Source organism: Peromyscus maniculatus, chromosome 19, assembly GCF_049852395.1.
Source record: "Peromyscus maniculatus bairdii isolate BWxNUB_F1_BW_parent chromosome 19, HU_Pman_BW_mat_3.1, whole genome shotgun sequence".
In the NCBI taxonomy this organism is placed as follows: domain Eukaryota; kingdom Metazoa; phylum Chordata; class Mammalia; order Rodentia; family Cricetidae; genus Peromyscus; species Peromyscus maniculatus.
Genome location: NC_134870.1, coordinates 8,024,277 through 8,096,365, shown reverse-complemented (window position 1 = coordinate 8,096,365; position 72,089 = coordinate 8,024,277). Strand labels below are relative to the sequence as shown.

The 72,089-nt window shown below is 38.1% G+C and overlaps 1 non-coding gene across 1 annotated transcript; it reads left to right on the top strand.

Moving 5' to 3' along the window:
• The first annotated feature begins 47,959 nt into the window (after positions 1-47,959).
• LOC121824203 (U6 spliceosomal RNA) lies at positions 47,960-48,066 on the top strand. Its single transcript, XR_006066020.1, has one exon. It is a non-coding gene; the product is annotated as a U6 spliceosomal RNA (small nuclear RNA).
• Positions 48,067-72,089: the final 24,023 nt, after the last annotated feature.

The window sequence follows — 72,089 nt, the reverse complement described above, 5'->3', positions numbered from 1 at the left end:
GCAGAGACAGTGAAATGTAAACTCTCTGAATTCACTAGACAGTGTTCATTTTGGTCTTCAGTGCACTCGTAGACCATTATTTGGTCTGAGGTCCCATGTATCCAATTGGAAGACACTTGCTTCTGCCAGTGCTGTGCATGTAAGAGTCCTCCCTTCGGGCAACAGGAAGTCTATTTGGTCTTGTATTAGACAGTGTCGATGAAATCTTTCTTTGTTTAGTTAATTTGGACAAGACTTCAGGGACCTTGCTCCTTATTACAAGGCTCAGTCACTGGGAAACTCTGTCTGCCTGATTGTACTGTGCTGGTCATGGTCTATTTAAGTAATAGTGACATTTGTTCAAAAGAAAAGCAGTCCCTTGGACCACTCTTATCTCTGCCAATACAAGTGCATATACACTTGGGAAGCAGTACTGTGCCATTTATGTTCTTTTCTGCTGTTGTATGTGAGCCTTCTCAAGTATGTCTGGAAGTGATCAGAAAAACAGAAATGTCTCATAGATGTAGAACATAAATAAATCTATTAGGGCTGTGCCCAAGAGCAAAATACTAATGGTCAAATTTATAGTGGTAAATCTGTATCAAGACTCAGCTCAAGCTCAGCCGTGGGAAGAAAATAGATGGTCTGCAGCTCTTTTCCTTTCTTGGATGTTCAGCAAGCCATCAACAGGGCTTCCTTGGCAGTGCCCAGAGCCTTGTATCTCTTCTGTTCTACAATGGCTGGGAAGGCTTCCAAATGATTTCTTCACATCTCAGCTAATACTCCTGATGGGAATGGCACCTTGAGTAAACCGGAGTTTCAGTGGAGGTTTGGGAGCTTAATCCCATGATTCGCTGTGACATTATTTGTTGATGATCTGTTCTACAGATGTCATACAGGTAAGCAGACATTTGGACAATTATCACTTACATGCTAACAAAGAAAAGTCTCCTTAATACACTTATGATAGCATAATAATGTCTGAATAAAGTTATAAAAATCTGCTTGTAGAATGCAAAAGATAAATGTTCTTAATGTAAAACAAAAAAAAAGTCAGATAAACTTGTATTTTCCCCAATAATATCTTTTAAATCATCTACTTTTTAGCCTGCCTTTATAATACACATATTCTAAGTCTCAACATTTTGGCAAAATTAAGCCACCCCCACCTGCACCCCCATCTGCTTACCTATCGTTTCTCTTCCATCAACATTTTGAGTAGTTAGAGCAAGATTTTGTTGAAAGTGACAGTCAAGGTCTACAGAGATGACTCAGTAAGAATGTCACTCTTGTGGTGCACCTGTGTGCAGCAATTCATATACCCGTGTCTGCTGGGTCACAGCAGCCTGTAACTCCAGCTCCAGGGAATCTGATGGCCCCTTCTCTCTTCTGCTGGTGTTTGCATGCATGTGCATAGACACAAGCGCAGCTACAAACATAGATGCATAATTAAAAATGCATCTTATTTTTTAAAAGCAAGTGGCAAGGCAATACTTTTAACAAACCATACGACGAATGAAACATCACAAGCATGCATCCAATAGCACTCCTTTAGCAGGTTTGTAGTCTTCTGGCTTCTGGTTCATATACTGCTGTGACATAAATAGGTGAGTCTGAACATTTGTTATTTGAAGATCATCTCTTGATTGAATGTGCATTTGACGTGGTTTTGGATACATGGGTAGAGCAGATGATTATGACACCAATGAGGGACACACTTTCTAGCACAGTGACACTTCTAAGTGCAATGTGTAGATCACCAGATTCCTCTCTGTGGAAGGCCCCCAACCCAGCCTCATTTCCCACCCGAGGAAAGCAAAAGTAAAAAGTGATCGTCAAATAACCAACCCAAGTTTATGTAACTAGTTGGAGGGGGATCTGAAATCCCCAAATGTGACATGACTCTGATTATCACATGCATACTTGCCTGGCTACATGATTTTGACCTAAGCAAAATTAAAATTCAAGGATACTCTCCCAAAATTAAAAAAAAAATAACAAGATAAAACAAAACAAAAAAACAGAACCTCCCCCCACAAAACCTGATAATGTACTTGTGAATTTTAGTTACTGTATTCAAATGAGTATTGTACCTGTTGCTAATCGTATTTATATGGTACAGTGTAAAGGGTAAATGGAGAGTATTTAACTAAAGCACAGAATTAGTGAAATAAAATCATGGAATGTATATTTCTTAGCTGGCCCAGGATTTGTTTCTCTCTTTCCAAAACAATGAAAGTAGCTCACAAAGCTAGCCCAGTTGAATTTATTTCTCTTCTTGATAGAGAAATATTGTACAGTACGTATATTAGGCTGACACTCCTCTTTTATTTATTAGGAAGAAAGGACCAAAAGAAAACAAGAAAGCACATGCTGGCTTTTCCCCCTGGCCTTCCATGTCACTGGTAGGGTCTGTGCAGCGGGCCTTGACTTTTTCCCATGTTTGAAGAAAGTTCTCACTCAAATGGACAGTGTGCTCTCCCTTGAGTGTCAATAGCTACACACACTTGCAAAAACAAGGAGCAAACATGCTTCTTTTTTATTGTAAAATATATATTTTTATTTATTCTCTCATGTATCACAACCCAACCGCAGTTTCTGTTCCCTCTTTTCCTCCCAGTCTCTTTCCCCCCACCTTCCCTCTTCCCCGAGTCACACCCCTCCTCTGTTTCCTTTCAAAAAAAGGGCAGGCCTCCCAGAAATATCAACCAAACATGTCATATCAAGTGTCAATAAGACTAAACACCTACCCTCATAGTAAAGCTGGATGGAACAACCCAGTACGAGAAAAAAAGTTTCCAAAAGCCAACAGAAGAGTCGGACAGCCCCTGCTCCCAGAGTTAGGAGTCCCATAAGAACACCAAGCTATACAACCAGAACACATGCCACATATGCAGAGGGCCCAGGTCAAATCCATGCAGGGTTCCTGATGGTCGTTCAGTCTTTGTGAGGGAGGCCCTATGAGCCCAGGTTAGTTGATTTTGTGTGTTTTCTTGTGGTATCCTTGACCACTGACACCTACAATCCTTCCTTTCCTGCTGTGGATATCACTCTATATAAATAAAACACTGATGGCCAGTGACCAGGCAGGAAGTATAGGCGGGACAAAGAGAGAGGAGAATTGGGGAAACAGCAAGAATGGGGGAGAGACACTGCAGCCACCGCCAGGACAAGCAGCATGTATAGATGCTGGTAAGCCACCAGCCACGTGGCAAGGTATAGATTTATAGAAATGGGTTAATTTAAGATATAAGAACAGTTAGCAAGAAGCCTGCCACGGCCATACAGTTTATAAGTATTATAAGCGTCTGAGTGATTATTTTATACGTAGATTGTGGGACTGTGGGGCTGGGGGAACCTGGAGAGAAGCCCTCCAGCAACACTTTCCCCTTCTTAGACAGGATTCCCCAGGTTCCACCTAATGTTTGGTCTCTGCATCTGTTTCTATCAGTTGCTGGATGAAGCCTCTCTGATGACAATTGAGCTGGGCACCAATCTATGAGTCCAGCAGGATATCATTAGGAATCATTTTATTGATGTTCGTTTTGTTTTTGGCCAGTCCTGTTTGTTTCTATCCCAGGTCTCTGGGCTGTCCAGCCTCTGGTTCCTGGCTCTCACTGACATGTAAAAAATGTACAAGTTGTGGGGTGTGTGTAACATTCATACATTTATATTGCATAATTTTATTGTGGATTGAATATATTTTATCTCCTCAAAGTGTATCATGACTTAATTTTTAAACATTTTACTGTTTAGTGTGTTGATGCCAGCGTAGGTACGATGGGTGGGCGGAGCACACACGCCATAGCATGCTGTGGAGAGATTGGAGGACCTGTCAGAGCTGCCTCTCTCCTTGCACCTTTACATGGGTTTCAGGCACAGAACTCAGCCATCATGCCTGCACAGCAAGCACTGTTACTAGCTAAGCCATCTCAGCAGCTCCTCTAAAACCTATCTTTTTATTTGTAATGAAAATCGTTTTTAAAGCATTCTCTCTTACACTTTACATGTGTACAATATATTCTTACCACCTAGAGTCATCATGGAGTAGTTCCCAGGATAGCATGCTTGCCTTAAATGCACTTTGGGTTTAGCTGAACTTTCACACATTATATTCACGGCATGTTATGAATGCTTCATGAGTGAGTGGTGAAAAGGAACATCAGATTATGTACATTGTATACGTCTTCTAGTCTAACACACATCACATACCCTGGTGTCCTACCATACTTCAATAAAGAGAAAAGCATCTGAACTTTCATATCAACCATGAAATCACATAAATTTACCCATGAGGACCTATAAAAGCCATCTGTGTAACTGCACAGATCACATGGCCATGACATCAGGCATGCTCAAACTTCTCTAGGTACTGCATCGAGCTCTGTCAGCTTTGAATTGAACTTCATTGTCAGTCTTGTTCAGATTCACTTCTAGGTGTAAATACCCCCTTTTGTAATGGATTGGCCAACACACACACACACACACACACACACACACACACACACACACACACACACACACACCTCCATTCTATTACTAGTGTCAGAAAACAAAGCATTATCTTCTCCCTTCACTGACACTGTAGATATTGTGACATGCTGAATTGGGTAGTTGCTGTGTTCACACTGACCCTCCATCTTTCGTCTTTCAGTATTATGACACTTCTGGCATTATTCTATACCAGTAGTTCTTCAAAGCACTTCACCTACTACTTCCTTTAATCTTCATTGAAATACAGTGGATGCAGAATGCCCGTGGCCTGAATTTTGGAAGCTATGAATATGTCACATTACATGGCAAGAAGTAATTAAAGAAGCTGATGAAATTAAGTCTGAAAGTCAGCATCGTAATATTTGGAGTGACTCTTTAGCATAAGGATTTATAAGTGTGGAAAAGGAAATAGGAAGGGGGAGTTGGAGAGATTCTTTATGGGAGATATTCAATCAATAATAGGTTCTTTTGAGAAAGGATCCCTGAACCGTGTAATATGGGTGGCCCCTGGAAGCTAGAAATAAAAGGACACATGTTTTCTAAGTTTCTAGAAAGGATATGAAACTCTGCACCACAGATCTAACTCCTGAGAAAGTGTTTCATATCTGTGATCCTTATTAGTGTCCGTTGGATAGAGTTAACACAATGTTGTTTATGCTGGTTCAATAAATATTTTCAAAGAAATACCCTCTTAAGAAAATAATGTTCTTTTCTGAGAAATGTCTAATGTAGCTAATGACCTCAATAGTCAATGCTCATCTTTCCTTCCATTAAGTGAAAGTTACTACGCTAAGTGAACAAAACATGTCTTGTTAAAAAATAAAGAATTTAGCAGTAACCTCAGACATATTTCCTGGGCATTTTGCATTCCCCATCTGTCATGTTTTCTCAAATGATGTCCCAAGAAGAGGTTGCATTTGTCATCCCATAACATGAAAAATATATGTCAAAGACACAGTCAAGAGACCATGTAAGTCAGGAAGACATTTTTTTGCTATGTTGTACAGTATACTGCCTTTCTGTTGCGCTGCTAGCAAATCTTTCTAAAGAAATAAAGTAAATGACATAAGTTAGGCTTTTAATTTCTGCAGGAGGAAAGTCAACATAGAACTAATGATGCTGTTGACCAAGCTATTAGCTGATACTGTTAATTTAGTTTATTATGCCTGCAACGTTGTAGCTCAATTCCTGGGTTACAGGAAACATACATCACTCTTACCTCTAGCTCTCTCTCAGGCTGCGTCCTCCAGATCCTCTGTCATTCAGACTATGTAAGTGCCTTGCCCCTGGTTCTCTGGTTCTCAGCACTGCTCTCACCTCTTCCAGGCCTGGAAGCAAAAGTGCGGGTTTCACTACAATGAAGCAACCAAGCCAGTATCCCCTGAATAATTCATATGTGCAGCAGGGGGAAATGATCAACATAATTCCATCGTGTCACTTAAACAGTTATACTCAATTGCTCTTCCCTAGAGGCAGACCGATTTTTATTTTTAAATATCATCTTTTTCATGTCTGTCTTTCATTCTATCCTGTCACCAGGCTGTCTGTCCCTCCCCCACCCACCCCGAATCCACAAGGACAATTAGAAAAAGCTCTTCTGAACTGCTCCTAGTCTTCAGCTTCTGTTTGCTGCAACATCACAGGTCACCATGGAACACAGGAGAAAACACATTGCTTTTACAGTACGTCTTTGTTTTCTATGAGGATCTGAAAAATATGCAAGCTCAGAGCTGTATCTTAAAAGACCCTTTTATTTTTCACTCCTAGTCTGCAGCTTTGAGTTTAGACACTGATTTTCAGTATACAGTCACCTTGGCTAGTTACCAGGGCAAGTTTAATTGAAATGAAACCAGATCCAGAGGGAACAGATTGCTTTGTCTCCACCTCCTGTAAGCCTCCCTTTAATCCAAATCCTTCTCCTCTGCCTTTCTAAGGTTTGCAAATCTGGAAATTCCTGCATGCTACCCAGTACTCTTCTGGCTCAGCAACATTCCCAGCATCTCAGGTGCTATTTTATGTCTCTAAATTTTGGCATAATTTCTTGCACTTCAAAAACATGCTGCTTTTCATATGCCTTCCTACACCAACATTAAAAAAAAATAGTAATAAAGGTGGAATACAGAGCCTTGCAAACTCTGGATGATGCTTCTACTACTGAGCTAGACTCCCACCTTGTTATGCTTTTATTTTGAATCAGTATCTGCCTCTAGCATTCCTAGGCTGGCCTTGAACTTATCATTCAACACAGAGAGATCTCAAATTTCCAATATTCCTTGACTATCTGAGTGGTTAGGAACAGTGGCATGTGCCATCACACCTGGCTAACAACTTTTCTTTATGGTTTGTAACCCAGAGTCAGATTTTCTGGCTAATGTCAGAATAACCCATAGATACACATAGATTAGAAAGAATTCCTTCTATGTTTCCCAGGTGAAAATCCAAGATTCTTTTCACAGATGGTCTCTTGATCCCTCTCCAAATCAGGAGTTTTACAGGAATCAATCATATAACCGAAAGTGCTTTGGTTACAAAGAAAGAACTTGCTCAGATTGGGAGAAAAGCCAATTAAAATGACTCAGAAACCCACTTTGTTAGCCCTCCTGTCAAGTAAAATGCCTGGAGGACTCTTCTATTGCACCAGAGTCACCACCACTCCATGGTGTTTGGGGGTGGTCTCATACAGAACACATATATATGAAAATGTGATGTCTAGAAGGGTTGAAAAATTGGAAATAATATTCTCCCATGGTTTATTTCTTTGGCAATTTCTTTGAATTCTGCCTGTGCAGCTTCAGGAAAATTAAGGTTATATTTTAGAACATCTTGTTACCTCTAAGAGAGAATGAGACTATGTACCCCTAAAGGGGGCGTACCAGAGGACTGCCAGTGCTGGGCTTCCGTGGAACAGGGTGGTGATAGTGCAGAGTGTGATCAACTTATAAACTGTTTTTACCAGTGGTGCCCGACACATGCAAAACACACCAAGTATCTGAGATGAAAAAAAAAAAATGTTCTGGGGACCTGATACATTAAACTAATCTCATGTAGCCCACATGCAACTAAACCAGAATAGAAAAAGTCAGTGATCCTTTTTGTTTAAAATAAAATAATAAACAAGCAAGATAAAGCAGAGAAAAAATGAACAAATCCTACCCTGGGAGACATGAAAATCTTATTCCAACCATGCTGGGAAGAATTATTTACTTGGGCTAGCATGAATCATTTTTGAAAAATTATTTATTTGTAAAAAGTGACCTTTATAAATAGATAAGGCATATTACAGAGAAAAATCCATGGGAAAAAAATCTCCCCAAACTAATAGTCTGCATTTCTAGTTATCCTGACCAAATATTGGGACCCGTTTTTCCTCAGCGACAAAGTTAGCACTAAATTTGTGCTTTTTCCAGTTTCTTGTTGTAGCTAATCATAAACTAAATAGGGACAATACCTTGTGAGTCTACATGTGGGATGCAAGGGGGTTAGATCACATTATTTAAATTATCAATGGCCTGGTAGTGAAAGATAAAGTGACTCTCCTAAGGGAATTGTAGGCTTTAAGAATAACCCATCCTTCTAAGATAAACACCAATGTTGCCCTTGTATTTTTGAAGGGTTGCAGCAATTCACAGCTTAGAATGATTTGTTAAGCATAAAACATAATTAAGGTCCACAATGAAAACATTGATTGTACATCTTTATATCTCTTATGTCCTACAGTGGTTACTGGGTCAACATAACAGAATCTGAAATCTCTTGAGAGTGAGCCTCTTTCTGTGCATATACAGAATTATCATAGTCTCATTACTTGTGGTGAGAAAAGTCATTGTCATTTTGGTGAGATCTTTACCTGGGCAGGAGATCCTGGCCTGTATAAAATGAAGAAAGCAAACTAAGAACGTGCATGCATACATCTGTCACTCTCTTCTGGCTGTAGAGGTATTGTGAGCAGCTGCTTGAAGCTTAGACTGCCCTGTCTTGCCTGCCCTAGTGGACTGTACTTCAAACTTTGAACTAGAATAAACCCTCTCTCCCATAATGCTTTCGTCATAGCATTTTATCACAGCAACACAGAGAGAAACTAGGACACTTGCACACATAATCTGTAAATTTGTAAACTGTACTTTAGTGAAATAGTGCAGCATGCCTATGTCCTTTTGACAGAAAGCATAAGTTTTATTAACAGTGCTCATAAGTCTAAACTCTGTGTATAACATGACCACATTTTTCTAGGGGATTGTCCTCCTCCTCTTCCTCCCAGTTCTCCTCCTCCTCCTCCTCGTCCTCTTCCTCCTTCTACGTATATGCTCTTAATATAGAGCCTCCCTGATAAGAAGTGAGTCTTTGAACCCTAAAAAGACCTGCAAAGTACAATTAAGCATGCAGTTGCTATGCACTGAACAGAAATTCCTTATATCCGACACCACTGATAGAGGTAAGATTATTTCAGATTTTTGGAACCATTTATTATTTCTGGGCTCTTTTCCTCTAATTTCCTAGTGGTCAACTTGAAATAATAGAGACTTAAGGTATGGAAAAACAAAAACTTCTTATTTAAATCAAGAAGATAGTTTGGGTACAGAAAAAAACTACAAAATACTTTAAAGCTGCCTTTTTGTAAAATTATGAGTAGATATTTTGCAATTTTAGGAATATCTTCTAATTTTCAAATTCTGTGTATATAATGACAATATAAAATAAAATGAGAAATCATAAAATTTCCAACAAGAAGGGGCCAAAACGTGAAGCAGTGTACATTTAAAATATTTAGATAATCTAAATATATTTTCTCATTAATTCTAAATACTTACATATTATTTTAATTAAAAAATATTCAAGGAAGTTGAAAGAATGAAAAAAAAAACAAATGTAACTGAATAGAATTGTTTAGCATCTGTATGACAATATTTTATTAAATTTGATTCACAGTTTAAGTCATCGATTACTATATGTGTAATTAGAGTCCCTGGATACTTGTTTCAGATTTTATGTTATTTCCTCCTTGCCCAAGACAACAACTCTCCTAAAATTTTAGGAAAGTAATCCCTTGTGTTAATTTCACTCTCACTGTTTAAAACATTAGTTGAAAACACATATGGCCTACTTACAGAACTTTGCTCAGCATAGGTAGCAATAAAACCTTGGTTACCTATGAAAATGTAGTGTTGTAATGTTTTTGATGTTAACATATTGGACACATATTTCATGCCATCCATGCTATATAGTGTGGTGTTTCTGAGATCAATGTTTGCCAATAACAATACTCATTCATTTGTCTGACTGGCTGTATTATATTATGCTTTTAATATACAGAAGTTTATAATCTATTTATGATCAAGTCATTTGCAAAAACGTGTTATAATCAATGTCAAAATAACAACCTTTTGCATTTCTCCCCCCCACACACATTATATATATCTGACACCAGATCCTGAAGTCTAATAGGTACTGTGAATGTGTTTCTTAAAGTAAATGAAACAATTTATACTACAAAGGAGTCCCTCTAAGCATTCCTCGGTAAATGTTGTGAGAATTGGGAAAATGTGCCAATGAATATAAAATGATGAATATAAAATGCTATTTATTTTTACTTTTATTTTTCCCATTGCTAGAAAAGATGAGCATAGATTATACATAAAATGAATGATTCTCTTTCAAACTCTACTTCTCAATAGCCTTTGTGACTAGTTTGCCATATTCTCTGGCTGTATTACAATTATTTCATCTGCTTTACTTATTGATTTTGTAACTTTATAAATGCTGATTAAATCAGAGTTTTAATAGAATCCCATGTGATAATACATATGAGGTGTATATTATCCTAGCTTAACATTATTAGTTGATAATTCTTTCTGTTGAAGTGAAACAATATTTATTTAATCAATCTAGCAAATTATCTCTGTTTGGTTTCTGTGGCTTGTTAAATATGTATTCCTATACTTGGGGCTTGCTAGAAGAGTGTTTTAAATATTAACTTTTGGAATTTTACTTAAGGATCATTAACATCTTAGATTTGTTTGCATGGCCCACTGTGATGTATAATTGCTTCGTTTCTGCAATGATTTTATTTCTTCCTCTTACATGTCAACTTTGCATGGAAGTGGATATACCAGTTGTCATTTCCTTGACTTGCCCTTCAATTAGATAGTCTCTTTGTGTCTCAGTATTAAAACTACATAGTCTTATTTAGAGTTACTTTATTTCACTAATAAAGGTGCTGAGGATTAAACCTCTGGCCTTGTATCTACTCTACCACTGAACTACACCCTCAGCCCAATTTAGCTAGATTCTCCAATTTGTAAAATAAATAATTATAACATTGGTTGAGATTTATTCTAACTTGAAAATGAGACATTTTCCATGAACCCTTTTTTAAAAATCACACTTTAATTAAGTCTTCCTTGATGTTTTCAGGAGTTAAAGAAATATTTTGTAAACTCATGGTGACAAGCTTGCACCTGTTACTAATGTTAACCCTGGGAATAATCTTTGGATTCTTTGGTGACTCTGTCGTGTATGTACTAATATTGTGTTAATTCTCACCTGTCACTCATCATCTGTATACAAAGATAATTTCTCTTTTCCTTCTGGCTTTGTAAGGTATCATCCATTTGTCTTTTCTGGCTTTCATTACTAAAATCTCTAGAATAATGTAGAATTAAACTATTATCAGAGACAACCCTGTTTTTTTTTTCTGAATTTGATCCCTTGTACATTATTCTATAAGTTTGCTGGTTTTCAATATTTCTTGAAAACTACATACTCTTTGTCAGAGTATGAAAGAATATTTTTCTAATTTTCTAAGCACAACTAATTTTTTGAAAGTTCTGTTGTATCAATGCACACTAAACAATCTAATATTAAGGGAACTGTGATATCTCTTCTGATGTATTCCATAGTGATGGTAGCTTTGGCATAACTGTAATTATGCTCATACATAAGCATGCATACCTAAAAAAAGAGATTGAATTTGTTTTAGTCTACATTTATTTATTATTTTGTGTGCATGGGCACAAGTGTGGAAGTCAGAAAACAAACCATGAGAGTTGGGTTTCTCCTTCCATCATGTGGATCAGATCCTGGTCAGCTGCCTTAGGGGCAGACATTCACCCTTCCCCACTGAGCCCTCCTGCCATCTCCAGAGAGTGATAACAAGTTGCTAAATGATCTAAATGCTTAATAAACCAAGGTGAGCAAGTCTGGGCCTCAGTGTTAATAACACAATTTTGGTCTTTGTTTATTAGTTAGTTTTGTTTTGGTTTTGGTTTTGGTTTTCAATAGTGCCAGGGTCATTCATGATATATTTCCTTTCCAGAAAATCCTTATCTAAAACAGAAAGTGCTCAAGGAATGGTGGCTTAAGATTTAATCTTCTAAGTCAAAAGTTTATGCATCTCATTCACCAAAAGTTAGGAAGAGTAAAAAACAAGATTTAATAACTACAATTCATTTATGTAAACAGCATAGAATATAATAATTGAGTTAATAAAAAACTCACGAAAACACCACACTAGGAGCCTGTTTTTACAGAATCACTCTTTAGGCTCTTATAAACAGTTTTGGCAGTATAGGTGTGCTAATCTCAGTCAAACCAAAATGCTGATTTGTGTTTTATTAATGAAAGGGGAAATGTGATTCCTTGGATTGATAAAGAGATTCCTTCTGCAGTATTTCTTTTAGGAAAGTCTCTACAGACTAACAAAGGACTTTATTTGAGTAAACTAAGCATGTTTAATGCCCCACAGAGCTGTTACAGAAAAAAAGTAATTTCCATTTGCCCTTTCCTGCCACTCTTTTTATTATAGCTTTATGGAACTTTATAATATTCCTAAAGATAGAGCAAGATGCTCTGCATGGCTTGAATTACTGAGCATATAAAGATTTAAAGGTTAGCCTTGAGAGACATTATTACACTCAGGTCAATAATACCCAACTAACCTTCATACCTATTAGAAATAAATAAAAGTTCTCCAATCCTGGGTTCTCCTGTATCTCAAAGTTTCTAGGAAGTCAAGTAACTTGGTATCTGGTTCCCAGGAGACTTTTATACAAGGAGGACAAGAACATACAGGAACCCAGCAGTTTCCCCCACAGTCTCGGGCTTTAATTTAGAAGGAAGGTGCTGATAGGGCTTTACCCTTCGAAGAAATTTCCAGAATAACTGAGCCACCATACTGGTTCCTGTTGTCTTCTAAAGTTTGGGAACTAGCTCTTGATAAAGTTGTTTGTTTATGGCATTTTGAAATATAGGTTTGATAAAAAAGAATGTTATTGTGCCTATCATGAGCTATTCTTTCCTTCATTCCAGAAAATAAGCAAAAAATAATAAATTTAAAAATGTGTCAGCCGGGCGGTGGTGGTGCACGCCTTTAATCCCAGCACTCGGGAGGCAGAGCCAGGTGGATCTCTGTGAGTTCGAGGCCAGCCTGGTCTACCAAGTGAGTTCCAGGAAAGGCGCAAAGCTACACAGAGAAACCCTGTCTCAAAAAAAAAAAAATGTGTCTTCTGTATAAAGATGTAAGATCTTATCCTATTAATCATGATGTCATACTGCCAGCACCATAAGCTGTTAATGCTGGATCACAGAAAGGCCCTTGATAATATCAAAGGGAGTTATTATACTGACTAGTGGGATGATTAGAGAATCTACCTTATCTTCAATTGGTCATCAGCTCTAACTACTTAGGGACTTTAATGCTCTCATCAGTAGAGTACAGTTCTGATCCATCTATCAGATCTTCAGCCCCCATAGTTCCTTCTCCTAGTTATAAGTTACAGACAGGTCAACAAGGTGCTCTAGGTCAAGACCTGGTTTCTGCCAAAATATGACCTCAGATTGATGCTGACCTCTGCACCTGGATAAAGAAATCCACAGTCTCTGGCTTCAAGAAGGATCAAAAGGACAGGATTGTCTGTACATTCAGCTGCATAACAAGCTGCACCTTGGCTCTGTTCCCAAGATCAAGTGCTTGTGCAGTACTTGTATTGACGAGAAACTCTCTATCACCTCACCATTGCCAGGTGAAGCATGAAAACTGCAGGCATATCCAAGGCTAAGCATGTATTTGAGAGAAGAGAAATATGACAGAGGCAGATGCTTCTTGTCCTCTAGGCAGAGAAGGCAAATTCAGATGTGCTGCAGGGCACCAGGGTCTCTGGTATCTAGCACTCAGAAAGATAAGCATTATTTCAATAACCCAACCCTGAAATGAGTGGCTCTAGATGACCACCAGCACACATGCTAGCCAGTCATGCATGACAGGCTAGAGCATAAGGAAGAATAACTATAAGCATATAACCTGCCATTCATGGGTATCCTCCAGGATAGATTTCCAGATGGGCATAAACCAGTGTTCTAGTCAGGTAAGTATATTGCCTCTAGGAAAATGGCAGAGCATCCTTAGCAGTTAGCTGGGAACTAAGAAGTTTGACAACTTTTCTATGTTCCATAAGTTGGGTGACATATTATGAACCAACCAGAGATCAAGTAGTTGACTGGTGCCAACCAATTAGCTATTAATTGTAGTAAAATATTGGTTCGCAGTACTGACTATAAAGACCAGGGCCTGCTACATTATATTTGACTCTGACAACGCCCAAATCTAGAGGAGGACAAGTGTACCTCACATATTTCCCAATGAAGGGTAGGAATCAGACCTCAGCATTGGCTTTCTCCCTAAAAGGTCTATCATCTGAAAATTTCTGATTTAACCTTAAATATATGTGTATATATGCACAGTCAGTGTTCCCAACCCAGAAGTCAAGTAGGATCAGACAGCAGTGAGTACAGTTAGTGCTGTGGATATCGCTCTATATAAATAAAACACTGATGGCCAGTGACCAGACAGGAAGTATAGGTGGGACAAGGAGAGAGGAGAATGGGGAAACAGGAAGAAGGAGGAGAGACACTGCAGCTACCACCAGGACAAGCAACATGTAAAGACGCCGGTAAGCCGCCAGCCACGTGGCAAGGTATAGATTTATAAAAATGGTTTAATTTAAGATAAAAGAACAGTTAACAAGAAGCCTGCCACAGCCATACAGTTTATAAGTATTATAAGCGTCTGAGTGATTATTTTATACTTGGATTGTGGGACTGTGGGGCTTGGTGGAAGCTGGAGAGAAGCCCTCCAGCAACAGTTCTGTTTCTGCCTTGGGTCCTTCCCAGCGACAGGGCTGAGGGTGAGGAAGTGGAGCACATTCAGAAGATGTAGGGAATTCTGTCATACCGACCAAAGAAAATGCAGGGAGCATACTTTCAAGGTAGATGTGAGCTATGATATGTGGTATGGAAGTGTGAAACCTAGTGAGGAGAGGAACTGACTTCAGTGGTCGCTGGTGTCCTCTTCTTATCTCCATTAATTTGTAGCTTGTATATCAAGAAAGTTTCAAGAGAAGAAGGGGATGGGGGCAGGTGGATCAAGAAGATTTGAAAACATGTTTTGATTGTTCTGAGAGATTTGGCCCTCAGTCCTACAACCTGGAAGCTTCCCAGGGACCTGATGGGGAAATGAGCACCTGGACAGACCAATGGAGTTTTAAAGAATGAAAAAAAAAGTGAAATTCTTTTCCTGTCTCCTACTTTTGTACATACTGGCAAAACTGTGCTGGGGTCCCCATTGCAGAGTTCCTGTACAGTGATATGTGAAATTCTATGTGAGGACTGGAAGCATAAAGCTTTGTTTTAAAGAAATGAGGAGCTAAAGAGATGGCTCAGAGGTTAAGAGCAATGGTTGCTCTTTTAGAGGAAGTAGTTTGGAGTTCAGTACCCAGCACTTGTGTATTGGCTCACAACTGTCTGTAACTTCAGCTCCAGATCAGATACCCTCACCTGGCCTCCTCTAACACCAGTAATGTAAGTGGTGCAGAGACATGCCTGCAAGCAAAATCCCTGAACACATAAAATAAAATACAAAATTTAATGAAGAAAAGAACATAATTTATGGGATAGAAACAGTCTGTGAATGTCTATCTTTTCTAAATCATGATTGTGTATCCACATATATAGAATATTTTTAAGATTTTACTCTATAATTGTGTCATTAACACACACACACACACATACACACACACACATATATATATATATATATATATATATATATATATATATTTGATAGATCATATATGGAACACAAAGTAGTTTTGTGTTTACTATATGGACATGCATAAGAAAATAATCAGTGGCTCCTGCTAGGAAATAACTGCTTGGTTCCATCCTAATACATCCATTTGTTTCTTAATGGAATTTAAATATTTGCAATATTTAGGCTTTACTCATACATATGCATATATATATGATAGATAGATAGATGATAGATAAATAAGTAGATAGCTAGATAGAAAAAATCCTAATACCTCTTTCCTCTTTTTTCCCTTTCTGTGTTCCTTAATGAACAGTCTATTAGACTACATAAGTTCAACTAACTTTGCACATACTACTTGTTTCCACCAAAAAGTAGGTTTTTGTTGCTGAAGTTATGAAATTTGTTTGTTCTATAATTTTCCAAAATATTATGCTATTGCTTTTGATGTGAAAACTCTTAATACTCCTGGAAGTGGCATGTATTCTCATATAAAGTGGAATCTGAGACCTGGACTGCTTCTTTCTCTATGTGGATCAACAGTTACCTGGCAACTCTTTTTGATCTGCCATATATCACTTCATAAATCAAGCCCCATATAATTAAAAATTAGTTTTTGCAATTTTCTATTCAATTCATGGATTTGTATATACCAAACCAACATGAAAGTCATTTAATTATCATTGTTCTGTATGAGTGTAAATCAGTATAGTTCCATTTAAACCTAATGAGGTATTATGTAGTAAACTTAAAGATAGATTTATTATAAAACCAGGAAGCTCCATTTACAGAAATGCATCCTAGGAAAATCTGTGTGAGGTATGCATATTGTATATATGAATACAAATATGTATCAACTGAGATGTGATAACAATGTTTCTAGAAGCGCTGTTTGTTGTTAAAATACACTACAGACAACACAACAAAAAAAACAGTCTTGAAACATTTGTGTGGTATATAAATTTGGTAACAAATGAAGCCAAAGCTTTAGGATCTCAAAGAATATTGACTAAAGTAACAGAAGAATTCATTCAGAATGCTTCCAGTTATGTTAACTATAAGACATGAAAAGTAAATTATGCACTATGTAAAAACAAAAGTGTTTAAAAATGAAAAGCATAAAATTATGTATGAAATAATTCCAGATTATTATTTCCACCGAGGATGATAGGGGACTCTGGGTTCAGATAGAAGCACATAAAGGTTTTCAAGAATTATCAACATTATCAAATAAACATTTGCATGTACATTGAGTATAAATAAATAAGTAGACTATAGGTGGACAGATGAAAAGTCCAGATTCCAAATCCAAATGAGTCCCTTATGTTAGACTAATTTTATAGTGCAACCAATTTTCAAATAGATTATTCCATAATAAAATTATGCTGGCATTCATTAGACAGTTGTTATGTAACATATAGGATAGAAAGAATCTTATAAATATCAAATATAACCTCCATATCTATAAAAGTTTATTACAAATTCAGGATGTTTAGACTATGACCCAGAAATCAAAACTTATGTAGGCTCTTACAATCTTTCTGTCTCCTCTCCCATACAGATCGCTGAGCCTTGAGGGGAGAGATTTAATGAAAACATCCCATTTAGGACTGAATGTTACAAAATTTTTCACTCTGTACACATTGTCCAGTTGTAGGTCTATGTGCTAATTTCATTCTAATGCAGGAAACTTCTCTTATGAGGGTTTACTGAGGCACTTGTTGATGTGTACAGCAATATGTCATTAGGAGCCATTTAATTACAATGTTCCTTTAGCTGAATAATAGCAGATTTCCTCCTAGGCCCGTGACTAATATAGTGTCAGGTCCTTGGCCACTTCAGCCTACTTTAGTCAAAAAGAGAGTCTCCCTCTTGGAGTGGGCCTTAAATCCAATATTTTAAAGACTGGTTGGTCACTCCCATGACATTTGTTCCACTATTACACCAGTATATCTTTCAGGCAGGTCATTGTAGGTCACAGATTTTATAGCTGAGTGACACTGATGATGACTTTTCTCTTCCAGTAACATACAGAGTACCTTCTAGTACCACAAATGCGAGGCAGTAGAGGTGAAGAAGCTCCAGCTTATGGTAGGGCACCAGCTAGACTTTGGAAAGATTTGAAGAGCCAGAGGCAGTGGATGACTCTGAGGTAACAATGTCTTCCAGATACAACAGAACTGATGCTCAGATGAACTCACATAAAATGGCATCACACAGGACCAAATTCAGTCAAGGGCATGCTTCATGGCCAGGAGCAGTTGGCCAGTAGAAAACAAAAGCCATGGGTTGGTTGTTGTTTTTAATTTAGTGGGGTGGAAGTGTTTTGCTTTGTCAATTTTTGTCTTAATGGTATTTTATTTTGTATTTGATTTTTTCCCTTGTTTGTTTTAGAGAGAGTGAGAAAGAGTATGAAGTTCGGTGGGAGGGATGTGAGGAGGATCAGGAATGACTTGGGGAGGATTATAACCCAGTCAAAATATATTATATGAAAAATAGCTAAAAATAAAATACACTAGTGGAGGTAATAACTGTCTCCTACACTTAAATTTATATTCTCAACCACACGTTATCAATTAGACAATTCTAATGCTTAAGGCACTTATTTTAGAGAGACTATGATTGCTGTCCATAGTCATTTCTATGTCTTTTATTTTCTCTAGGCCTACAGTGAGACTATCCTTCTCTAGACCTTAATTGCTGATTTGAATACATCAAGTGTAAAATTAGCTCCAGATGTTTGCATTAATCCAGTTTTTGTTCTCACTAAAAGAGGCAAATTTCATATGTGTGACTATATATTTTTAATCATATGTATTCTTAAACCATATGTGTTGGATATATAACTCTAAAGCATATAAAAACTGTGACAGAAGTCCAGTACCCTTAAACAACTAATAACAGACATTACCTCAGTTTTTGGCATGCTTTCCTCTACCTCAGTGGAAAACAAGAATGATCATCTCTGGTTTGGCATGAATTCCCAAGACTGATACCATCCTGTGCTCTGCTTCCTGCAGAGGTTCACAAGGTTCTACTGCTGAGTACCAAGTGTTTCATGAAAGCTTATCTCTTAAACTGAGCAGGTGGAATCAACCAATTTTCTCAGTTCGCTTCTTGTCTCTGCCAGCTCTATCCCTGTAATACTCAGCAAGAGCACAGAGCTTGCCTGGCTGCATTGTTACCCCTCACAACTGACTTTCAATATCTGCTTTTTGCTCATGTTGTGTCTCATTTTCAGCATCTAAAAAGAACCTTGAACGAGTCCAATTTTGAAAAATGTGTCTTAAGGCTTTTATTACCAGACCAATCATGTCTCATTCTAAAATTCTTTATCTCTCATTTACAATTAAAACACTAGCATGAACAGCAGGCTTTCACCATCTCCAATCTACTTGCACACACCTTCTGGTATATTTTTAGCTAAGTGAAAAAAATCAACCAAGTGATCAGTTTCAATGTTTAAGAAATTGACATTTGTGTGCTTTATACAAACCATATTTTCTAAAAATAGTAATATAAATTTGCTTCTACAAATATCCCTTGGCTATCATAAAAAGTAGTGAAATTGTTCTTTTTGCTTCTTTTTCTTCAGCTCTTGGTTGTAAACTCTACCTGAATACCTCCAGTCATAATCTATAGCTTTCCTCCAGAGCTTATTATAATCAGAAACTGCATTACAAGGACTGTAATTTTCCAGGAGGAAAACACACCATAGGAGACATACCTCATTCTCGTTTAACTTCAGAAACCTCAGTAAACAACCAAGACCTGGCAGAAACTGATTCACTGTTTTGTGAATAAGGAGAAGGAAAATGGATCATCTCCTATGCATGCATTTATTTCACTTATATCAGAAAGACTGAAATAGCATAGCCAAGAAATGGGGGAAAGATGTTATTAAAAAAAATATAAATTGCACTGGCAGCCATCCTGAGCCCTTATCTCAAGAGTGTAATATTGAATGATTTGTATGTGTGCTTCCTAATATGCATGGTCGGTACATTCTTAGTCTATTCCTTTTGTGGTATATACAAGGCTTTTAAAACATGCACATATGAAAAAAACCCATGGAAAGGATTCAGAGAACACCGTTTATTGGGAAATGTTATAGCTAGAATTCAACATTCAGTGTATTAATCCCCATTCTATTAGTCCTTTTAAAGGTAGAGGCTATTTCTCCTATGAGTACAGAATCCAAAGATTGTGTATTGTAAAGCAGGTGTCAAACAAATGTTTCTAATACATTCTAGATGTCATAGTAATCAACTGTCATTGAGAAGCTTTTCTAGTTTTATGCAGCACAGGTAAAATAAAGTGGCACACAATGAGGTCTGAATAAATAACAGTCACTATTTCATGTTTCTTAAACTATGTATGGGAGACCTAAAGGACTGCTTGGAGAGGCACTGTGGAGAATCTATCAGCATGCTGTTTTATTTTTATTATAATTTTATAAGTAATTTTGAAATACCGTTCCTTTCCCTCCATGATCCAATTTTCTTTCCCACTCTACATGCTCATTCCCTCATTCCCAAGGAGCACATTATGGATTTTATGGCTTTTCTCCTGAAGTATGTATCTAAGCTTTTACTATGCATGCAAGTTTTCAAGACAAAGAGGTACACACACACACACACACACACACACACACACACACACACACACACACACGCACACACACACGAGTGCACACACACACATGAGAGTACACACACATGCACACTCACATACACACACACATGAGTGCACACACACAGGAGCTCATGCACACACATACACACAACATGGCAAGGTAAAGCTTTTGTAATCTTTCACTTTAAGTGTTTGTGATTTGTGTCTATACTTTTATATTTGTAATTCATATCCCTACCATACAGTGTTGTCTCTATTTTCCACTCTCTTTCTAACTGAGCATATGGCTGTGCTTTATTTTGTTCTCTGGCAAACAATTTTGAATGTAAACATCCTCTCATCTGCCTTTTTGAATACATCATGTGAGAGATTTCTAGGTTATGCATCATGCAATGAAACTAAAAGCATATATATATATATATATATATATATATATATATATATATATATATTTTTTTTTCCCTTGACGTTGCTCTAGATTACTGCCCAAACTCACATGTCTGCAGCTATTTTCTTCATCGATAGCGAAAGTTAATGCTGTCAGGCAGGACGGATCCAAAAGGCTATTTCATGGTTATTAGTGATTTTGGTCTTGATGTCAGTATTATGAAGTTCACATTTTACCTCCACTTTTATATATGCTTCTAGTATTCCTTAAATAAAATTACATTTATTAAGAAAAATTAAGTAATTTAATACATGTTTTCCATTTTACCCTTTCATTTCAATTCTGTAGTATTTATTTTAATCTTGTTAATTTTAATTTTATTTAATCTTATAAATGCCATGATCAGTTGAATTTTTTTAAAAAGAAACATAGTCTTGGCTGTTACAGAATTTATATTTTATAAAATACAAATATATGTTCAGAAAACCCAGATGATTATTTGGTAGCTATAAAATGAATGAATATGAGGATGGAGACAAAGCGATAGGTTTTCCTGGAGGCCTTTCCTGATCACCTTCTGAGCTGTGACTGACAAGCTCACATTAGCTGCCCTTAGAAAATAGTACCAGCTTTTAGGTTAATAGTAAATGTAACTAAATTTGTGAAATTGCCAACATACAGACATAAAAATGTGGGGAAAATGACAGACTCTCCTTAAAGAAAGTTTAACATTATGATTCCTACTAAGAATCATGGTCAGAATTTAAAGAAAAAAAATAAGCTGATTCAATTGGAATGTTCTTGACTTCAAGAATATACAAATGCCCACTATGCCAAGCCCCTGGGTGCATTTTGGGGGCCATGTGTGTAAAGGGGATGAAGGGAAGGGAAGGGCAGGACAGTCCCACACTCCTGTGTGGAAATCAGAATGGACCTGGCTGCCTTCATAGCATTGGGAGATGACAGCCCCATTATAACAACAGTGAATGAGGGTTTTGATGGTTCTCCAAACAAATTTAAGCCATTTTTATGTTCATCTTCTGTGTTTTCAGTTAACAAGGAGAGGACCCTCAACACGTTGGAGTTGTTTAAAGTCATCTACATAGGTCTGTTTTATACATAGTACAGCAAAACACCTGAGTTTGGGGAAACTGCTAAGGGAGAAGATACACTTAGCTCACAGTATCTAGTTGTAAGGCTACATATGTACCGAAAGATTTCTTTTGTTTTTGAAAATTTTCCGCTTTTATTTAAAATTGATTCTTTTCTCATACAATGCATCCTGGTTACAGTTTTCCTTCCCTCTACTCCTCCCAGTTCCTGCCCCCATGCCCTTCCATCTGGATCCACTTTCTTTCTGTCTCCCATTAGAAAAGAACAGTCTTCTAGGAGATAACAATCAAACATAACAAAGTAAAATATAAAATAAAACAAAAACCATCACATCAAAGTTGAACAAAATGAACCAATCAAAGGAAAAGAACCCTAAGCAAAGGCACAAGAGTCAGAGACCCCTTCTTTCACACACTGAGGAGCCCCATAAAAATACCAAACTGAAAGCTACAACATCTACACAGAGGACCTGGTGCAGACCCATGTAGGACCTGCACTTGTTGCTCCAGTCTCTGTGAGTTCATATGGGCTTTGCTCAGATGATTTAGGGGCCTTTGCTCTCCTGGAGTGCTCCATCTCCTCTGGCTCTTACACTCTTTATACCTGCTCAGAGAGATGGGATTTGTTGGAGACATCCCATTTATAGCCGTGGGTCCCAAGGTCTCTCTCTCTCTCTCTCTCTCTCTCTCTCTCTCTCTCTCTCTCTCTCTCTCTCTCTCTCTCTCTCTCATGTCTGACTATAGGTCTCTGTATTGGTCCCATCTGCTACAAGAGGAAGGTTCCTGATAATGACTGAATAAGGCACTGATCTATGAATTATAGCAGGCTATCATTAGGAGTCATTTTATTGTTACTTTTTTTTAGACCAGTAGTATTTGGTTTTACTCAAGGCCTCTGGGATATTAGTCTCTGTGTCTTGGTCACTCAAGCAGTGTAAAGTATGGGTTCCATCTCATAGATTGGGCCTTAAATCAGACATTGGTTGGTCACGCCCACAAGATTTGTGCCACTATTGCCATAGCATGTTTTGCAGACAGGACAGATTGAAGATAAAATGTTTTGTGGGGTTGGTGTTTACATTTCTTTTATGGTGATCTGCAGAGTACCTTCCCATATGAAAACACCAGTTTGGCCTCTCCAGGTTCAATGTGTTGTGTGGGAACTTTCCTGAGCAATTAGGCCTTGTTGTCATCAGTTTGTGGAAAGCAATTTATTCTCTCAGCAAAAGCTTGATCTGTTTGGGGATTTCAAAGGGACCCCTTGGTCAACAACTCAATTAGATGTAACCCAAACCAGGTACTGAAAGCTTCACTTGGTGACAAAAGATAGTCTATGGGGATTCCATCTTCCTCATTATTGGAAACTGCATAGGATTGCCTCCATATATTTTAGGAAGTCTTCACTGCACTAGGTTTCCATACCACCCCTCAAATGCCCATCACTTCTAGGTATTTCTCCTTGAATTCTCTCCCTCAACCCCAACTACTCTCCCCCTCCCCATCCGATCTTCCCATTCCAGTCCCCTTGTCCCAGTCCACTTATGAAACCTATTCTTTTACCCCTCCTAGAGAGATCTATGTGTTCCCCTGCACAGTTCCTTGCTATATACCTAACCTAAGATTGTTGCTTTGTTACCATTTATTTAATGGATAATAACCACATAGAAGCAAATGGATACCATGTTTACCTTTCTGGGTCTGTGTTACCTCACTCAAGATGATTTTTCTTGTTCCATCTATTTTCCCAATAGCAGCTATCTTGATGTCAGAGTCTGAAATAGCAAAGGCCATCACGTGGAGAGAAACAAGAGTTGTGCAAATGTATATATGTATCTTCTCCAGGTTCTCTACCTCATGGTAGAACAACACTAGCATTCAATCATGGAAACTCTGCCCTAACAATCTTATCTGATCCTATTTACCTATTAAAGGAGCCATTTCTAAATATCATAGATTACATTTTTATTATTTGTATACTGTAGTGGGTAGCCATTCCAGCTTGGTTCTGGAAGTTCCAACCCCCATTGAGACTCTGGCAACTGTCACGCCTATGAGGCAGGGCGAGGGGAGGCGCCTGGGGACCCGAGAGCTGGATGGGCCAGCACTCTCTCTGGGCACTCTCTCGGTGCTGGGACGCTGACCGGTGCAGATTGACTGTGCAGAGCTCCGGAGAACACCACTGGACTGCGTTACACCTTCCCCAGACCCTGCGACCTACCCATTACTTAATTTGTGAGTTACGCCATTAAATAAATATCCTTTTAACTACGTGGAGTGGCCAAAATAATTTCTCCAATAGTATACCACATAATAGATACTACATTTCAACATATTGATCCTGGGAAGACATGCTTTAATCATAGTCAAGTCATAATATCACAGACCAAGGAAATTACATTGAAATGAAAACTCAGGATTTTGAATTCTAAATCCATTCTTCATAAAATTTCTTTCATTTTCCCTCTACTAGAGTTTAACTCTCAATGCAGATATTTTCCCACTAATTTTATATGATTATTAGATGGTAAATAGACAATAGACAGATCATAGTGGATGGCAGATAAACAGATAATAGACAAATGAATAACAGATAGTAGATAGATGATAGATAACAATGATAGATATAAATAGATGATAGAGATAGATAGATAGATAGATAGATAGATAGATAGATAGATAGATAGATAGATAGATAGATAGATAGATAGATAGATAGATAAAAAAGAATTAGGAACAGATTATTGAGTCCTCTCTTAATGTTAAACATTTTGAACAGTATACAAGGCTAGTCTCAAAGATATGTCAATGTGCACACAGTCCTGTCTCTTATGTTTTGTATTTGAATTTATAGTTTGGAATTGTAGGTATATAGCTATAATTTAGAATGCTAAGTATATTCAATAAAGTTGATGATTTACTAAAACAATCATTTCAGTCAGTAAGGAAGTATAGTAAATTAATAATAGCAACCTACAGGGAGAAAATGTCATTTTCTTTAATCCTTGTAAAGAAAGGTGATTTAATGATGAAGTCTGGCAGGAAGATTCATCTGTGCATCTATTCAGCAAATATTTTTGAACAATCCTTATATGCTAGTAAAACTGTATTTTGCATAACTTATTTTATGTCACTCCTCATAATAGCTCTATGAGACTGACATCATTAGCGTTCTTTTCAAAGAATAAGGCAGGAAAGAAGGGAATTAAGTAACATAAGGAAGGTCCCATATATCTTTTAATCCACCTCACTAATTTATTCCTAAACAATTATGCTGACCTGTCATGTTTTAATCTCTTTGTTTTCATGCTTATGGGTTTCTTAGTAATATTTCCTTGGAGGATTTTTTTAAGGATTTCCAAATTGTTATGAATTCAAAATTTAAGAATCTTGACTGATCCACTAATTAATACCCAGAAACCACATAAATAATTTTTAAAAATACATAATACTAGAGAAATCCCATATTTTTGGGTGAACAAATGTCTTTTGGACCTGTGATGATGTGTGTCTAAAAGTCATTAATTTTTTTTTCGTATTTCTCACATAATTGGGACTTTATTAGTGAAAGAACAGTCCTGACTCCACCACATCATAGAAAAGCTACTGTGTGTGCCTCTACTGAATCCAGCTTTATACACGGAAGTACAAATCTGTTGTAAAACTGCAGACTTATAGTCCAAAATTGCATTTATCCTGCTCCCTTGTTCAATCTCCATGTTCCACATATGCTGCCTTACAATTTTTGTGTTTTTTATGAAATAGCAAAGCCACTGGTTATTTGAAAAGGTCACCTTGCTAATTGGTATATATATATATAAAGCTCCTGAGTCAGTCTCTAGTGAGCTCAGGACTAGCCCAGCAGGAGCAGGGTGAAGAATGTGTTCAGTGAGAAAGTCCCCATGTGTCCTTTATTTCTTGTAGTTGTAACTATAGCCACCAATATCTAATTTTGTTTAAATAAAGCACCTTTGAATGCTCAAATGATTTATCCTGCAGCCTGTATCATCGTGCTAAACAAAAAAAAAAAAAAAAAAAAAAAAAAAAAACATGGGGAGCTTATCATGCTGAATATGAAGGGAAGCAATTGATTCTTTAGTCTGAATTTTCTTCTCACTTAATACATTTCCCTTTAGCAATAAAGCAAAATAACAAAGAATCACACAAGATAGCTTGAGTACAGCCAGCACTGTGCTGCCCATCACTACAGGCTTATCTAGCATTTCCAGCACTCTCCACAAACACTCCTTCAGCTCTGTGTTTAGAATAATAAGTCTTCTTGCTCCACAAATGTTAACTTTGTCTTAGAACAATTAAATAAATAAAATTTGTCACAATGCAGAACTCTCTATTTTGCTTGGCATATTTATGAAAACTGTTATGTAAGGATATGCATTTAGAGAGAAATGTGCTACTTAGTTTTAAATTATCCTGAACAATTACAAATATAACTCTGCATTCATATAAGATAGAATCTTGGATTGTCTGTCCACAATATGCTGAAGAAACATGCCATGGAATACCAGTGAATTCATTAACTTGATATTAATGCCAAAGTCCTTAGACACAGTTGAAAATATTAGATGACACCACAGTCTGTGTGTGCGAAAGTTTGTGAATTTTATTTTTTGAAAGCATTTTACTATACTAGTGCTGAGGGGGAAATGAGGGTGTGCCTAAAAGATACAAAGACCATAATAAAATGGAATATGATTGAAATAGAGTGTAAAATAGTACTTCAAACAAACCTCCTTTTTCCATTGGAGATTGCTATCTTCTATTTATGTTCATTTATGTAAAACTACCTGGTACATCATATCACAAAAACACTGAATTTACATAGAAACTTAGTTTATTCTGTTACTGCAACAAAAAGCAACAATTAAAAGATTAATATCCAAATTATTTTCATCCACTTAAATATTTGTTATAATTTTCTCTATTCCTCTACTTTTTAATCAAATTTTAACTAATGGTTGCCTCATTTACCAAACATCTGATATCTGAATCCCAACTTTGTTTTTACACACACTACATTTTTTTTTTGTTTTAAAGTATAATGTAAAGAGATTGGTTTAAGATGTTTTTCATAACACATGCATCAATGGTATATTCTTTACATTAGAATTCAGGGTGAAGTACCACATTAGCCCATGCACTTATGCCTAAGAAGTGTATGTACATTTATATTATGCATATATAATCTGGCATTTTTCAGTGGCATGAGGGACCTGTTAAGCGGATGGCAAGAGGCCCTGCTGTATACCAAAGGTGATGAAACCCTCTGAAGTCAACAATTTAACAACTGATCATAATATCCTTAGGAAAGTGTAATACTGGCAATATTGATGTCCTCTTTAGAAAGGCTTTAAGACATTTGGATATGAGAAGATCACCCCAACATTTTATATCCATGTGTGTCTATTTAAGTGCACATAAGAAATAAAAAGAGAAAAGTATCCAGGAGAGGAATCAAGATGTCTAAATGCATAGGAAGGGTGAAATCGATGGTAATAGAACACATATACCATGGAAGTAGACAGGAGATCAGGGATGGACAATGTGACAATAATGTAATGAAACCCTTCTGTGTATGTTAATCAAGAAATTGATACAAAATTAAATGATTAAAATTAAAATGTATTACCAAAAACCCCATAAGACTGTTCCAACAGAAATGTAATTGCATCACAAACAAATCTCAATAGTGTTTAAAAGTAGTAAGTGATAGATAAACGACAGGAAAATTACAATGTAAGCACGTGAGGACGAACCATTTCATGCATGTAGGATTTAACCGCCAGTGATCTCTGGTGTCTGGTATCCATGTATCCACCTATGTCAGCATTCTCCATCTATTAGTAGGACTTTTCGCAAACAGAATACGGAAGGTTAATGGACAGGAAGCTATTCAAATTATCAGCTGGATGTGTGCTACATGCTTGTTTTTCCAGAACTCCAGATGCTGAGGAAGCAGGATTATTAGTTCAAAACAAGTCAGAAATAATAATGCATTTTAGATCATAGAAATTCTCTCTCTCTCTCTCTCTCTCTCTCTCTCTCTCTCTCTCTCTCTCTCTCTCTCATTAGTGTTCCCTTTGCCTTCTCTCCTCCCTTTCCTCCTCTTATGTCTCTCTCCCTCCCTCCTGTTTCCCGTCTTTCTCATCTGCAGATATTACGGGAATCAGCAGCTATCCTATTGTGTTAGTAGCTAGAAAGAGGCACATGTGAAACAGTCACTGAAGCCTCCTGCTAATAGCCAAGTGAATGGGCTTAAAAGTGGCTGTTCAGACTCATAAATGACCATAGCTCTGTTTGACAGTCCATCTCTTTCCTCATGGGCCAGCCTGAGCCCCTGTCCCCAACTAAGCCACAGCCATACCCCTGATGCCCAGATAATGTTTCAGTGTTTGCGATGATAACTATTCATTACTTTACATTTTAAATTTTGGGGTAATTTCTTACAATATAAAAGACCATTAATATAAAACATAAAAGAGCAATAAAATGTGCTAAATAGGTAAGGAAGTCAAATAATGGAGATTCAGAGAGACAACAGATTTTGTGAATAGTATGTAAACTTTTCTAAATGGCTGTGAATACATACAGCATATATAATCAAATAGGCATAAAGAGAGAAGGGGAAGAGATATAATGTAGCAATAAGATGAATTTTATAAAAACAATGTTATAAAAAATAAAATATTTAGTCCTTATTCCTATGCTTGTATGTATATGTATATGTATACAGAAGAAAACATACGAATCATGTGTAGTGCTGGAGATGAAACCCAGGAACGTGTGCATGCCAGCCAATCACATACTGAACTGTATCCCCAGGAGAGAGGAAAAGTTTTAATTAATGTTAATTATACTGTAGTTTTTCTCTGGTCTCACCAAGCTCACAGTCCCTCAGCTGCTTATAAAATAATCATACTGAGGCTTAATAATATTTATAACTGCTTGGCCATTAGCTCAGGCTTATTAATGACTAGCTCTTACACTCAATTTAACCCATAATTCTTATCTATGTTTAGCCATGTGGCTTGATACCTTTTCTCAGTTTTACTTTGACATCTTGCTTCCTCTGTGTCTGGCTGGAGACTCCTGACTCATCCTTCCTCTTCCCAGAATTCTCCATGTCTGCTTATCCCACCTATACTTCCTGCCTGACTACTGGCCAATCAGCATTTTATTTATCAACCAATCAGAGCAACACACATTCACAGCATACAGATCAGCATTCCACAGCATACATATCTTCTGTTTACTGAATGTTTGATGATTTGTTGGTCATTGAACATTTACACGCTTTTTAAAATTTTGTACTCTATACTTTTAAAATAATTCACAAAGTTTTATTTTTGGATCTTCACAATACAGAGAGACTGGAAACTGACATCTCCTGGATGCTGCAGCAGCAATAGAGAAATAATTTTCTTTATGTAGGAGCCTATATGGAAGAGTCATACTGTTTCATTCAATGCAAAGGATGTTTACATATCAAAAGTCATAGCACATACTTAGCTGAATAAAAACCAGATCATCATAACTAAAACATATTTTAGTCACTCAGTCTTTATTGCCATAACATTTGATGAATCTATAAGTTATTCCCTATAAATGATTAGATATCCATCTCTAAGATATTCAAGTTTTATTTTAGAGAGAGAGAGAGAGAGAGAGAGAGAGAGAGAGAGAGAGAGAGAGAGAGAGAGAGAGAGTGTGTATGTTGTATGTGTTATGTTACTTCTTAGGGCACGGGGTGGGCTTAGACAAAATTGTGGCAGAGTTAGCTGATCTTTGTCAAATGCAGTTGTTCTTCCCACATAGGTGCAGACTCTCCCCCTTGAATGATTAGCATCTCTATCTGTTATACACCACTCCAAGCATGCATTCACACTGCAGCTGTTGCTGAAGTGCAGTACATTAGAGAATATTGAGTCTTTGGTGTCCTGGAGAATAGTTTCTCAATGTTAGGTTTATGAATACAATCTCCTTAGAATAAATGAAACTTTCTTAAAAAGAAAATGAATGGCAGAGAATTCAGTGAAACAAACCCAAGATTGGAGACTCATTTTAGCAAAGAGTATGGTCTACATGGTCTCATTGATTGAGACCACTCACCTAAGGTATTACTTTATATTTTCCTTCAATCTTTGTAAGAACCAAGTGTAGCCAGCAGTGGTGGCGCACGCCTTTAATCCCAGCACTTGGGAGGCAGAGCAAGGCAGATCTCTGTGAGTTCAAGGCCAGCCTGGTCTACAGAGGATGATCCAGGATAGGCACCAAAGGTACACAGAAAAACCCTATCTCAAAAAAACAAAACAAAACAAAAAAAGATCCAAGGGTAGGACATGTGTTTTCAAGAATCATGATGAATATCATTGTACCTATGCAATATTTCTTCAAAATTATACCAGTAGAGAAAGCAGAGGTTATGCTTTATTTGAAAGATTGACAATTTTATTTTCCTATTTTTCTTTTATTGAGATTAGATTTTTTTCAAACAATATATTCTGATTATGTTTTTCCTCCCCAACTCCTGCCCAATCCTCCCGACCTCTCTTCACATCCAAACCCATTCTCCATCCCCCCATTAAAAAATAAACCAATTTCAAATCCCATGTTATTAGCAACATTAGGAATTAAAATGTAATCAGAAATGCTAGAATAAGCCTAAGTCACTCTAGTTCTACCAACCTCTATTCCATAATGTACAACTTTTTTCTATGGTTATGTTACAACTAATTTTCTTATGAAACCAAAACTGTTCAAATTAAGCATATCACAGCATACCCCCAAGTAAAGTGTCCCAAAATACATCATAGCTGTAGACACAGAGTAACAGATAATGCAATAATAGGGTGAGAATAACAGTAAACCCAAAGGAAAACTCAGATGGGGCAGCTGTGCATGTGGTTCTTGTACAAGCCTTTGAGTTTCACTCTGAGATTAAAAGATGAGGGAATAACAGGAGGAGAGTGGGGAGGAGGAGGAAACGGAGGAAAGAAAGGAAGAGTGGGAAGATGATGTAAAGGAGGTGAAGGAGGATGAGGAGGATCCTTGTGTGTGGAAAGGGGAGAAATTTTCTACCTAATGCTGACCTTTAAGTTTGGCAATTTTGAGAGAATCCAGGGTCTTCATTAGCTTTACAAGTATGTCTGTCACAGAACATGGCCTCAATCCTGTGCACTGTTAAAGCTGAGCTGTGGAAAACCACATGAAGGTCGCTGGCTCCAAAGCACAAGTGTCTCTTCTTCATCATCCAAAAATATGAGAAATACAGATTCCTCAGATGACTGCTTTAAAATGTTTATATACTACTCAGCCCTGTACTAAGTACAAAGAAAGCCCTTTTTAACAATCTTCCAGTGTACTATGAATTTCATCTTAAGTACAATGTTCACTTTGATCATTTCTCATCTTTTCCCTGTTTTAATATTTTGATAATCTCTTGCATTCGTTCAAGCATTGTGCTCAACTTCCTCTCTGCTATCCTTTCTCATCACCTTCCCTTTAATTCCTGCTGACCTGTAGCTAGAGTTTTCCTGCTTTGCCCACAGTCAGGACAAATCTTTGTCACCCGCCAGTCCCACAGCCGCTCAGACCCAACCAAGTAAACACAGAGACTTATATTGCTTACAAACTGTATGGCCGTGGCGGGCTTCTTGCTAACTGTTCTTTTATCTTAAATTAACCATTTCCATAAATCTATACCTTGCCACATGGCTGGTGGCTTACCGGCATCTTCACATGCTGCTGGTCATGGCGGCGGCTGCAGTGTCTCTCCGCCTCAGCCTTCTGCTTCCCAGAATTCTCCTCTCTCCTTGTCCCACCTACTTCCTGCCTGGCCACTGGCCAATCAGTGTTTTATTTATTGACCAATCAGAGCAATTTGACATACAGACCGTCCCACAGCACTTCCCCTTTCTTTTTTTTAAAAGGAAGGTTTTAACTTTTACACATCTCTAAAGCCAGCTTGGTATATTTGGGAATTTGGGCGTAGCTTCTCTTACTACTTCCTTCTGGAGGGGGGCGCTGTATCTTATGGGGACACAAAGAAAATTTTAGGATCATGGAGTAGTCCGTGAGATTGTATCGTCTGAGCCAGTTGCCTTGAAACAATTCTGGATGTTGGATCATCTGGGCCATGGTGTCATCGGAGACCTTTCAGGTGGTCTTGGCTGGTCAAACCTGATGTATCTTAATCTGGAACAAATCCATAGCCTCTGGCTTTCTGTGGAAACAAAAGCAGAGCCTCCTTTCCAAAGCAACATATCCTTACATCCAAATTTTGAAGTTAAGGTACCTTTAAAACACACATTTTGGCATAACTCAACAGCTTTTGCAATCAAATGTTTCTCTTCAGTTACAAATATCAAAGAGAACATAATCCAGATTCTCTGTGTGGTAGCCATCTTTATGTGGCTTATGTTTTATATTACCTTGAGCCTATTGCTTTAAACTGCAGCCTTCTAAGCCTGAAATGGCGCTGTGGCTGCTGGCTCCGCCCACTTCAGCTTCCCAACATGGCAGTGGTACGTTTTCCGCCAGCTCTGGGAGCCATCGTGGATCTATGCTTTTATCCAAGCAGCATGTAGCCCAGAAACCTCTTTTTTTGTACTAGCAAAGGCTAAATCCACCATGCAGCTTAATGTGCCACTTGCAGAGGCCTCATTCCCGCCATACTGCAGATCGAGCTTGCATGCTAGGAACCCTCCAGTAGCTCAAACCGGCAGGCTGCCGCTCATTTGAGAGAGACAATTAGGAAGCTGTTTTTAGTTCCGTTTTAGAATCTTTTCTCAGGTTTTAGGTGGAAACTCTTGCCAACACGTTGGGTGCCATTTGTAGCTAGAGTTTTCCTGCTTTGCCCACAGTCAGGACAAATCTTTGTCACCCGCCAGTCCCACAGCCGCTCAGACCCAACCAAGTAAACACAGAGACTTATATTGCTTACAAACTGTATGGCCGTGGCAGGCTTCTTGCTAACTGTTCTTTTATCTTAAATTAACCATTTCCATAAATCTATACCTTGCCACATGGCTGGTGGCTTACCGGCATCTTCACATGCTGCTGGTCATGGCGGCGGCTGCAGTGTCTCTCCGCCTCAGCCTTCTGCTTCCCAGAATTCTCCTCTCTCCTTGTCCCACCTACTTCCTGCCTGGCCACTGGCCAATCAGTGTTTTATTTATTGACCAATCAGAGCAATTTGACATACAGACCGTCCCACAGCACTGACCACTTCTTCCTAAGCAGTTTTATTTTCATGTATTCTTAGTGTGATTCTTATGCAGTCATCCACAGATGCTTTGTACTGATAGTTGCAATGGCCATGTTATATCTAAAGGATGGCATTTCACGTGCTCTTCACTATTCTGCTTCTATTACAGTCCTTCCACCCTCTCCTCCTCGGTGTTCCCTGAGCCAAATTATCTTCATCAATATATGGTCTCTTTAATAGTCATTTATTGCCCATGTCTGTGACATAAAAACCTACTGAGTATCAAGTAAAAGATTTGGACTCTATTAACTTCACTGGAATCCACCAACCCAAAGGTTTAAGAATGCCATCCAACAATACCTTAAATCTCTAGAAGAGTTATCTTTGCTTTGCTATAAATCCTCATATCATATTTTCTCACTAGTAGATTTGGGAAAATACCTGGAGGTATGCATTTATTTTGTTCTGTAACTATAAAATTTTTAAGAAACTATTTTCCCTTTGGAGTATGTTATGTGGGAAAACTAGAATCTATGTGCTGGGGCCATGGTCACTCATTTGACTCAAAATAAACTAATTTTTTTAAAACTTTTTTTGATTCTTCATGGATTTCACATCATGCATTCCAATTCCACTTATCTCCTCATCTTCTTGAATCTGCCCCCTGCCATTGTGGTGTGGTCCATTGAGTCACACAGGTTACCCTTTAGTCCATTCATTTTTACTTGCAAGTGTTCATTGCCATGAGTCATTGGTCTGACTGGAGGTCTCTGGCTTCTGCTACACCACTGACAATGTGTTCTCACTGGGGCTCCTCTTGGATAGCCTGTTGTCCTGTGTCATGAAGATCCTGCTGTATTGAATCTATAGGTTTATTCCCTTCACATGCTCCAACAGTTCATAGATGAGGTGGATGTTGGGGTGGCCAATTCTTAGCCCTGGTTCTGGGCCTGGGTGGTAGCTGGGTTGGTCAGCCCACCAGCTTTACTTCATCATCACTACCCAGGCAGACTCTCCAGCACTGCCTACCTAGGTTAGCTCACCCAGTGGAGCCTGCAGCAAGGAACAGGACCAATTCTCCTACTCTCATGTCCTCAGATCTGGATCAGCCACACTCACATCACCAGGGCCAGCTCTACTGTTTTGCCCAGATGAGGTGCAGTTTCCTCTCTCCTGATGGCTGAAGGGGGCATATGATGAGGGAGGGGTCAGCTCTCTTGCTCTCAGGTCCACAGGGCTGGCTTATTATCTGAGACCCCCAAAAGAGGGTCAGCTCTAGTGTTAGCCCTGACCCTCACCAGCTACAGCACACAAGAGAGTGTGCTCTGCACCCCATCTGGGCAGCAAAATACAATCTTAATCCCTTTGAGTTGAGAGCTATATTTTAAAACAACAACAACAAAACCAAAACACAACATAAAAGAAAGAAGGGAAGGGAGAGGAAGGGAGGGGAGGGGAGGGGAGGGAAAGGAAGGGGAAAAAAGAACTTCACTAAGTGGTTTGCCTAAAACTGGACAAATCTTCACATATTAGGTGTTACATTTGAAAAGTTTATTTTGTTCTAGAAGTTGTTTTAAGACAGTGTATTACTCTTCAGCTTATGGTAGCCAGGATCCTTGAGTGTCAGCTTCCTGTATGGTGGGATTACAAGTGTGAGCCTTCTCCCTCTGCCTGGGATCACTGTAATTGCCTTCTTTGCCATTCCAATCAAGCATGTCTACCTCTTTAATGATGCATGATTCCCACTGTTCCTCAGATAGTGAGATCTCATTCCATTTTTAAAATATCTAGATATTTATAAAGCTATTGGGGGAGGTAAATGGAAAAAAAAAACAGTCAATGACAATGATTCACCCCAATTAGACTTTTATAGAGAAAATAATCTTGCCCTTTCTTTTCACCTGAACTTTTTATGGAGTAGGCACTTCCAAATCCTTCTCTAGTTCATTCTCAGACCAAGAGAGAAAAAAACATTAAAAAAAATAATTTAACAAAAATATTTTTAAAAATTTCGAAGATTGCGATTGTCTTCTGTCACTAGATATAAATTTCCATCAATAAATAAGAAGGTTCATTAAAATATCTCATTGATAGAAAGAATTCCAACAAACATTTGCAAGTTTGTCCGTGGAAATTAACCTATACTAAAAAAATTACGTGTGAATTGTACTGGGGAATCTAGAGGGACCATAGAGCACAGAGTAATGGAAAGATAGACAGGGGAGCAATGGGGGGCCAAGAAAAGAAAGGAAGGAGTGAGAGAGGAAAGAAAACTTCAAGGTTTGCTTTGTTATCATACATCATAAGATTCCACCAGGATCATGAAAAGTTATGGAATTTAACCTGCATCTCTAACATTTTTCAATTTATAAGCATAGATAGACTTTCAGATGCATGCTTGTGAGAGAGCCCTACCTGTTCTTTCTCTGAAGTAAGCATAGTGCTCAGAGCTTTCTGTAGAAGTAGGCAGAAATAGTTACAGTCATGTATGTGCAAATGCATATAAACAGCCAACAGACAGGAAAATATGAGATGTTATTGTCTTATAAGTTCTATGGTAAAATAATGACCAGTAAGGGTATACAACTGTTTTTAGCTTCCACTGAGTTGAAACAGTTTATTATTAGTTTGAATTGATTGTAATTTTTAGTAAACAGAAACTCCCTAAAACTCATCTAGCTTAAATGTATGTAGGCATAGAGACTTATTTCCACATATGAGTCTTAGGCTACATGGACAATCCTTAATTGTTTTCTTACAGATAAATATGCTTGTTTTCATCAATTACTGATATTTAAAGAATTTATCCACAGTTGCATATTTGCTATTCACTATAATCCTGTTAAAGATATCAGTGTTATTATTTGGCAAGCCAAGTAATTGGGAGGGCTAAGGTCACTTACTGTTATATGTCCATAAAACTAGAGCCAATGGCTTGTAGGTTCTGGTAGTGCCATTGGCAGAATTTTCACATTAGTACTCATAATTATGACTTGTTGGGAGTAACTCTATATTCAAAAATAGGGACTTAGAAAAAATGCAGTGCATCCGTCAGATTTATACATCAAAAATGATCCTAAAGAAGAACACAGTCAATTGTATGTTAGGCACATTCATATTTATTTTATGATGATTGTGATTATTCCCTAGAGAACCAGCTGCAGGTAAAAAACACTATGAGACTTTTAAAGTTTACCATAATTTTTTCACCTTATTCTCTTCATTTTCCCCTTTTTCAGTACTATTAGAACAGCTTTGATGTTTATACCTGTAAGTTTCAAATTAGATGTTTTCAAGAAAATGTCTATTATTGGCTCATCTCAAATTTTAGTAAGCCATCTTACCTATTCCACCTGTGCTTTGGCATTTAGAAAAAAATATATTGCAGAAGAATCCTTGCAGGAAATAGTTCTTCAAGATGGCACAGTTACAGAACGATGTGAAATTAGTCTTCTGAGAAAAGCTTTGTGAGAGGATGGCATTGGAGAGGAAATGTTCTTTTATGGTTAATCAAGTTGTTTCAATAGCTAGATTTAATACACCTTTCCACGAAGTCTAAAATCTTGTCCTTAAACATCTATTATTTGATTTCCCAACAGATTATTTCTAATAGGTCTGTATTTTCATTAGAATGGTCATTCTATTCATAACTGATATATTCCAGATATATCTAATTAATGCACATCTCTTCTTTGTACCTTTATCCTCTCTCTTACTCTGACCAGGCATTTATCCACCTATAAAAATTGACACTATAAATTAGATATTAACTTTTAAAATGTGGTTGACTTGAGAACAGAAGATAGCTCAGCCGGTAAAGAGGTTGCTCTGCAATAATAAGAACCTGGGACTTAATCCTCAGCACTCACATAAAACCTGGGTATAGTAGCAGGTGACAGTAATCCCAGAACTTGAGAAATGGAGGCAGGAGGATTGCTGGCCTAGAAGGGATTGCTGGCCTAGAAATCCAGCCAAATTCATGAACTCTAACTTTAGTAAGCTGGAGGTAACCTGGGAAAAGGGCTCAGCCAGTAGAGTAGTTACACCAGTGTGCATACCTAAATTAGGAACTCCAGCACCCATGTAAAAATCTGGGCTATATGTCATTTTTCTGTAATACTGGCATCAAGGTGTCAGAAACAGGCAGCTTCATGGAGCTCACAATCCAGATAAACAGGACATTTAGGCAAAATTCAGGTAAAGTGAGAGACACTTTCTGCATATTAAGGTGAATAAGAGATTGAGAAAGACACCCAACATTGACCTCTGGCCTTGACCCTCACATGCACATAAGTATATTTGCACCTTCACACACACATCTACACATTAGAATGTACATATGACACATAAAGTCACAATGTACAATAGATAGATAGATAGATAGATAGATAGATAGATAGATAGATAGATAGATAGATAGATAGATAGATAGAATATGTGGGATAGAGAGAATCAAGGAAAATAACTAACAGTGAACCTTGGTCTCCAAATGCGAACAACCAAATGAGGTTGAGTGTTGCAATCAATTTCTAGATTAAAAGAAACATTTGAGGAATAGGGAAGGGATTCTTTCTGCATTCTGTATTTAAGATGTTCATTTCATTGTATTATTATTATTATTATTATTATTATTATTAGGTTTTTGAAACATCTACTTGGAATGGTGACAAGCCAAATCAGGGGGTACAAAGCATAGGCAGCTTCCTGGGTCCTTGAAATAGATATTACTTGATTTTGCAACTCATATAATAATGGATAGCAGAGGACACTCTGGTCTTGTGAATTAAAATAAGAAAAGTGAACTCAGTCCTTTAAAAAAATCTCTGAATACAAACTGCTCACCCAATTAAGAAAGAGCATTCACTTTCAGGCAAGCGTGTAGGAAGGGACAGATAATTGCAGCTGTCTATGTCAACCTTGCAAAAAGCTTTCCAAAATCATTAAGCATTCAGAAATTTTGTTCAGCCTGCAAATTTTCGTGAACTGTGCTCACACTTATTAAAACCACTCCCTGGGCCATTTTCACCCACTCGTAGAGTCCTCCATGTCATTAAGTCAACACCTGGCAACCACTTTCTTGACAAAGATAATGATTTTTTTTCTCACCATCATAAATTTCCATCAAAATCAAAATGAAGGACACTAGAAATCTGTGCCAGAGAATGTTAAATTTCTTTCAGAACTGTATCAGAATGATACAGAACTAGCTATCTTTTTCATATATTTCATATTTTTACTACATATGCCATGAAACAGATTGTACACATATGGCCAATGAAATGATCATTTACTTTGGTTGTCATATATATATATATATATATATATATATATATATATATATATATATCATAATTAATACATGAGCTTTAAAGCTGTATTTCCCCATTGCTAGGACTTGTTCATGTAGTTTAGATTGTTTTCACGGTTCAGCCACACACAGGAAACACTTGTAAGACACCATAAATAAAGAAGGAACAAATACCTTCCCATATTGCCTGATGCACACTTTGCTGATATCCCACAGAGACGAGAAAATTCCCACAGTGGTAACCTTTGACAGTCTGGTCAGCCGCTCCTTATTTCATATTTTTTGTGCTTGTGGCTTTATTCCTCATGGGATTTCCATGTGTTTGTCCTTATGGCCATATTCTGTCCTGAAGATGACAGATTTACGTTGCTATAGGAAGCTAGCAGACCTCAACCTGCTACCAGTAGCACTCTGAAAAGGTACTTCACTCCTAATAAGTTTCCTCATTTGTATTTTCCACCTCAGTTGGGAAGCTAAACTAAGCCAGGAAACACTAGAATTTCTCTTACTGCAAATTACAAAATTTAAAAAGACCAGGGCCTGTGGCAGTGGCCTCTAAACTGGCCTGGGTTCAGTGGTCACCATGTGTTATTTTATTCTCTAACTCTTAGTGCCAAGCAGACCACTGCTGGGGCCTGGCACAGTCCTCTGGGTATCCCTGGGAGTAATGGTATTTAAAATTCACACTCTCTACTGCCCATTGCCCACTGCTGGAGTAATGAGACATCTTCACCTTCCCATCTGGAATTAAATCTGAAAGGAGCTTAGGCCACTGTTTCCAAACAGATTATAGAAGAAGGTAATCCTAAGATTCCTTAGCAATTCATTTGATTAGTGCCAAAGCCCCAGTGAAAAGCCAGACTTCTGTCAGGCACTACTTAGAGGCCAAGGATGACTTCCAGCACAGGATCTTAGATAATATTTGAGATGGTGTTGGATGGTAACAATGGAGATGATAGTGATGGTAGTAGCTGAAATCATATTCTTCTGAGGATAATTAAAGAGCGCTGCTATATTTTAACATGTGGCCAGAATACATGTGCTTCTTGGAAGCAACAGATTTCACAGCTCTGTCTTTGTAAGGAAATGCATTTTAAAATGTTTCCTTTAGTCACTTCACATGGTAGCTGCATAATATCTTGCAAAGTAACTTTTAGACCTGGTGCCATATAGAAAGCTCATCTGAAGACAGCATATTCAATAGAATTTCTTACCTAGAATATCAAAAAGCCTTTGGCTTGTCACCTTTTAAATGTATTGACTGTTCTTCACTTTCCCACTTGGAAAGTAGATCAATATGTAGTCAATATTACAAAATAATGGAGATTCAAAGATTTAAACACAAAAATCTCAACTCTGCTCTGTTTAAAGGCGGAATCCACTTTTAAAGTACTTTGTTACTCACCGTAGATAAGCAAAGAATTCAACTGGTCAACCTGATATCATCTATGCTGGAGCCTGGAATAATTGTGGCATGGGTGTGTGTGTGTGTGTGTGTGTGTGTGTGTGTGTGTGTGTGTGTGTGTTCATACTGGGTAGCACACATGTGTGTCTGTGTATGTGTATATGCAGAGGTCAACCCTAAGTGGCATTCCTCATGTGACATCTACCTTGTTTTGAAGACAAGGCCTCTTCTCCTCTTCTATGGAACATTTCAGTTAGGTCGGGCTGCTTGTCAGTGAGTTCCATGGATTGGTATATCTCTGCCTCCCAGTACTATAGATTTGTACCCATTCCCCACTTTATTGCCTTGTTTCTGGGAATCAAACTCAGGACTTCATGATTGTTCTGGGAAATACTTTATGGACTGAAATACCTGCCCTGCTCTCCCTAGCAATTTTTATAGCTCAGTTATGATTGCTTCCCATGTGCACTTCTTGGAGCCAAGGAAAGTTCAGAAAATACTCTTTGGAGGGTTGTTGTGAGGGCCAAGGCAAAGTTGTTTAGGCTCTGGACCAAGTACAATCTCACAGTATCACCTAACCCACTCCTTTGCCACCAAAACTCCCTTGCCAAAGTGATCCCTCCTACCTGCAGGCACAATGTCACATGGCAAGATTAGCAGCAACCTTTTTCTTCAGAGACCAGCTGCTGAGTGGGCTATTTCTGGTAGCAACATGAAGCAGGAGGCAAGCCGTGCCAGAGATGATTAGAGAAAGGAAGAGCCAAGAGAAGCAGTGCACAACAGCTGGAGAACATGGAAGAGCTTCTGAGAATGAGTCTTTTGAGAAGGTACCTTAATAGAAAAGGCAAAGTTGAGCTTTGAGCCTTAAGAGGAATGAAGGACTCACAGGCTGTGGCAACTATGAAATCTTCCCTTCCAAGAATTCTGTGCAAAGAGACCATAAGAGAAGAGAAGAAATTTGAAGGAAAGATGTTTGATGGCTTGGTTTCTTCCACTGCCAGGATCTCTAAGCCCTTTTAAGTGAATGTGTTCTGATTGTTGTGGAGAACTTTATTGTCGCTCTCCAGCAGAAGAGACGCTGGCTGCCTGGACAGTAGGGAAGCATCAGGGAATCGAGAACCTCAGTAAAAGGCAGGTAAATGCTCACATCACACAACCATATACCTGCAGGAAATGGGAATGAAGTGTCACCTCTGGTTTACAGTCCTGGAGTTGGCAGGGACTCTCAATGCATCTGTGGGCCTCAGCCTGTAGCTAGCATGCTTGTAGAGCGATGGGTTAGAAAACACCCAGAAAGATGCATACAAAAATGTAAATGTACAAAGGCACAACACTGCACATAGAGATTGCATATTTTAATACAAATCTGGCTGACTTTTTAATATTTCTTTCTTTCTTTATTCTTTTCTTAAAAATCTGGCCTCATCCTTTCGCAAGTGTGCACTGCTTTTTTTAGCTTTCTGCTGCCCTGACTGTGCCTGTTTGCAGCTGGGCCAATGAGCCAGCGATCATCACAGTGATAGCTCAGCCAGAACACCAACTGTCACCGAAGGTAAGCCCTTCAAACAACCTAATGTTCCCAGCAGTTTGTACTAGCATGAGAAGCTCGAGATCTCATGGAGTTAGATGTTTGAATGCGCTGCTTCAGGCATCTCGAGGGTCGGCCTCTGGATGGTTGTCTGCACCTGCTCCTACCAGAGGAAAGAAGGACTTGTGCATACAACTTCTTCAGCAGAGTGTAACAATGAACATGTGTGTTCTCATGCCCAGATGCCAATATTACATTAGGAACCCGCGGCACTGGTTACGGCAGTGTGGTTAAGGCCCATTTCTATTTAATCTGGAGCCACTCATTTTTCTGCAGTGTAAACCAAGGAAGTTCTAAGTCAAAGTGTCAGTTGACCAGTGTCCCTACTGGGAATGTTTGGGGGGCCGATTCCTGTCACTTATTCCAATTTTGAGTGATTCCAGGGAACCCCTTCATACCTGGGCTTGTAGCTGCCTGTCTCTGTCTTCAGCTGGCTTCTTCCCTCTGTCTGTGCCTCCCTTCCAAACTGCACCCTACCTTACTTAAAATAAGATTAAAGGCCTTGCCTAAATCCGAACTTTCATTTTAACTTCACTGGGATACAAACACTTAGTTTCTAAATAAGGGTATATTCACAGACTGGTGAGTAACCCTAGATGGCAGTTTGATCCTGGAAATGCCTGAGCCAACCAGACAGGCAGAGATGAAATAAACCAATCAAAACACATTACCTTAGTCAAGAGAAGAAAACCAAAGTAGACTTTGATTTTTGTAGAGCATTTGTAGAGCAGATGAGAGAAGAAAATATTTTACACACAAACACACAAATATGTATATGTGTGAATATATTTATGTATTTCTAATAGTTTTTCTTTTCTTTTTGTAATGGACCAGGCTGCAGTTGATTTGGAAGCTTGGAGAATCTTTGAATTGTGTGTCAGAACTCCTCCTTAATAATTTTGCTCATAATCAAAATCGTTGGGACACTTAGATGTAGAAATATCATCAGCCTTTTGTGGTTTGAAGTCTAGAGACATATTGCTTTGAACTTTCCGTATTTGTGCAGACTTCTTTTTCATTAAGAGTGATGTCAAGGGACTGGGGAGTTAGTTCACACAGTCTGTACAGTACTTGCGGGATCTCCACGTAAAAATGTCTGTTTTGGTGGCTTTTGTTTGTAATCTCAGCACTGAATAGGCAAGATGCAGCAGGAATTTTTGGCTAGCCAGTCCAACCTCATTGATGAGCTCAGACCATTAAGAGACCTTAACTCAAAGGAAGTATGCAGCATTTCTGAGAATGACATGAGAGGTAGTTCTCTGGCCTCATACACATGTACACACACACACACACACACACACACACACACACACACACACACACACACACACACTAGAAAAAGAGATAGCAAGCTTCCTGAGATCGTAGTTATACCTGAGTCTTTAACCCCATGACTGTTATACAGATAATAAGTGAGTACCCACAAAGGAATTGTACCATGCAGCAAAAAACAAAGGACAAAAACAAACAAACAAAACCCATGCTGCTTCATTTCATAAGGGTAGGGACAAAGACAGGAATGGAGGGTATATGCTAGCTGGTCTGCAAAAGAATAAAGATGGCTGCTTAATCTTAATTCCTTATGTGACTATGAATATTTAAAGCATTAACAGGCAACTTTAACTGTTATCTCACCTTTACCTTGAGTAATTTCTGCCTGCTCATGGAGGAACAATCAGAGCTCTAGGATATTTTGTCCTAGGGATCTGAGTAAAGATTTCATTTCACCTCACTGCAAATAAAGTACCAGTTCCCCAGTCTACAAACACATGCTCTATAATATATACACATATACATATATATATATATATATATATATATATATATATATATATATATATATATATCTTCAAATCAAATATATTCTGTTTCAAAACTTAGGTTTAAAATTGGGTGTTTAACATCCATTTACTGCTTAAGTCATTCTTAAACTGAAATAGAGCCACCAAATTCGTGTTAATAAAACAATTAAAGCATATACATATAAGTAACATTATACAGACTGAGAAAGTTGTATTTATATATCTAGAAGTGTGTGTGTGTGTGTGTGTGTGTGTGTGTGTGTGTGTGTGTGTGTAGCAAAATTGAAGAAAAAGAGTTCATCAAATCAAAAGAGAACAAAGGGATGTGACACGTGAGAGGGCTTGGAGGTCAGCAAGAGAAGGAAGAAGTGAGGTAATTACATTATCATCTCAAGAAAATTTATTGTATTTTATTTTGAGATTTCACCCCTTGGATTTTTGTGGTGGTATTGTGTTCCCCAAAATATTGTGTACTCTAATAAATTTATCTGGGGTCAGAGAACAGACAGCCACTAGATACAAAGGCTAGAAAATGGTGGCACTCACACCTTTAATCCTAGCATTCCAGAGATAGAAATCCCTCTGGATCTCTGTGAGTTCAAGGCCACATTGGAAATAGCCAAGCATGGTGACACACCTTTAATCCCAGAAAGCCAGCCTTTAATCCCAGGGAGTGGTGGTAGAAAGCAAAAAGATATATAAGGCGTGAGGACCAGAAACTAGAAGATTTTGGCTGGTTAAGCATTTGGGCTGGTTAAGCATTCAGGCTTTTGAGCAGTAATTCAGCTGAGACCCATTCCGGATGAGGACTCAGAGGCCTCCAGTCTGAGGAGACAAGACCAGCTGAGGATCCGATGAGGTGAGATAGCTGTGGCTTGTTCTGTCTCTCTGATCTACCAGCATGGACCCCAATAACTCGCCTCAGGTTTGATTTTATTAATAAGAACTTTTAAGATTCCTGCAACAGATTTTATTTTATTTTACAATTGTTTTTATTTTAAAAGTTTTTCTTTCCTTTTACATACCAACCAATCCCTGTTCCCCCTCCCTCTCAAAAATTTATTTTAAAACATAGATAATGAACTCAAAAATCAGAAAAGTAAAACAAAAGCCCTCAATGAGATGGAAATGTACATGGTGGTCATTTTAACCTAGGGAGCAAAGGAAAGCGTTTCTCCTTGGAAGGTACAAAGAGTCACAGCAAGGTTTACAGTACTGAGAACAAGCGTGCTGCTTATGCACAATAATAGATATTGCCTATAAAGTTACTCATGTGCTGTTATGTAAAATTTGTGTTCTCCTGAAGAAGACTTTTGGTAAATGTGATCAAGAACATTAAATATGAAAATAAGGAAAGAAAACATTTAACATTGTTGAAAAGTAATTAAAAATATAGTTTACCATATGGTCCTCTGTCATTAGTTCACTTCAGCAAAACAAATTCTGGAAGCATTTATTATCTTCTGTCATTTTTAAAAGAGGCCTAATGTTCACAGATGCCACTTAAGCCAGGAACAAAGTGAATCAGATTTGAGAGAATGACAAGAAATTCATTTGTCTGAATTCAACCAATTATACAAAATGAGACAATGTGAATGTCCTTCCCCACGCGTACAAAGTTGTTATGATGATTTAGCTCTACACAGGTGTTACTCAGACTGTGCTGGGTGGAAGGCATGACTAAAGACTACACCCGTTCTTTCCAGACTCAACCTGTCTAATTCCCAATGAGAAGGTATGGAGAGGCATGGATTCTGTAATTAGGCTTAGATGAGGGCATGAAGGGTGTATTCTCGTGAAGGTGGGAGTGTGCTTAGCTGGAGCGTAAGAGAGCAGAGAGGCCTTTTAGTCAGGTAAGGAAACAGTGAGAAGTAAGCAGTCTGAACCCAGATAACGGTTTTCCCCAATAACCTGACCATGCTAGTATGCTGATCTCAGACTTCCAACCCCAACAACTTTGATAAATAGAAGTCTATTGTTTAACCACCCTGCCTTCAGTAATATGTTACAGCAGCCCAAGTTGATGAAGTCATTTAGAAGGCAACACAATCTGTGTTACTGCTTTAATGATGTGAAACATGAGAGTTTTCTGTTTAATTAAAAGAAGTAAATCAAACACAGTTTTCATTTAAAAATCCTGTGTAGTTTCTCTAAACTAGAGATGTTCATTTTAGTTTATTCAGTATGATTTATGAATTCATGAAGAATAGTCAAAGGAAACATTTTTCTTGAGGCGACATAAAGCTTCTTAGTACAGGAATATACTATTTGCAAAATCCAACAATTAATGAGGAGATACACTGAGCAGTGGCTTCACAGATAATAACGTGATAACCTTCTGAGAATAGCATCTTTCACACTGTTGGAGCCAATATTCCATTCTCATAGGCAAGTTTGTGCCATGTTTCTGGGTTGGCCTTTGACTCTCACACAACTGTAGTTGCAATGCACTTTTACCAACTGGCTTTCTCAAGATTAAGTCCCAAGAAAGCAGACACCAAATTTTGGTCCTGCACCTATTTTGATCAAGTGTTAAGTAGTTAAGTAAGAGCCAAGATAGCTATGGGAGTCTGAGGAGAACCTATTAACATTGTTCTGTTATTGCTCACACTGGCAAACTGCCTTCTAAACATTGTTGTTTAGACTATAGATTTGAGATGCTCTTGGTCTTCTACTACCATACCCTCTGAGTCATAGCTGGATGAATGGATATATAGATATGTGCACAGATGGATAAACATATGATAGTTGTGTGACTGAATGGACATATAATTCTGTTGCTTAAGTAGAATAGGATTTTAGGACACAATTTTTTCTTAAGGAGAGGTGGCCGTGGATTTTAGCATTAAAAAGAAAAATATAATCTCAAATGATGATATTCCACCCAGAAGTCAAACCACAGAAACTTCTTATTGAAGTGGGTAATAGTTGATGCAGAGGCTCCAAACTGGTCCAAGTACTAAGAATAAGCAATGAGTTCTCAGCTGTACATTCACATCAGCACCCACTCCCAGCAAGGGCCAAGTAAAGGAGAGCAGGAAAGATGTAAGTACCAAAAGAAGGAGTGTTGTGAAGTGCTGGACTACAGACATGATGGGATGCTACATACATGAACTCATAGCACATGTGGTTATCCTCATAGAACCTACATAAGATCAAGTCAGTTAAAAATTCTAAGGTGGAAGGGGAAGGTGCTCTCAAGGCCCTAACCCTGGCTGAGGAGCTATTGACATTTGATGTCTACTATGGAGGGAAAGCTATGCTTCACCTGGTGTGTTCCACGAGTAGGCTGTCCATGCCCCATTGGATAACTCCACATGCATGCTTACATAGGCAGCAATAATCAGACTCAGGGACTTATTCATATATTTTAAAAAGTGTCTGAAATTTGGAAAGAGAAGTGATGGGGAGCAGAGAGAGTTGGAGCAGAAAGAATAGGGATTAATATAATCAAGACATATTGCATACATATATAAAATTCTCAAAGAATAGAAAAAATGCAATGAATCCCAGCATCATTGATCTGTTTACCACAACCCTAAGACTTTCTTCTGCACTTGAACTATGTCAGTGTGGATGACCACACCTAATAATCTGACTTCAGAAACTGCCCCCTTTTTGTGTTCCCAGGCAAACAGTTTGGCCCATTGGCTGTGGAATGTGTGATAGCTATTGACTTACTGTATGTGGAATTAACTAAAACTCCCAAATGAAGGGCACACCTGGAGGGGGGGGATGTCTGATTAATGTGAAGTGGGATGATCCACTTCCACTTAGGATCCTGGAGGTAGGAAGACAAAAAATTAACTCAGATCTTTTGAACTGGGGAAAAAAAACACACCCTTAATCTTTATATTGAGGCAGTGAAACACAACTTGAATCTGGGCCGCACCTTCTGCTGGAAGCCTATGTAAGGACATGAAAGAAGAAAGCTTTTTTCCCTGATTGCTCTTGCCTTGCCAGCATGTCCATTCTTTGACTGGCATTAGAGCCTACTTCTTCGGAATTCCAGCGTCTACTGAAGACCAGCCTTATGGACTGAGCAACTTTTGGATTCTTGGACTTTCCATTCATAGTCAGCCATTGTTGGATTAGCTGGTCCATTAGGCTGTAAATCATTCTAATAAATCCCCTTTATACATAGATGTATGTGTGTATACATATGTGTGTATGCATATGTATGTGTATATGTGTATGTTACAGTTTCAATTGCTGTGAAGAGACACCACGATCACAGCAAGGGAAAACAATTAATTGGGCTGGCTTACAGCTTCAGAAGTTTAGTCCATTATTGTCATGGCTGGACATTGTAGCATGCAAGCAGACAGTGCTGGAGAAGGAGCTTAGAGTTCTAAATCTTAATCTTCAGATAACAGGAAGTGAACTGTGACACTGGGCATAGCTCAATCATAAGATACCTCAAAGCCTACCCACAAAGTGATGCACTTCCTCAACAAGGCCACACCTACTTCAAAAAGGCCACACTTCCTAATAGTACCACTTCCTTTGGGGGGCATTTTCTTTCAAATATATATATTCATTCTGTAAGTTCTCTTACTCGAGAGAACCCTAACTAATACAAAATGCCAGATCAGTAGGTCTCAGGGTCAGTAATGTGGCCAGACAGGTTGCCCTTTTCCTGTATGTTTGTCCAGACCCTTTTTAACTCTACCCATTGATGTCATTCATGGTTCTGCTCAAGTAGCACTCCAGAGAACTTCTCTGGCCCTGATATTTAAAACATTACCCCTCCCCAACTCTTTCTCTACTTTAAATATACATGTGTTTATATCCCCTGGACTTTTTCCCCCTATAGTAAGATATTATTGAGTTCCATGAATGATAAGAAATCAATCTGTCTTGCACACTCATCACCTGTGATCATGATTTGCTTCTACATAATTTTAATGAATGGATGGAAATGCATTATAAGAAAAATGGAATGATGTGCTCATTTTGGCAGCACATGTACTAAAATTAGAATGAGAATGACAAGATTAGCATGGCCCCTGAGCAAGGATGACTCACAAATTTGTGAAGAATTGGCATATAAGAAGCCCTACTTTGTTAAACATGGTATACTACTTTATCCCCCAAAGTCATACTTCACTCAAAATACCTGGCAAACAATATTTGGAGCTCAGTTTGGGGTCAGTAGTCTAAGTGTCCCATTCATTGAGTTATTTTATATGATAGAGTAAGAAATAACAGAAGGAACTGAAGCATAAATATATGCTGATTCCTCAAACAGTCAATGAAAATGGGTTTGCTCTTCTCTAATTTCCCATTCTTCTTTGTTTTACAATACAAGAAAAGAAGAAAAGGAAACTATAGTAGAAATCTGAGGAAATGAGACAAAGAGAGGAATCAAGAAATTTTATTTTAATTGGGACACAATGTAAATACAGTCAAGTCCTACTTGGGGTGAGGCTGTGCAGACTCCCACACTTACTTCCACTGCCGTGCCTTCTGTGGTGTTATAGATAAGGTATAAAAAAGCCTCCTCCAATACAATTTTCACTTTAAATCGCCAGAGAAACTTTAATCTCAATCTTACTCACTTTTCAGAATAATTTCAGTTGTGGATAAATCTCACTAGTGCCACAGATATCAATATTACCAAACTTTATTGGAGGCAATGAATTTATGCATGTAAACATACACATATATATACATGCATAAATACATTATATGCATGCATACACACACATATATATGTACATACTTATATATGCACATACACATATAATTTTGACATAATATCCAGTTTTTAAGCAGGTTTAAATTTAGATTTATACATTTCTTAAAAATGGAGTCTCCTGCAAATTTTATCTTTTGCAACTTCATTCTGATGAGATATAATCAATGTGCAATAAGCTCAATATTTTTAAAATATGCAATTTTGTCAGTATTGATGTGCAGATAGATCATAAAACCAATGCCAGAAAGAAAATAAGAATTTTCATTATCCTGCAAAGTGTGTATATAACAATTTTTATCCAATTCTAGATAACCACTAATCTGCTTTATGTAGACAGTTTGCTTCTAAAGAAATTTATATAAAAAGAATGAGATATGTGCTCTTTTTGTGAAGCTTATTTCCCTTAGTATCATGAAAAGGCATACAGAGATAGGAAAAGTACAGTTTTTTAAAAGAACAAAATTAATTTGCAGGAACTATTCATGAGAAAGTCTAGACATCAGCATCACAAGGCAAAGACTTCAAAAGCACAGTGTTAAATATCCCAGGAAAAGACAAACAGGGAAGCAAATGCTGGGTGTGGTGGTCCAGGCTGCAGCCCTAGGATTTGTGAAGCCAAGACAAGCTGATCACCACACATTTGAGGCCAGCCTTGGCTAGACAGGGAGACCTTTCTGAAATAAACAAGAAAATAGAATAAAGAGAAAAAAGGAAGCAAACAAAATGGTATAGGCATAACATGAAGAGAGACAAAAGTTAAAATGAAGAATCAGGTCGCAACTGGAACACTAAGAAGTATAATTACAGTCAGAAAATAATCAACAAAACTCAAAACTAAGACTTGAACAAACAGGGAAAATATTCAACAGTTGGAACAAAAATTAATATTTTGAGTCTGATCTATAAGAAAAAATGAAGAAAGCAGTTATATTTTCTTGGGTCTCTGAGGGAGTTGAAGATTAGTTAGTTATACTTGAAGATTAGTTAGGATAGAAAGTGAATTAGGTACTTTTTGGACTTACCAAACTAGGATAGATAGTGGAATTATTTTCTCTGAATTGTCCAGTGCAAATGGACTAGACACTGTTTAGGTATTTATTGCTTGTATATGTGATATATAGTTATTGTACTTTTATATATAGTTTTTCTTATTAGTTATTACTTTTTCCTTTTTTCTTTTTATTAAAGTAGAAAGGGGGAAATATGGCGATATTTTATTTGTACTGAAATTTGATTTTATTTGTATGTTAATAAATAAAGTTGCCATGGGGTCAGAGCTAATAGCAAGCCATAGCAGAAGCTGGGCAGTGGTGGTGCACACCTTTAATCCCAGCACTTGGGAGGCAGAGCTAGGTAGATCTCTGTGTGTTCAAGGATACAGCCAGCGTGGAGACACACACCTTTAATCTCAATACCAACCATAGAAGACTTGGAGGTCTGTATAGACAGGCAGTGATGAGGAGGTCATGTGGTTGGGTTTACAACCAATGAGAAGGCAGAACTGAAAGTCAATAAAAGGACAGACACACAGGAAGTAGGCCTCTTTCTGAGGGGAAGGGTAACATTGGCAGCTAAGGGTTAGAAAGGCGGTTTTAAGTCTCAGCTCTCAGCTACTGCTCTGACCTCTTGGGCTTTTAACTCTACAATTGGCTCTGTGTTTCTTATTTAATAAGACTGTTAGGGTATTCACCAATTTGATTACAAGATCATGATGGGAAAACCTACAGAGACAGCCAAACCATACTAGTGGGAACTCATGAAATTTAGACCAACACCTGTGGAGCACCCAAGGGACTAGACTAGGCCCTCTGCATAAGTGAGACAGTTGTGTAGCTTGATCTGATTAAGGGACCCCCTGGCAGTAGGATCAGGATCCATCCCTGGTGCATGAGCTGGCTTTTTGGAACCCACTACCTATGGTGGGACACCTTGCAGAGTCTTGAGGCAGAGGGAGGGGCTTGGACCTGCCTCTACTGAATGTAACGGGCTCTGCTGACTCCCCATGGGAGGCCTTACCTTCTTGTGGGAGGGGATGGGCGATGAGTTGGGGGGGGGGAGACTGGAGGGGTTGGAAGAGGGAAGAGGGGAATCTGTGAATGGTATGTAAAATAAATAAAAAAATTATATGCTCCACAAAAAAGAAGTAAGTACCAACGCATACCATGTGAGAAAGAAAGAAAGAAAGAAAGAAAGAAAGAAAGAAAGAAAGAAAGAAAGAAAGAAAGAAAGAAAGAAAGAAAGAAAGAAAGAAGGAAGGAAGGAAGGAAGGAAGGAAGGAAGGAAGGAAGGAAGGAAGGAAGGAAAACAGAAAGAAAGAAAGAAAGAAAGAAAGAAAGAAAGAAAGAAAGAAAGAAAGAAAGAAAGAAAGAAAGAAAGAAAGAAAGAAAGAAAGAAAGAAAGTAAGTTCCTGTGTGGCTGGCTGAGAGCTACAGCCCATTCTTCTTGCCCCACCTCACTAGTCAATTTCTCCCTACCATAAAGTTAAAAAATATACAAGTTGAATCTCCAGTAAGCAAGTGGTTGTTTGTAATTAATTAAATGTTTCTACTTACCTTTTGTAGTAGGTAAATAGGAAGGAAAAATAGGTCCCCAGCCAATAGTTATGGGGCAGTGGAAGTTTGTACCATGTTAAGCAAAATCACTCATCAAATAATCACGAGGAAATGGGTTTGAGCTGTGTTTTTAACAAATAGAAATATAAAGGAGATCAAGATCATTTTAATATTTTGATTACTTTGGTGTTACATTTATTTGATACATATATTTAGTAATTGCACTTACCTTGTTGTATGCAGTTATATACAAATGATGCTGACATACATTGTCAGTATATAAAATTAGAACATGAGACAAAGAAAGTGTCCTCATTCCAACAAGCACATCATCCATTGATTCTAAAAAATAACCACTGTTTTTCAATGTGCTACTGTTTTCTTCAAGATATCAAAAGAAGCATGATGGGAGGAGAACTGACTGTCTTAATATCATCTTTTGCATGAATTTAATCAAGAGCTACAAAAGAGCAGGGAGGTACTAAGTTACATTTTGAAGAACTACTAGAAAGATTAGATATTGGCTTGGTTAATCTTACTTAACACAGCAAAACTGTAGCATGTAGGTAGCTATCCCTAGTTCAGATGTGTGATCAAGGAGATGAAGTGGATTCCCCATGACCACCTGGCTAGGAATTATCAGAATCCCCCTTGTCTAAGTCCTGTTTATTGAAGTGCCCCATGTTGATCTGAAGGACATGCTAGTGCAAGTACCTCATCCCTTACCATGATAAGGACCACAGTGAAGGAACAATGATGTGACAAGGAATGTTTTACTCCACTCAGGCAAGAGTTCTGTGTCTAGATATTGTTTACAAGATGTATGTTGGATTTCATTTTGATTTTTTTCTCACAGACAGGTATTTTGAACTTCACCTCTAATGGCAGTAACAGTGCAAAGGGCATCATCTTTAAATTTAGCTACCTCAATGTACAGTAGTAAAATACAATTAGATAGTGTGGTGGTTTGAGGAAGAAATGTCCCCCGGAGGCTTGTGTATGTGAACAGCTGTTTCCCTGCTAACAGTGCTGTTTGTGGATGTTAGGAGATTTTTAAGACTTGGAGCCTTGCTGAAGGAAGTACATCACAGAGGGAAGGTTTTTGAGAGTTTATAGCCTCACTGCACTTCTAGTTAGCTTTCTCTGTTTCCTGTATCAACAAAAGATGCCACTAGCCAGCTTCTGCTCAGGCTACATACTGCCATGCCTCCCCTGCATTATAGACTCTCTGCCTGGAACCGTAAGCCAAACGAACCTTTTCTTCTATAGGTTATTTTGGCCATGATGTCTATCATAGTAACGTAAAGGAACTAAAAAAGACATGATGCAGGTAGATAGGAAAAGTCAGTTCTAGCTATACTATTATCCACAATAGACAGAAGGAAATGCAAATGTATTTCTCACTTAACCAGAAAGTGTCGAAGGAATTTAATCAACACATAAGATGGTGTCTGAGTAGGTCAATGAGAAAATGCAAACTGCTTGAACTAGGTTGATTATAATTTCCTTAATCTACCCATATTCATTGCTGGCCATTGAGACCTCTAATTTTCTCCTTTAATCCTGGACTTGGTGATCTCAGAAAGTGAGAATAGACAGATTATAACAAGAAACAGAAGCAGATATGTCTGTCTTTTGATTTTTCTGAAAGACTGTCAGCAACTGGGTCAGTGTAACAGTCTCTTTGGGTTCTTGAAACATTTCATTCAATTCAGCCAAAGTTAACATGAATCTCCTGATTAGAAAAATTATTTCTGTAAAGCTTGAAGCAGATATGCTTCTTCTATTCTAAACTACACCCCCAAATAGTCACTGTTGGCCTCTGACGCCCACTAATACCTGTGTGAGTTTCACTACTCAAGGACATGTACCCTTTTCTGAGTAGTGGGTAATGGACTTTTCATAGACAGCTCTGCACTAATTGGATGAATGTAACATATTGAAACAGATACTCCACAACTGTACCCTGTTTGTCTCTAAATTGATACTAAATATTCCATTACTTAAACTAACTAGACAGAATTGGTCTACATTTCAGACTAAAACTCACTCTCACCAAGTTAGCAAGGTCAGAGTTCCCAGTATCTAAGTGTTCGATAATATATTTTTATAAACTGGTATGTCTATTGAGCTGGAAATAAGATTGGAATCTATAGCTATTTCTAAAGTGTATATAGTCACTAGAAATAGGTAGTTATTTATTTTTGATTGTTTTGTTTCACTTTGATTAGTTACGTTGTTGTTTAAAAAGAGTAACCCAAAATATTACATTCCCAGAACATAATTCCTAACTCAACTGGTCTCCAAATCTGTGACCAGTCACCTCTCAGATGTTAAGAGAAAGTCACATTTCTCATCTACAATTTCTGTGTAAATTGAAATACCTTCTTTGCAATTGGTTCTGGTCTCCAGTCTTAAGGCAGGAGTGCAGACACACTGTCATTTGCATATTAAAAAGTATCCACACAGCCTCTTCCTTCTAACAAAAGCCTTAAGTTGTCCTTTCCCATAGTTAGATGAGAATATCCACATCACATCTGTTTCTAGTAGTAACGGACTGTTGCGCTAAAGTTGTATTTACTTTTATTATTTTTAATGATTTCTTTTTAGTTTATGTTGGTACTTGGTTTGCCTGCATGTATGTATGTATGTATGTATGCTCTGTGTTCCTGTGTCCAGTGAGGTCAGAAAAAGGCACTGGGTTTCCTAGAACTGGAGTTGTAGAAAATTGTGTTTGTATCATATCATTATATTTTATTTTGTTTTTATAATTTGTTGGGTTTTGCTTGGGATTTGGTTCTTGACAGTGTCATGGAGTCCAGGTTAGCTCTAAACTGTCTAAGGATGGCATGGAAATATTGATTGTCCTGCCTGCATCTCTATAAAGTATTCAGAGTAGGTATGTGCCACTCTGCCTGGCTTCATGCTGTTACATTTTTTCTATTATGCCACTATTTAAAGATAGTTTAGAAACAGGTATTATATACAGTAAATATATAATGTCTTCTTACATTATAGTCACTAAAAGAAAAAAAACTATCACTTATTACTTATTAGTTAACAGTATATATAAGTTAAAAACTGGAAAGTGTGGGTTAATAGGAGCAAATTAAATAATCTGTGCCATGCTGAACTTCACATTCCTGAGTGCTCACATCAGAGTTAGAGTAAGACATTCAAAACATTATTAACTTCTTGCCCTGTGATAGACCACCTGAGAATTGTCATTTTTGGTTGGTTCAGATCAAAGAAAAAGAGATCATAAATAGGCCAAAGAAACATGATTTGCCCAAAATGGGATGTAAAGTTTTTAAATGGACAAGTTTATTTTTGAATGCAAATAGTCATGATATAAATAACAATGAAAATATTTAGATGACTTAACTGATTGTGAAAATTAGTCATGTTCTCCCATTGTGTATCTATATTTGAACACTAACACTTTAAAACCTAAACAACATAAACAGATTTTTACAAAATCTACAATGTTTCATTATTCAAATAATGTCAAAGGATTTCATTTTCCAAGTTACTGCCATTGTCTAAATGAAGATTTTTATTGCAGGTTTCCTCATGAATTATTACCACTTTCTGTTTCCCAACTGCTTGGAACGGGAAAAAGCTACCCATTGTAGATGCTGGTCTCAGTACAATGCCCAGAAGTTGTGATCTAATGAATGCTACACCAATTACAATGGCTGCCTTTCTGCCCAGTGTTTTCTTATCGTCCCTTCCTCTAGCTGTAGACTATGGCCATCCGTCCACAATCTCATTATGAGCAAAGCCTTGATTGCTGCTACCATGACATGGAAGAAGAACACATTTTAAAAAGCTTTTGGTTGACAGGACCTTATTTCCTCACACCATCACTTATAAACCTTTTAAACAGCAGCATGGGCTCTGATGGTAAAACTATGCTTAGCCATTAGTGGTGAAGGTGTGGGCTTTAAAAGCCTTTTCAATTACGCTCTGAAAGGTACTCATACAATGGGCTTTCATTATGTAGGGCGAAATCCACGTATTACACCCATTTTTGTGTTACAACTCTCAAGCTCTTCTTTTGGAGTCACTCACAAAGATTGACAGCTGGGAAATTGCTAGATTCAAGACTTACAGAGCAACATGTTTGTAAAGGGAAACCCAATTTCATATGGAAATTGCCTTTTTAAAATTTTTGCTTTGAGTGGACTAATGAGAAAACTTCAAAAAAAATCTTTAGATGTGATTCCTGCTTATCTCAAGTAGATCCAAGGGCATCTGCAGCTCTTTGAACTGGCAACAAGCAGAATCTTTTCTTCAACAAAAGGCCCAAAGGACTGGAGACCTCAGAAGTGGTCCAAGTGCATCCTGTGCAATGAAGTGACTAGAAAAGATAGGAGTCTCCACCCTGAACTGCTCTTTACCACAGAGCAGAAGTAGTTAACTATGTAGAGTTTTCAAGTGCAAGCAGATGCACTGTTGATTGCCAGTGTCAGAGATTTCCAGTCACAATGGAAGAGGCTTGGCTGCACAGTGTGTGTGTGTGTGTGTGTGTGTGTGTGTGTGTGTGTGTGTGTGTGTGTGTGTGTGTGTGTGTTTGTCTCTGTGTGTCTATGTCTGTGTGTCTGTGTGTATCTGTGACTCAGTTAATCCTCAGGTCTCCTGGAAGGGCAACTGGGTTAGCTTGGCAGATATGAATCAGCTTTTTACATCAGTTATTCTCTACAGTAGTGTTTTCACTGTGATATTTAGAAGAAAGAGAAAGCAAATTTCCTGAGTGAGTGGACATGTGAAAAGCTGTGGAAACAAACAGCCCAGTGGTAAAGTGCTTACTCTGCAAGCATGTTTGATTTAGAATTCACATTAAAAAGACAGTCATGATGGAATGTCCATGTAATTCCAGCTTCAACAAGACTAAAGGGGGGCAAATTCTTGGGGCTGGCTAGCCAGCCACCCAGTCCAAGTGGCAAGCTTCAAGCCAATGAGAGATCCTGTATCAAACAAGCAAGGTGCACAGCACCTAAGAAAGGATACCAGAAGCTCCCCTCTGGTTTTAAAATGAACATACACCCTCATGAACTTCATATACACATACATAGAAAATTTAAAAACACAAAAGTAGATATAGAAACTGGGTTTTCAGTCTTGCCAATACAATGACCTTAAGTCTCCCAGCTTTGTTAATGGCTGTGAACTTGGTTGCAAAGACACATACACAGTACTTGGTGAACATCCCTCAGAAAGAGTATTTAAATATGGAAGGCCCCAGACTTCCATTCTAAAGACTTCTTTATCTTTCGGGGGAACCCACCAAAGAATCGCATGTCTTCGTCTGGGACTAAACTCCTAAAACCAAATCTGAATGATCCTCACTTTTTCTTTACTTAGAAGACCAGCTAGTGCTCAATGCCATCTCCCCCTCTGCTACCAGCTTCCAGGGCTGAGCACCTCCCCCAAACACACACACACACACACACACACACACACACACACGCACACGCACACGCACACGCACACACATATGCACACACGCACACACGCACTCATCAAATGAACATTTCCAGGCCAAGACGATCTCTGTGTTTTATTGCTTTATTGGGTGTGTAAGCCCAGTTAACATGCTTCATTAACATTTCAGGAGACAAAGCTTGCCTTTTGTGAGAATCAGTGTGAAGTCCTGCAGGGTTGCTTCACAGATTCACTGATGACTGTTTATACAAGTTGAAATTTTAGGTCAACTTACTCTTATGATTAGATGGAAGTTATTATTCTGCTTTTATTTTCTACTAATATAATTTTGATAATAAGCTATACTGTTCAGCTAGTTAAAGATTATATGGAAAGGAAATACATCATCATAGCCTTCCACACAAAGTAACAAATCTTGTGTGGGCTCTGCCTGCTTTTTCTTTCTGCTATTCTGTAGTGTCTGTATGTACACCACTCACTCTCTTCTCATTCACTGTTTTGAAACAACTGAATAAACAATAGCACTGAATCCATATAATTAGAATGAACATCTCAGAAAATGGATTATTCCCATTTTTCTCAGGAGAATTTTTCTTGGTGGCTGACCTCCTACAACCTTGGTTTCAGAACGCTAGGATATGCCTGCTGCTTCTGGAATGAATGGTGTGGATGGAAAAAAGGACTCTGTCTCCTGGGAGACTTAGCTTCTTCTTTCTTTGCTGAATAAAGCTCCCAGAATAAACACATGTTCACCCTGGCACCCAGCACTGCACAGCCACAGCACACTTTCTCGTTCTCATGAAAAGAACTCCCCACTCCTCTTTCCCTTTTGAAAGAAGTGAGACATGATTGCAAGGCTTCTGCCTTTCACTCCCAAGCTGTCCCAGCCTCCTCCACTCCCAGAGCCATATTCCTACCTCAGAATGAGATGGTAGGCAAAGGATCAGCAGCCACTGGCACTAGTTTCTTGTCCTGAGACAGACAGAGATCCATGTGACTTCTGTGAGTTATTAGAACTTTCTTACACCAGTTTTCTCATTTACAAACCAGTCATAGTGTCTTAGTCCATTCTCTTCTCATGGACACTTCAGAAAATTAAATTTTAATTTATTTTAAAATGTAATATAAACATTCTATTGTATAATCATACAAATGACACATATAGATTAAAATGTAAAATCCTGTTAAAAAGGTGAAGAATTAAGAAGACATTAAATTTATTCTATTGACACCATTTTTCCAAGACTGATTGTTTTCCTATTGCTGTTGTTGTTACTTTATTTACTTATTATTTATTTATTTAGAGACAGGATCTCACTGTGAAACTCAGACCAGCTTCATCCTCATGCTATGAGCCAGTAAACCTCTGCTTATTAATTATTAATTTGGCAACATATTACAAATCTCCTATGCCTAGAAAGCTCATAAAATATACAGTAAAACTGTGCCCAGTTTTAAAGTTAAAGACAATATATCAGAAATTCTTTTGAAAATGAAAAACATTGCACTTTATCATTTAAAACCACTAAATTTCTAATTAAAGAAAAATGGCTTTCTTAGATAGAGCATGAAAATAGGAACACAAATATAGAAAATTTCCAGCACATAATCATTTTATTTTTTAAGTTGCTATTGGCCTGCGTTGATCTTGCGTAGTATAAGAGAGCCCTATACCAAGTTACCTGAAAACACCATTCAGACTTTGTCCTCCTTAAATTCCATCCATTTCTTTAAGGAGATTACCATGACTGTAAACTTCTGGTTAGATTAAGATGTCTCTAGCAGAGTCTCATGTATATTATTAGCATGCTGATGATGACATGGGCATACTGTAGATGTTTGGATTCACTTAAAACATACATGTTTTAGTAGAAAAGATCTCCAAGGCTGGCAATATAGTAAAAGCAAGGGAGTTCAAAATTGAAGAATTCCTAATTCACTTTTGTCTATCTCTCACAAAATTTTAGGACCTACTTTGAGTTTGTCCTCCAAGATAAAATGACAGTCCTTCTTCAGCTTATCTATTTTCTAGGATGTCAAATTGAGATCTCCAAAAACAGTTGTTCCTTGGCAGGTGCTGTGTTAGAAAGTGCTCAGTCACCATGGCGGGAGCATGGACCTGAAGCAGAATGACAGTGAGGGTGATCACGTCCAAGGACAGCTCAGAGCACTTCTTCCCTCAGAAACAGGGAAAAGCAAGAAAAACTATACACAAACAAACAAGAGGAGCAAAGAAATAACAACTTAAAATTGAAGAAGTGAATCAATTTTGTGTTGGATTTTACAACTACTACTTTACCTCCACACAAAAATCAGTAAACCAAATGCAACTAAGATTTCCATATATCTGAAATTGCATTTGATTTTGAGAATCCCATGATACAGTGTTTCCTTTTCATACTCATAATAGGATATACATTCTTCTTTTTACCAGATCCAATTATTGAAGGTTAATTCTTTAAGACACTCAAGACAGTCAATATTACTTTCTAGTTATACAGTAGATATCCATTGGAAATGACTTCCATGCAGCCATTGGAAATGTGGCACAAAGGCTTCCAAAGTGTGGAGTCTACTTCACCAAATGAAATACCAGTTATAAATATAATACCGATGTGGATTTATTTCATGTGTTTGAAAGACTTATTATATAATCTAATATTTTCAAAAATAATTCTTCTTTACATATTTTTCCAGATTATCTTTAAAGATTCTGCAAACTGATGCTTACAGATACTGGAGTTAGAGAAGGAATACTAGAATCACATCTATAGGGTTCAGCAACACTGCCTAGGTGTTATGGGAATGCTGTCTAGGGAGAAGTATAGCAATAACTCCCTTCTTTACCATTGATTTGGAAAGTGTGCAGGAAGTTGCTGTGTACTGTAGCACGAATCTTAAAAGGTCTTATTAATAAAAACAAACCTGGAGCCAGGTATTGGGGTGAATGCTGGAAGATTAGAGAAAGAGAACCAGCCACAGCTAACCTCACCTTGCCAATTCCTCAGTTTGATCTCGTTTCCTCAAACAAGAAAAACAAGAAAAACAAGATAATTTTTGGATAAGAAAAAATGAAACAGACACTAGGTGTGTGGGCAGAAGAATTGTCACATATGAAAGATACCATAGTCGAACCAGAACTGTTAGGGATTTCCCTTGGATCTGCCCTCTGCAAACCCTGCCCTCAGCTGCCTTCTCCAGAGCCCGCTCATGTGAAAGCCCGTCAACCTGCGGCTCCACCCCTGGAGAATATGTAAGGTCTGCCCCATGGACTTCCCTTCATGGTTCTCCGTGTGGCTTCTCCTCTCCCCTGGGACCACCCAGGAATGCTCTGCTCAGATTAAAACTGGATTTATTAATTTGGTCTGATCTGATTTACCACATCAGCAGAGAGGCTTAAAGTCAGGGTGCAGGAACTTTTCAAGAACAACCCAATAGTTAGTGTGGAAACAGAGGGGCGCAGGAGAAGTCCATCTTAAATGACTTAAGAAAGAGCATCAAGTTTACCATGGTCTCCTATTCCTTATTTTCCCTGTCTGTTCTTGATCCAGCTGGGATCTCCCGCTCCCACAGGCTCTCTTTCCCTTGACCCTCACCCTTTATTACTCCCACTCATGTCCAGGTTGTTCATGTAGATATCAGCCATTTCTCCTTCATTGGGTGATCCACGTGTCTTTCTTGGGGTCCCGTTTTCCAGGTAGCTTCACTGGTGATGTGAGTAGCAGTCCAGTCATCCTTGTTCCACATCTAGTATCCTCCTATAAGTTGTACATACCATATTTGTCTTTCTGAGTCTGGGTTACCTTACTCAGGATGATTTTTTTTCTAGATCCATCCATTTGCCAGCAAACCTCATGATGTCATTGTTTTTCTCTGATGAGTAGTATTCCATTGTGTATATGTGCCACAATTTATTCATTCTTCATTTGAAGGGCATCTAGGTTGTTTCCAGGTTTTGGCTATTACAAACAATGCTGAAATGAACATAGCTGAGCAAGTGCTCTTGTGGTATGATTGAGCATTTCTTGGGTATATGCCCATGAGTGGTATAGCTGGATCTTGGGGGATATTGATTCCACATGAGAAAAGGAAGAAGCAAAGTGCTAGAGAGGCCCACAGAAATCCACAAAGATACTCCCATAATAGACTACTGGCAATGGTAGAGAGACAGCCGGAACTGACCTACTCTGGTGATGGGATGGCCAAACACCCTAATAGTAGTGCCAGAAACCCCATCCAACGACTGAGGGATCTGGATGCAGAGATCCACAGCTAGGCCCCGGGTGGAGCTCCAGGAGTCTAATTAGCGAGAAAGAGGAGGGTTTATATGAGCAAGAATTGTTGAAACCAAGGTTGGATAAAGCACAGGGACACGTAGCCAAACGAATGGAAACACATGAACTATGAACCAAAGGCTGAGGGGCCCCCAACTGGATCAGGCCCTCTGAATAGGTGAGACAGTTGATTGGCTTGATCTGTTTTGGAGGCATTCAGGCAGTGGTACCGGGTCCTGTGCTCATTGCATGAGTTGGCTGTTTGAAACCTGGGGCTTATGCAGGGACGCTTGGCTCAGTCTGGGAGGAGGGGCCAGGACCTGCCTGGACTGAGTCTACGAAGTTGATCTCAGTCCTCCGGGGAGGCTTTGCCCTGGAGGAGGTGGGAATGGGGGGTGGGCTGGGGAGAAGGGGAGGGGGCAGGAGGGGGGAGAACAAGGGAATCCATGGCTAATATGTAGAACTGAATGGTATTGTGAAATAAAATAAAAGGAAGAAAAAAAAAGAGCATCAAGTTAACATGGATTGCTGCCCAGATAGTCTTGTTTGTAGAATGTGTCCTTTGGGTACTGAGATCCTAATTATATGAATTTCAATGAGACACAGTGAGGGAAGTAGAAGAAACACACACACACACACACACACACACACACACACACACACACACATACACACACATGAGGCAGGGAGAGAGAGAGACAGGGGGAGAGAGAGAGAGAGGGAGAGAGAGAAAGAGAGAGACAGGGAGAGAGAGAGAGATCTGAGAATCATATAAAAGCTGAATATCCTCTCATAGTTTAGGCCAAGTCAGATTTCAATATCAGTTGAAAAACAAGAAGAAAGACCCAACACCTTCTCAACTTTGTCTAGAATTTAGGTTATCTAAAAATATGTTTCTTGCTGTGATGGGAAAACTAGTGAAGGCAAACATTAACAGCAAGCCTTTGATATGTGAACTTTTTGATGTCAAACTATCAACAGTAGCATATTTTTTGAAAATTTTACTTAAAAGTTCTTAAGAGATATAAAGCAGAAGTCATTCCATTAAATATGGCATCTATAGAAAAACACAAAATATAAAAAGGAGAAACAACCAGTATTAAATTTTTGCTGCAGTCCATTTTAATACTAAAGACAACCCCTACTTATGGTATTTTCTTCTTGTCATTGTTGATTGGCATTTGTTTTCTTACATTGTTGAATACAGTTTTTCCAGCCCCTCAATTTATAATTCTTTTTTAAAGCTAAAATTGGCACAAACATCAAAAATTTTATAGTAGAAATTTTACAAATACCCAGTATATTTGTGGAAACCTTTATTTATTTGTGTGCATATGCATTGATATGCAAGTGTATGGAGATAGGTTTGTACCTGCCAACACATGCAGAGACCAAACTGGATAGTGGTCTTGCTTTATCTTTATTGTTCTCTACTCTTCTTCCTTGAGATGGGATCTCTCACAGAACCTGGAGCTAAGCAGCCAAGCCCATGAAATCGTCATGTCTCTGCCACAGAGCTAGGGTTATAAGCTCATGCTAGGACATGCCCAGCTTTTTAAGTGAGTGCTTGGATTCACTTCTGATCCTCATGCTTGAACATGAAGCATTGTTACCCACTATGTCACCTCTCTAGAATTTGTTTCTGTAAATTCTTTAAAAATGTGTTCTCCTCCAGGTCACTTACTTTCTGCTTCCATTGAGTCCTTGCTGTTGTCTCTGTATGTAATCACCCTTGGGTATTTCAATTTTCCATTATTGAACAATCTCTAGGGAATTTATTCCACAGTTTATCACCTCAGTCACTGTACATACTCACTTCACTGAAGCTCTCATAAAACAAAATCAACATTATTTTCTTGGACAGTACAAACAAGATATAAAATTGATTAGATGATCTTCTTAAAATTCCATCAATCCTCATATTGTTTTATTAATCTCAAACCATTTCATGCAGTGGAATTCTGCTTGTTTTAAACTATGTTTTCACAGTCTAAACAAAGGTAAATATATCATATTTTCCTTAGTATAGAACATTAATATCATACTATTCAATATATATATATATATATATATATATATATAAGTTTACATATAATTCTATAAATCCAATAACTGAGTTTCTGTCTGTGTTTTAGAAGTATTATAGAAAACCATATAGTTCAGCTTACTCTAGATGAAAGAACAGTAAGTGATCATCTCAGACTGAAATTTTATGGAAGAAATGGGATTATCCAGAGAGGCAAAGAGTAGGTAAAAAAGTCAGTCAGGTGGAGAAAGTAAGTAGATAAAAGTCATGACAGAGTAGGGAAATATGGTGGAGAGGAAAAAGAAGGCATGGTAATATAAGAGCTTCACCGTCATCTGGTAGAGTCTGTGACTTTCAATGTGAAAGAGCATTGTAGCATATCTGTCTGCTCCTGGTTGGGAATGATCATAATAATTTTGAAGCAAAGCAACTGTGAACACTACCAGGTGGCCTTGAAGACTAAGCTCATCAACATTTCTGTGTAAAGAGTGTAAGGAGGCTTATAAAACTCACAGGACTCACAACGCCTTCATGGGATCTTTCAGAGACCCCTTTCCAACCATAATATTATATAAGAGATAAACAATTGTCTGGGGGTGAGATTGTTCACTGGTTCAGGTCTTGATAAATGCACATGTTGGTGCTAGACTTCTTGGTAGTGAGGACAAGTTTGAGTGGCTCATGCTCCTGTGAGTAACCCTAATAACCTCATTAGTTTGCAGGTTGAACCATATGATAGCTAACCTTGGTTGTCAACTTGACTATATCTGCAATTAATGAGAACCCCAAAATGAAGGGCACACCTATGTTTTGTAGAATATTATTTTAAGGCGTGTTACTTTCGTTTCTGTTGCATTTGTTTAACTCTGTGAATCTGTGCTTCTTTGCCTGTCTAAAACACCTGATGGTCTAATAAAGAACTGAACGGCTAATGGAAGGGCAGGAGAGAGAGAGAGGCAGGGCTGGCAGGCAGAGAGAATATATAGAAGGAGAAATCTGGGTGGAGGGAAAGGAAAAGAGATGGAGGAGTGAGGAGGAAGTAGCGGGAGAAGGAGGAGGATGCCAGAGACCAGCCACCGAGCTACCCAGCAAGCCACCGAGCAAGAGTAAGAGTTACAGAAGTAAGGGAATGGAAAAGGCCCTGAGGCAAAAAGTAGGTGGGATAATTTAAGATAAGGAAAGCTGGCTAGAAACAAGCCAAGCTAAGAACAGGCATTATAAGTAACAATAAGCCTCTGTGTGAGTGATTTATTTGGGAGCTGGGTGATGGACCCTCCCCAAAAGAACAAAAACCCCCAACAGCTCCTATGGGGAATTTTTGCTTAATTTGAAGTAGGGATATAGTCTTCTAATCCATATTTTAAGGCAGGGGAAATATACCTTTAATCCAAATATTTTGAGCTTTTAATCTGGGCCACACCTGCTGGAAGCCTATATAAGGACAAAGAAAAGGAAACTTTTGCTTTTTGTCTACTTGCTCTTGACTTGCTAACAAGTTCATTCTTTTACAGATGTCAGAGCTTACTTACTCAACATTCTAGGGTTTATTCAAAAGCAGTTGAGACATCCAGCCCCATGGACTGAACAACTTCTGGATCTTCGAACCTTCTGTTCATAGACAGTCATTTTTGGATTGGCTGGACTACAGCCTGTAAATCCTTCTAATAAATCCCCTTTCAATATACAGAGAGGGATTCATTCTATAAGTTCTTTTGCTGTAGAGAAACCTGAATAATACAGACTATGTCAGGATTCTTTCATTGAAAAGAGAACTATCTGGGTTAAATAGATGTTTCCTTATATCTCCCCAATAAAAGCCATGTCACAAACAAACACTAGCAAAATCTTAAGGGAGGAGGAACATATATGTATGTTAGATCCTTTCCAGTGACCATATAATAGTGTGTGTATTTTTTGGAAATAGGGTAATGGGTTCTGGAAGACTAGACAAGAACTAGATCAGAGCATGGATGTAACATCCTGAAGTGAACCAGTATTGACACAAAAATGAGAAGTCAAATTCAAAAGTAGTTAGATAAGTAAAACTGGCAATTATGATAATGGATATTCAGATGTAATTTATGTAAAACTGATGGGTGGAGATGGAAAAAGTTGAAGAGGTAGTGGTAAACATTCTTTCTTGGTTATCAAAGTGTGCCGCTGTCCTGGAAAACACCTTTATTTTTCAACCTTCGTCTAGGATGCTGAAATCAAGTTTAGTTATTTATAATCCTCACAGGGCATTTTGAAGGCCTTTTCAACTATTTTTAAAATCATTTTCCACTTAATGTTAGAGTTCAAACAAACTTTCCAAGGCAGAAAGATTAGGTAGAGAGGAACAAGCACTTATTTTTCCATGGACTTTCATACTTAATGCTGTCTGTTTCTATGACACCACATGTGATTCATGCTGCTAGGCATCCTTGGGGTGACCCCACATAGTTAAAGTACTTTTATTCTCTCCTAGCTTTTATCACCCCTAATGGGACCCTCAGTTACATATTCTCTTTCATTCTTCGTTATTTTTTTACAGGAGAAGATATGCCTGAAGCACTTTCTGCGCTCATACAACCTCTTCTTTCAACTTTCTCAGAGAGAAAGAACTTTCACAAACTAGGTTAGATAAGAATATCTCAGCTGTAAATGTTGACAGAGAGGAGAAGCTCTGCAAGTTGAGAAAACTGCCTTAAAAATGTCCAGTGTGGCTGCTTTGAAAAGCATTAGCTTAAGCACAGGCTTCAGGGTCACTTCTCAGAAAGAAAATGCTCCCCAACTAATTGTCACATAAAGAAGACCCAAAACTATAATACCAACAAAATGTACATTAAGACATAATTGCCTTGTAAAAATAGTACTAAAAAGTGTTAGGAAATGGAATGGCTACCCTGCTATGAATGGAAGTTTGTAGAGTCAGATGCAACTTGTGTCCCCAGGACTGTGGACTCTTGCAGCTATGATGAACAACATTCTATCACATGGTCTGATGGATCCCATCACCCATAATTTATTAGTATTTCCTTTCCAAAATTTACAAAACAAAACTCTCAGATGTTTACCCAGAACTCTTAGTGCTGATAGGGATCTAGAATATCCTAGATGTACCAAACTATAAGTAGATGAGTAAAATGTAGATTGTTCCATGCTGTAATTAGTAGAAAAATAGATACACATATGGTACTCAGATGAATCTTAAGAACACAAAGTTTCATATGCGCTAAAAGGATACATTATAACACTGTTTATGAAAACTGAGCTACATTACAAATAAAACAATGTACGTTCTGTGAAAATGCATAGCATAAATATAAATTAAACCCACTGTGTGAGATGTAATGAGATTTGAATTGGACAAGAAAATAAAGAATTATCATATTTTATGTGATAAATATCAATTACTTTCTTCATCACTTGGTTTCTCTTTACTAATTTATTTTTTATTTAAACATATTTTCATGCGATATATTTTGATCATAGTCTTTCCCTCCCCACAACTCCTCCCAGACCCTCTCTACCTTCCTACCAGTCCAAGTTCATGTTTCCTGATTTCTGATAGTCTTTTCTTACCCTCTCCTCATTTAAAACTAAGAAATACAAATTTCCAGGAAAGAGGTACCCAAAATACAGAAGGTAGGGTTGGGACATGACTCAAGGGGTAAACAGCTTACCATGCAAGCGTGGAGATGAGCATTCATATCCCCAGCACCCCGTTAACTGCTGACTGGGCACCGGGGCCAATTTGTAATCCCAGACCATAGCAGGCTCAGACAGGAAAGCCCTAGAGCAGGCTGGCTGGTTAGACTTGCTAAATAGATGAGTCTGAGGTTCATCTGAGCAATTCTACCTCAATATATAGGTCAAAAGCAACTGAAGAAAACATCTAATACCACCCTTAGGACCATACAGGAAAACACATACAACTGTTGCACATGCACATTCACATGCCCACCCACATACATGTGAACACACATACATACTTGCACACCACATACATATACAGACAATATGTGCAAAAGTAAAAATATTTGATGGTGGTCATGGCTGTCTATGACTATAAAGTGGCACTTGTAGAATCACATGTATAATTCATTTTAATGCTGAAAGTTTTATATACATTGCCATGCTTTCCCAAGCCATTAGAACAACAGAACCACCCTAGATGATCATTTCATATATACGGCAAATACTCCCAATCCCTTAAATAGTCAAAAACAGGAAGTCTAGTGTTTGGGCAAAAATCTGCACTTTATATACATTTCAAATAGTCACATGATCAAACAAATAGGTAAAACATCAAAAACATAAAAATGATACAATTTTACCAGGAATTTGTTGGCTTTCCTATGAACATGCAAATAAAAATGCAGTTTTGGTTTGTTTTCTGTTGACTAGGAAACATGGCATGAATACACTCACTGTTTTTAACTGGCACAAGTGTAGAATAGAGTCACCATCATGTCTAAAACAATGAGGATGTATGAGCTTCAGGAATAAATACAACTTCTCTGACTGTTAAAATTATTAGTGGTAGAAATAGGTCTTGAGATTGAGTTGATCAGCTGTCTGAGTGTATACTGTCTTCCACAAGAGCATATGTTGGTATTTTTTCATTTTGAAGGTAGGTAAATTCAGATTTTAAAGTGTTTACAGGGTTGTTGTTTTTGTTTGTTTCTTGCTCTCTTCTGCCAAAGACCAGTAAGATTCTAGTTTTTACTGAAAATATAAGAGGTAACTTTAGACCCATTCACTTAAATGGGGGAAAAGATCGTTCCCAAATCACAACCTATATCTTGTTTGACCTCATTGGCTTTATGTTGAGTTATTGCCTAAGAAAAGATTCATTTACTCTGTCAAGGATCAGATCACCCAGATATCCCAGAAACTTGTCAAAGCCTTCCATTTGCCTAAGGCTGTAATTATCTCTAAAGCCTGAATTCAAAAACTAGTGGAGCGACTAACTGTCCTTTGGGAGAAAAGGAAGTTGATCCTAGTTACACTCAGTGGCTAGACTATGTAAGAAGGATCTTGGGGTAAAAATAGGATTGTCTATTCTTAAATGATGCTCTAGAGGTTTCTACTCTCAGAGAGACTTCCAACAAAATTTCATCACATATCCAAACCAGTTATTAATGCATAATTGGACATGCTAATGGTGACTTTGCCCATTGTGTGGCATGCAGATTAGAAATAAACAGCATTTAGAACAATTTCAGTCTGAAAAAAAAAACAGGCAAGTTCCTTATGGTTTTCTTTTAAAAAATGTTTCAAGTAAAAAGATATCAAACATAATGCAGTTTTCTTATTTTGAATGACAGGTTATGAATCATAAATGACTCACAGAAAGTTATTTTGAAACATAAAGAAAAGGAAAAGGGATATTATGGTGTAGATGTAACCAATCGTATTATTAAAATAAGAAACACAGAGCCAAGGTAAAAGAGAAAAGCCGAGAGGTCAGAGCTCAGAGATAAAATCTTACCTCCTGCAGTGCTCCTAGCTTCCCCGAGAGAGAGAGGTACTTCCTGTTTCCCTGTTTAAATAATCTTTCTGTTCTGCCTTCTCATTGGTTGTAAACCCAACCACATGACTGCCTCATCACTGCCTGTAAGTACCGCCCTCCAGGTCTTAAAGGCGTATGTCTCCAATACTGGCTGTATCCCTGAACACACAGAAATCTACCTAGCTCTTCTAACCACCATGCTCTTGCTATGGCTCTAATAGCTCTGACCCCAGGGCAACTTTATTTATTAACATAAAATTAAAATAACATTTCAGTACAAATAAAATATCACCACATTATGGTGATATATGCAATTCAGAATTAAAGGATGGTATATGAGGCAGCTTCTTCTTTATTGTTCAACAATGCCAACATTTGGTGTAAACTTAAGGAGGTTTTTAGTGGAAATTAATCCCCAGGTAATGTTGTTTTACTAAAATATGCATCAAAACTTCTACTTTCATCCATATCCCTGCTGAAAAAAAATGGCCAAAAAGACTCCAAAATAAGAAAATTTTATGGACCAAGTGAATTAAAGAAGGTATTTTCTTCTTTAAATGAGATACAATAAAGACAGGGACATACTGAAGAAACTATTAGGTCTATTCAAACACTTTCTTCTAAGAAAAGCACATGGTAATGTGGCACAGCCAGGAAACTCCAGCACAAAAGCCTCACATCTCTGAATCTGAACAGCTGTTCATCAGCTTTCACCAGTTTGATATACTTTCAAGAGAGAATGGCTGAATGAATTACACCATCATGTTGGCAAACTGGAGGATCTCATACTACCCTACCTTTTTTCTGGAGCTTTTTTCTCTTTTTTCCCATTCTACAATTATTATTATTAATTATTCTATCACATATTACATCCTGATAACAGTAACTCTTCCCTCTCCTCCACCCAGTCTCTTTCCAACCATCTCCCCAACCCCCAGATCCATGCCCTCTCCTTCTCCCTTCAGAGAAGAGTGAGTCTCCTAGGGACATCAACCAAACATGACGTAATATGCTACAGTAAAACCAGGTACATAACATCACATCAAGACTGGACAAGTCAACCTAGTAGGACGAAAAGGGTCCCACAAGTAGGCAAAAAGAGTCAGCAACAGCCCTCATTTTCAGTTAGGAATCCCACAAGAACACCAAGCTACTCAGCCATAACATATACACAGACCCCTATAGGCTCTCTGATTTCTGTGAGCCCCCATAAGTCCTGGTCAATTGATTCTCTGAGCTATGTTCTCTTGGTGTCCCTGACTCCTCTGGTTCCTCTGATCCTTCCTTCACTTTTTCCACAGGACTTCCTGAGCTCTGTTGTAGATGAATTTCTAAACAGTCTTATTAAATAAGAAACACAGAGCCAAATACAGAGTTAAAAGCCTAAGAGATCAGAGCACTAGCAAAGAGCCAAGACTACCTTTAGCTTACCACTCGATGCTGTTGCTTCCCCTGAGAGAGAGTTTCTTCCTGTCTGACTTATCTTTTTATTGCCTTTCTGTTCTGCCTTCTCATTGGCTCTAAACCCACACATAAGACTTCCTCGTCACTGCCTGTCTATATAGACCTCCAGGTCTCTATGGTTGGTACTGGGATTAAAGGTTTGTGTCACCACACTTGGCTGTGTCCTTGACCACACAGAGACTCTGCCTGCCATGTGATCGGATTAAGGGCATGTACTACCAGCCCTGGACTTCTGCTTAATGGCTCGCTTTTACCTCCGATCTCCAGGCAACTTTATTTATTAACATACAAATAAAATCACATTTCAGCACAAATAAAATATCACCACATTCTGTCTAATGATTGGCTGTGGGACTCAACCCTTTGGTTGCTGGATGAAGTCTCTCTGGTCTCTTTGATGGCAATTATGGTAGTCTTTAATCCCAGAACACTCTGTAGGCAGGACAAACTGTAGGTTGAGGGTTTTGTGGCTGAATTGGTGTCCCAATCCCTCCACTTGAGACCTTGCCTGGTTAACGAAGATGGTCAGTTTGGACTCCTTGTCCCCTATTACTGGGAGTCTTTGCTAGGGTTACTCTTGTAGATTTCATGGAGTTTCCATTGCACTGTTTCCACCTTGTTCCTGAAATGCCTCCCAATTCCAATCATTTCTCCTAGTATTTTCTTCCTACTCCCACATTTGATCCATCCTGTTCCCAACCCCAGTACATTGGCAAATTGATTTTATTTACCCTGCCAAGAGAGATCCTTATGTCTCCCCCTTAGCCTCTCTGGATCTGGAGCATAGTATGATTATCTTTACAGCTAATATCCACTTATAAGTGAGTACATACCATATTTGTCTTTCTGGGTCTAGATTGCCTCATTCAGGATGTTTTTTTTTCAAGCCCCATCCATTTGCTTGCAAATTTCATGTTTTCCTTTTGTTTAACAGCTGAAGTACTTCACTGTGTAAATGTAGTAGCATAGAGCATCATTTTCATATATGCTCAGGAATGATATAGCTAGGTCTTCAGGTAAACTGATTGCCAATTTCTGAGATACCACCATACTGATTTCCAAAGTGGCTATATACATTTGCCCTCCCATCAGCAATGGAGCAGTGTTCCTCTTGCTCCAAATCCTAGCCAGCATGAGCTGTCACTTGTGTTTTTGATCTTAGCCACTCTGAGAGATATAAGATGGAATCCAAAGTAATTCTGAATTGAATATCCCTGCTAGCTAATGGTGTTGAACATTTATTTGTTTTTCAGTCATTTGAGTTTCCTATGTTGATAATTCTCTTTTTAGAACTTTTCCCCACTTTTAATTGGATTGTTTGGTTTATTGATGTATAGTCTTTTGAGTTCTTTATATACATTGGATATTAGCCTTCTGTCAGATGTGGAGCTGGTTAAAATCTTTTTCCATTCTGTGGTCTGACTTTTTGTCCTATTGATAGTGTCCCTTGCCTTACAGAAGCCATTCAATTTCATGAGATCCATTTATTAATTGACAATTTTAGTGCCTGTGCTATTGGTGTTCTGTTCAGGTAGTTGTCTCCTGTGCCAATGCTTCCAAAGCTATCCCCCACTTTCTCTTCTAACAGGTTCAGTGCATCTTGTTTTATGTTGAGGTCATTGACACACTTAGACTTGAGTTTTGTGCAGGGTGATAGATATGGATCTCTTTTTATTCTTCTACATGCTGGCATCCAGTTAGTCCAGCACCATTTGTTGAAGAAGCTTTCTCTTTTTCACTGTTTATTTCTGACTTCTTTATCCAAACTGAAATGTTCATAGGTGTATACATCTATGTCTGGGCTTTTGATTCAATTCCATTGATCAACATGTCTGATTTTTTCTAATACCATATCGTTTTTATTACTACAGCTCTGTAGTTTGGCTTGAAATCAGGGATGGGGATACCTCCCGCATTTCTTTATTGTTCAGGATTGTTTTAGCTATCTAGGATTTTTATTTTTCCATATAAAATTGAGTATTTTTTCAAGATCTATAAAAAAATTGTTTTGGAATTTTGATGGGGATTGAATTAAATTGGTAGAATAGCTATTTTAGCATGCTAATCCTACTGATCCATGAACATGGGAGATCATTCCATCTTCTGATTTTCTTC